General features: G+C 38.3%; 2 protein-coding genes across 2 annotated transcripts in view; one reads left to right on the plus strand and one right to left on the minus strand.

Annotated features, from left to right (window-relative positions):
• The window catches only part of trnt1 (tRNA nucleotidyl transferase, CCA-adding, 1), an 8,288-nt gene extending 2,599 nt beyond the window's left edge, over positions 1-5,689 (plus strand). Inside the window, exons 5-7 of the mRNA XM_059944358.1 lie at positions 2,388-2,581; positions 2,694-2,947; positions 3,502-5,689. Coding sequence (XP_059800341.1) covers positions 2,388-2,581; positions 2,694-2,947; positions 3,502-3,750 — 697 coding nt within the window. The 3' untranslated portion in view covers positions 3,751-5,689. The remainder of the gene's footprint in view (positions 1-2,387; positions 2,582-2,693; positions 2,948-3,501) is intronic.
• A 9,741-nt stretch (positions 5,690-15,430) lies between these two features.
• crbn (cereblon) lies at positions 15,431-44,743 on the minus strand. Its single transcript, XM_059944359.1, has 11 exons — positions 44,606-44,743; positions 35,110-35,216; positions 32,997-33,199; positions 31,404-31,553; positions 29,937-30,099; positions 28,066-28,128; positions 24,787-24,871; positions 24,320-24,435; positions 23,821-23,885; positions 20,180-20,311; positions 15,431-18,601 (listed from the first exon to the last, which is right to left on the minus strand). Exons 1-11 carry the CDS (start codon positions 44,664-44,666, stop codon positions 18,418-18,420), a joined length of 1,329 nt encoding a protein of 442 aa, XP_059800342.1. The 5' UTR covers positions 44,667-44,743; the 3' UTR covers positions 15,431-18,417.
• Between the last annotated feature and the right edge of the window lie 27,346 nt (positions 44,744-72,089).

Genomic DNA, 72,089 nt, shown 5'->3' on the forward strand with positions numbered 1-72,089 from the left:
ACCTGAAGGACAATAGATATTCCTTTGATAACAATGTGCACATTTTGGAAAGGTGGTTTGAAAGTGGGGTTAATGAAGCCATCTTTGTCAAACTGGAAAACGCATCCCTGAACAGAGGAGGTGGGGTACGATACCATCTATCAGCTACTTACAATACAGTCCAAGTATTTCTAACCCAGCATCTCCACAACAGTTCACACCTCTATTCATGCAAAGATAAGACCAGTGATGATCTTACTACTTCTGACTCTTGATGGCCCTCGTGTGATTGCTATACCTTTAAACAATTAAAGAGCTTATAAGCCAGAAAACAAACCACCACGATCAGAACTTGAAGAAGCCTCTCGGATGAGTGGCGGAATGTCTTCTAGACAACACAGAAAATCCACTTGCCTTGATTTATTACTGCTTGACACCTTGGCAGGTAGTCATCACTGAACCCTCGCTTGCCTTTCACGTTCGCCTCTGTTTCAGTCTTCCTTGATGCTTTAATCAGCAAATAATAGATGTTTTCATCTGCAAAATGGAGTTGCTCATGGGCTTGTGCCCTGTCTCAGCTTCACCACGAGGCCCATACTTGTCTCATGGACTGTTCATGGAGATAGCAGAGTTCTCAATCACTCAGACAATCTTTAATAGTTTCAGAAACACATTTAAGATAAAGAGAAGACTAACAAGAAGTGAAATAAACAGTTTTGTGTACTATCTGGAAGATGTCACCTGAGGAATAGCTTGCTGGCACCATCTTGACTGAAGTTCGATGATGAAATTATATGAGAGATTACTTTGAATTTTGGAAGTTTCTTTTATAGCTTGGACAGGGTAATTGTAAATTGATGTGTATCAAGTATAGCTATTTACTATCTTCCTCTGCTTTTGGTTTCATTTTTTTAGCTTGTAATTAAGTATTAGCTTGCAGTATGTAGCCATGGGAAGAACCACTGCTTCACATTGTAAAATATGCTCAAAATATTTAGTAAAGTTTTCATGTTTGAGAAATGTTTAACATATAGTTCATACTATTTTATTAGTCTCTGCAGAGCTTTTTCATTTATTTTTTTAAAATTTGGCACCAAATCTCTTAAAAAAAATTATCATGTTTTTCCTGAAGCCAGGAATGTATTTGGTAAATGGCAGATTAAATTAGAATAAAAATGTCAAGATACTACAGAGGGATTTTTATATCTGCGTAATTGCATTATTTAGTCACTCTCCAGATTACTGCTGTCCAATATAATTACAGAGAGAAGGGCCTGAATATAAGTTATGTCTGTTGGAGAAGGACTCTGTATTTGTGGGTTCCCTCTATGCTGTCAAGTTGCAACCATTAATATCTAAATTGCATGTTAACAATTGTCCTTCTGGTAGTGTTTTAGGGCTTGCAAATTTCCAGGCCTGCTGGCACCAAGTTTTGAACCTGGTTGCATCTTAATCCCTGTATTTTATTTTCACCCATATCATGGACTAAATTCGTGTACATGTATGTGCTTTCACCCAGATCCACATCCACATCCACTGGTGCAGGAGATCTGACCTCTCATGCTGACCTTGTGCTGTTTTCCTGCATTTTTGATGCTGGCTTAATTGTAAGTGAGACAACCACCAACAAATCAATATGTATATAAAATCAGTTTTTGTTTGCTTTTGGAACAAAATGCTGCTTTAGTTATACTGATTAATGAAAGCTGAATGGCAGTTTGTAGGAAATTCATTATCTGAGCCTTGGCGTAGGCATGGCTATACTCCCACTCCTGCCCCCCTCCCCCCAACATGCTTTTATTGCGCTACCATTTTCCCCAAAGCTATCCAAAACACAAAATATAGATCCACTTGTCTTGTACTCATTCTTGCTTGTTAATGTGCCAGCATGTCTGCAGCAAATCCTTCCCTTGACAGGAGATAATTGCAAGTTAGGAGCTACGATGGTAATTGTTCTGTTTCAGTAGTCCTGCAATGGTCATAACATTAGAGAACGAAGGAGCAAAAGTACTAAGCGGAGCTTCTAAGATGTAACTACTATTCTTTTAGTAAATACTAGCTGAGCAATACTATCAAAAATCAATATTGGTTTTTTTAATAAATGAAAATTCTGACGCAAGTAATCACCAGTATCTTCTCAAACAATGTTTCATATCTTTAGATTCTTCTACCAGTGAAGTTCTGGTAAACTGAGGGATCCCTACAATGTAGAGCCCTACCCTAAGAACCACTTTAAGCTTACCCTTCTCTCTGCAGTCAAACCAGTTAGTAAAAGGCTTACTGGACTTCTACCTATGCAAGAGTGGCTAGATTGATACTAGTCGGATTTAGATTAATAATATTTAAATAAAGCTTAAATCTTTGGCGTAAAATCTAGTTAATTCTTCTAATGATTTTATATCTTGTAGGTTTTATGGCAAGATTGCTAAAGAATTGGGAGACCATGATCCCAAGACACTAAAGTCGATAAAACAACATGCAAAGGGCATGGCTGGAATTTCTGGCGAAAGAATCTGGTTTGAGCTGAAGAAAACTTTAGTTGGAAATCATATTGCTCACCTTGTCAGTCTAATGTATGAACTGGATGTAGCTCAGTATATTGGTAGGCATATAATTCTTCGTATTTTATTGTTGATGAGTATAACAAAATTTCTTGATAGTTTTGGAGAATTTTTATGATTTTTTTTACCTTAAATTTCTTTTTGTCTTTGCAGGATTACCAGTTATTAATGGCAACCTGGGGGAACTGAACAGGGTATGCAAAAATGTGCAGCATCATTGTCCAAAACCCATGACAGTTCTCTCAGCATTGTTTCGAACACAAGATGATGTTCTAAGACTTGACTTAAGGCTAAAGATTTCAAAAGAAGAAAAGCAACTTGGCTTATTCCTAGTTAAGCATCGAAGAGATTTGATAAAATCTGATGGTTCTGATCCATTAAAACCTTATAGAGATTTCATTATTGATGTAAGTAGTGAATTATTTCAGGAAATTGGGGAAAATAGAGGCAATTTGGATTTATGTAAAATATTTGGTGGGAGTGATTAGTTTTAGTTTTTATAAATGGTAGATTTGTTTAGATCAGCAGCTTTTACAATTTGTGCTAGTATTGTATGACTTTCATTGCTTTTAGAAAATACCAGTGAAAATTACTTAGTAATATAACAAGCACTTAGCTTTTTCAATATTCAGTTTTAGATATTACTCCTTCAATTTAATCATGGTGTGTGAAATTTGGTTTACAGCTTTATCAACTTGATCAGTCATCATTAGTTGGGTATTGAGATCAGGCTTCAAATTAAATGCAAATAAGCTTTTTTGACTAATGGTGAAAACTTGATAAATATCTAACATTTGTCAACATAAAATTTCTCTTGAATCTCTGCCTATGTTTTCCATAATCAGCTCCTTAATTGCTTGTTAACACAGCAGGCTGCAAAGAGTTGCTATCTCTTGGTGTTGTGTGTGCACTTATTCAACAGGTTACAGTTAATTTGATCTGTTTTCTGCTCAATTTTCAGTCCAGAGAACCAGATATGCAAAACAAAGTGTGTGAGTTGCTGAAGTACCAAGGAGAGGAGAAGTTACTGAAGGAAATGGAGCAATGGTCCATACCACGCTTTCCTGTCAGTGGCCATGATCTACGAAGAATAGGAATAGTTTCTGGAAAGGAAATTGGGACAATGTTGCAAGAACTTAGGGATAAGTGGAAACAAAGTGGTTACCTGATGGATAAGGAAGAACTATTGAGTTTTGTAAAAAGTCCTTGAATACTTCTGACTGGCCTCAGTGATTCAGGCATTGAAATCATTCATTGTTTACTCAGTGTGTGTGTGTTAGACCTCTAGCCATCACTCTTGGTTTCTAAATTATGTGTACAATATATATGCTTCATTTATTGTAAGTTCAACTGTTTTGTTTTCTTGTGTCACTAGGATCACTATTTTGATTGCATGTTCACTGGCTCTGTTAAATAATTGGATTCTACTCAGTTGGATCATATGTACAGATGACTGGTTAATTCTGTTCATGTTTGAAATTGAAACAGCTTTTATTATTAGAAGTATTGCTGTTGTGTTAGATGATATACCATCAAGAACTAGATCTTAACCTGCTTATATAAATTGAGTTTGTGTTCACTCACTAATGTTCTAATTTGAATAGAATCTAGTATGCAAGATATTTAAAAAATTAAAAAAAAACTCCCTACATGAAAAAAATTATCTTGTTTCCCATGATCTTTACCTCTAGTCACAAACAAAATCATTTATCCATGCAAGAGTGAGGTTGTGACTTGAAGCTTCTGGTCTGCCTCAAGATCAATATTGCTGTGAACAGATAAGCTAAGGTTGTGAAAAGAAAATTTTAAAAGTTTTTTTTCAGAGTCCTAAAATTTGTTTAAGTTGATTTAAGCATTGTGGGGGAAAAAATTAGAGGCTATTCTGTCAAACATTTGCAATTTGAAAAGATGTGTCTGCTTCTAACACTATCCCAGCAGCCCATTCAAGGCATCTACCATGCTGTTCAAACAAAAACCGCAGGCCCTAACACTCCAGGTAAAACAACCCAGGTTTGTCCAAACAGATACAACTCTGTTTGGGTTACCCGGAGAAACTGGAGGTAGTAAAACATTGCATACACAATGGCCATAGGATTGACCTGCACAAAATTACTGTGCTGTGTCAGTGGCTTTTGGGACCATCTGGTAAAGGAAGTGATGGAAATAAGCTAAATTTTAAGAAAGATAAAGTCTTGCTCTAAGTAAGAACTGGAATTTGATTGTAAACAAAGTGGAACAGCAGAAACTTGACAACAGGGATCTGTATACCACCAAAGTAGAAGTGCCTAAGCATCATCCCTAAAGAAGATTGTGGAGTTTTTCATTGAAATGTAGGTAAAAATCGATATCTGTACCTGGCTGGAAGTCTGAGAAAAGTTTGTCATTTGCTGAGGAAGCATTAGATCCTTTTCAAACAAGTAGCTTATTTGCCTTAATTGATCTGGGCTTAGAACATAAAAGTTGGGAGGTTATATTGCAACTTTACAAATGCTGGTAAATAATACTTGGGAGTACTGTGTGCAGTGTAGCTCTGGTCACTGAAGAGGGTGCAGAGAAAGACATTATGGGGAGAGTTTGGAAAGGCTGAACTTGTTTTTCATAAAGCAATGGGGACTGAGGTGTGATGTGCCAAAAGTTTAGTTATGTGAGTCAAATAGGGTTAAATAGTTATAGGGTAGACATCTTTTCTCCCCAGGGTTGGGGTATCAGTTTCAAGAGGGAACTAGTCTAATCTGTGAAGGAGTTTAAAGGGTGTCTAAAGAATTTTTTAAGGGGTTGATAACTTGAATACTGTCATTAATTTCATTTCAGAGGCATTTAGACATATTTGTATGTGTCGGGCATTAAAGGAAATGGACCTAATGTTTTTATGTTACCTTAAGGGAAGATGCATTGATTACTTAACCACTGTTCCTTGTAGCATGCCAAGATGCATTCTTTGGACAAATGGCTCATCCTTTGCTAATCCACAAGACTGCTATGCTTGCTTATTTTAAAGAGGTTGAATATTAGCAGACGCAAAATGACTGGGGAACGAGGGTCTTCTGAACTAATATCATTAGTTTGTGTTACCTTGGTGCATCTTAAGTTGGGGTGTTGCTCATTCATTAAGAAATGTTTCAAATAAAGACGGTAAGACATAGGGCAGAATTAAACCATTTGATTATGGCTGATTTATTTTCATTCCCATTTCCTTTCTCCTGCCTTCTCCCATAAACTTCCCTTTCTAATCAGGAACCTATCAACCTTCATATTAAATACACCTAATGACTTGGCCTCTACAGCTTTCTGTTGAGATAAGTTCCATAGATTCACCTCCTTCTGGGTGTACAGGAATGAGATATGCCAACTAGTGAAGCAACAACCTGCCACTCAACGTCAGTGAGATGAAAGAGCTGGTTGTGGACTTCAGGGCGGATAAGATGAAGGAACACATACCAATCCTCATAGAAGGATCAGAAGTGGAGAGAGTGAGCAGTTCAAGTTCCTGGGTGTCAATATCTTGGAGGAGCTAACCTGGTCCCAACATATCGATGTAGTTATAAAGAAGTCAAGACAGTGCTGTACTTTTATTAGGAGTTTCACGAGATTTGGCATGTCAACAAATCCACTCAAAGTCTTCTATAATTGTATCATGGAGAGCATTCTGACAGGCTGCATCACACTGGTATGGAGTGGCTACTGCACAGGACCGTAAGAAGCTAAAGGTGGTTGTAAATTAGTTAGCGCCATCTTGGGTACAAGCCTAAATGGACATTGAACCCTTGGATGCTATCTCACTTTAAAAAAATACATACAATTCCTGTTTTTGCACATTTTAAAAATCTATTCAGTATACCTATACTGTAATTGATTTACTTATATTTATTATTATTACTTTCTATATCATGTATTGCATTGAACTGCTGCTGCTAAGTTAACAAATTTCACATCAGATTTTCACCATAACAAACCTGATTCTGACCCTGATCCTCTGGTTAAAGAAATTCCTCATCTCTTCCAAAGGGATACCCTTTTATTTTGAGCCTAGATACTCCCACTATTAGAAACATCCTCTCTGTCCACTCTATGTTTTTTCAATAGTAGGTTTCTATTCATTTTCCCACCCTCTTAACCCCCGCTCTTCTAAATTTCAATGAGTACGGACCAGAGTCATCAACACTTTTACTATCATTCCTGGAATAATTATAAACCACCTCAGAACATTCTCCAATGCCAACACATCCTTTCTTAAATATGGAGGCAAGAACTTGCTATTTTCTTGAGTTTCGCACTCTGTGGCTATGAGCTGGTCTGAAATCTGGACTGATGGGATGAAAGCCTTTCATTCATCTAAGGATCAGATGTCTTGTGGAGAGTGAGGTGTGGGTGGAGGCAAGTAAAGATGTGCTTGGTGATGGGATCCCGTTGAAGATGGTGAATGCAGAGGCTTATGGGGTGGTATGTGAGGTCACGAGGACCTTTATCCTCAACTTTATCAGTTCTACCAAAGGGTTTCAGCCAAAATGTTGACTACTTTTTTCCATAGATGCAGCCTGGCCTGCTGAGTGTGTCCAGCACTTTGTGTGTGCTACTCGGATTTTCAGTATTGGCAGATTGGAAATTGAGGAGATGCAGGTGAAGGGAACATCAATGGTGGAGGAATGAAAACCTCTTCAAAAATGGAGACTTCTTCAAAGAAAATCAAATCTCCTGCAATTGAGTAGCATCTCCATTAACCAAAAGACTCATTTAATCTAGGATGTTATATTAACACACAGATCAGTTTTGCTGTTGCCAAATCTCCTTCCTTCAGAACTTCACACATTTCCTTACCTAACTATTGATAAAATGATCATTTATGAAGGCTGAAAAATGTTCCTTTCTTATTGCTGCTTCTTTGAAATTTCTGCTTAAATTGATATGACCAGAGTCTAAAAGACAACTCTTTGCCCTAATCACATCTCAGTAATTTCCAGGTAATTTGATACTGAGGTCAGTGTCACAGATCAGTAACTTCATTAAGATTAAGTAAAATGAAAACAAAACCCATGTATTGTAACTTCAAAAGATTAAACTAATTCAAGAGAAGATACCGGAGTCTGAAATGAGACCATAAGACATAGGAGCAAAATTAATCCATTTGGCTTATCAAGTCTGCTCTGCCCACTCAATCATAGCTGATCCTTTTTCCCCTTCCTCAGCACCACTCCCCAGCCTTCTCCCCATCACCTTTGATGCTATGTCCAATCAAAAACCTATCAACTCTGCATTAAATACACCCAATGACCTGGCCACCAGAGATGCTTGCAGTAATAAATTCCACAAATTCACAACCCTCTGGTGAAAGAAATTTCTCCACATCTCTGTTTTAACTGGACACTCCTTTAACCTGAGGCTGTGCCCTCTTGTCCTAGACTCCCCCACCATGGAAATATCCTTTCCACATCTCGTTTGTCTGGGCCTATCAACATTCAAAAGGCTTCAATGAGATCCCATCCCAGTCATCCTTCTAAATTTCAGTGAGTAGAGACCCAAAGCTTTCAAACATTTCTCATATGATAACCCTTCATTCCTGGAATCTTCCCTCTGAACCCTCTCCGATGTGAATACATTTTTTCTTAGATGGAGAACCCAAATTGTTCACGATCCTCAAGGTGAGGTCAAACTTGGTGCTTAAGCAAAGCACATACATGTGGCAGCATGATAATGAATGCAATTCACATATTTACACATATAACAATGAATTATTAAAATGAATAAGAATGCTTAAACAACCTATACAAGATTACTCAAATATTAAATCAACAACACATTTCCCTGCTTAGCTATAAACTTCAACTATATATATCTAACTAAATACACAGTATACAAAATAAATCAACTACTATATACAGCCACCCACAGCAAAGTAGATTTTAAATTGTCCCATTCAGCCCTAAACATTTTATTTGCTATGGAAGAGTCTAGATCTTTACAGTCACAAAAGCCAAATGCTTGCAACTTTCCTGAAGCTCTTTGAACTCTTTCAGCTTAAAACTAAGCCACATTTTGTCTGATTGACATATCAGAAGCTTTCTCAGATATGTTGCCTACAAAAACTGTTGTAGTTGAACCATTACTTTCCACATTCATCTGAGGAGCATGGTCCTTCTTTGGTCTAATATGCTTTCCAATCCTCCATTGGATTACAGTTCATGGTGTACAGTTGAGTGTGTTTTGGCATTATTTCAGTTTCAGTTGACTTTCTTGGAGGAAATGTGGTATGTAAATGGTGGATTGGTCTCCAATCAGGTTGTAGTTGTCTCAGCCAATCATATCTGCACAATGCTGGCCCTCCTGTTTTTACCACATACAAGTTCAGTATGGCTTACAGGTTGTTGTATTTCACTGTCACAAACATCATTCCCATAGGCATTACCTTTTCTCCTGTATAAGTTCTTAGTCGAATATCTGCAGGCTTCAGTTTAATATCTTTGAAGTGCTGCTCAAACTCATTTTGTGGTATGTCTATAACTGCCGAACCAGTGTCCAATTCCAAAGAAAACCAATTGTGAAAACTAACAATAGACAAGAAATAAGGCTTACACTAGAAGTGAGTGCCATATTTTTTGTCTATTGTTAGTTATCACAAATGAAAATCACAAGGCTACTTAGTCCTATGCCACTCATTGTTATCAAATTTTTCATCAACAGCATGCAGATCAGTGGTCTTTTAAAAAAAAGTAGTTTTGATTTTTTTAAGCTTTTTCTCTTCCCTGTGCTATTCATTTATTTTTGTCAACCTGACATGCTCTTTGTTTGTGTCTTACTTTCTTGCATTTTCTGCAAATTTTGTCTTTAAACCTGCATTAGTCTGGTGTATGTGAGCTCCTGCCACAAAGGTAACAGTTTGTACAGCGACTGCAATTTTGTTCACGCTCACTTTCATTCTTGATTCCAATTGATTACATTGATACAGCAATATGAACTGCTCTTTTAAATGTAAGTTGTGCTTCAGTTAGTGGCCATTTTTAAATGCTTTCTTGTTAGAGTCCACAAACTAAATGATCTCTCAGTACATCATTAAGCCCATTACCAAGCTGACAATGCTCAATATCTTCAATTCAGCCATGTACACTGATATTGATTCTCATTCTTTTTGATTTTGTTTATGAAACCTACAGTGTTCTGCAATGAACAATAATGTCAGTTCTAAATGCTCATTACTTCGAAAATATCAGCAAAGCTTATTTCTGCTTATTTGATTGGAGTAGTTAAATTTTGAGGAAAACTTTATGCCTTTAAACCCAATCCACAGCAGAATTGATACTTATTTCTTATTTGCTATTTCATTTGCTTCAAATTACTATTCAATTTGCTCAGTATATAAAACCCAGTTATCTGTTGTGTACTCAAATGTGTCAACATAGCCAGCCATTTGATTTTCTTTAAATTTATGATTACCCGATACTTACTGTTAATGAAACAATGAGTTCTTCCATCTGCTGCCTTTTTGAACACTCTGCCCATGCTGTTGTTTTTTCTTTCTCTCGCCATTCCTTGGTGCCATTTTTTTTAGTTCTAATGTCTCTCTGCACTGTAACACGTCCATAGCTACTTTGGGTTTGTTTTAAGAAAAATACCTCAATGCCAATGTTTTGTAACTTTAAATTAGTTTAATATTTTGAAGGAAGACAAGGGAGTCTGATCTGTGAGTTTACTTTGTGTTTAAGTGATGAACACATATCACAGGGTAGCATGTTGATGTCTGCAATTCACATGCTTATACATTAACTCACAATTATTTAAAGTTCATGAACAAGAATGCTTAATCAATATCAACCAAAACCATTTATCCACACTGGCCTTTTCAATATTGGTCAATGAGCAAATTCAAATGAATGGTGCCACATGACATATGAGGGGTGATTGATAAGTTTGTAGCCTTAGTTAGGAGTCATTGATCATGTGGATAGTAAGAGGTTTTCTCCCCCAGGGCTGAAATGGCTAACATGAGAGGGCACAATTTTAAGGTGCTTGGAAGTAGGTACAATGGAAATGTCAGAAGCAAGTTGTTTTTTTATGCAGAGAGTGGTGAGTGTGTAGAATGGGCTGCCGGTGACAGTGGAGGTGGATACAATAGAGCATATATGTCAAACTCAAGGCCCGCGAGATAATATCTAATTACTATTAAAGCTGGCCCCAGTAATCAAAGCGCCTATGGTGTATGATATGGCTAATGCTGACTTTATTCAGGTACCAGGTTTTCGGGTTTTTTAGTGTTTATTCGGTTTCCCTGGTTTATTTCCTGAATATCATTAATGAATAAATTTTTTTCTATTAGAGCTGGCCCGCCAGTATATTGCATGCACCACTAATACTACAAATCCCACAATGCACTGCCAGTGCATTGCTCGTGCTTGCCTTACTCTCTCATCAGCATCCTTATGGCGCTAGTCACGTGTGGTCAACTTTCAGCTATCCCTCACCCCAAAAATGGCTGAACGAAAGGTGGACTTTGAAAACAGGGGTTTTCAAGGCAGGTGGGAGGCAGAGTATATGTTCGCAGATATAAAGGGCAAACCTGTTTGTCTTGTGTGCGGAGACGGTGTGGCTGTAATTAAAGAATATAACGTAAGACGACACTATGAAACGAAACACCGCGACAAATACAAGCATCTGGACAAGAAACAGAAGCTCCAGAAGGTAGAAGAGTTGAAAAGAAGTCTGGCGTCACAGCAGGCTATGTTCACAAAAGCCAAAACACAAAGTGAGACTGCTGTAAACGCTAGTTTTATTGTGGCAGCAGAGATCGCTAAATCAGCCCGGCCCTTTACCGAGGGAGAATTTGTTAAAAACTGCATGATGAAAGTTTGGGACGTCGTGTGCCCAGATAAAAGGCAAGCATTTTCAAATGTGAGCCTGAGCAGAAACACCATTGCTGACCGTGTACGTGAGCTTGCCACCATCTACAACAACAGCTGGTGGGGAAGGGAAGAGATTTCATCGCATATTCCCTTGCTGTGGATGAGAGCAGGGACACTTCTGATACTGCCCAATTGTCAATTTTCATTCGTGGAGTGGACTCAAGTCTGTGTGTAACAGAGGAACTTTGGGATTAAGATCAATGCATGGCACAACTACTGGAAAAGATCTCTTTGAAGAGGTATCCAGATTTGTAAATATAATGGGGCTGCCTTGGGATAAACTTGTGGGACTGACGACAGATGGAACGCCCGCGATGTGCGGTCAAAAGCGTGGATTGGTGGGCAGGATCCGGGAGCAGATGCGGGAGGAAAACGGCGCAGGTGAGCTGACAGCTTATCACTGCATCATACACCAGGAATCGTTGTGTGGCAAAGCCTTGAAAATGGAACATATAATGAGCACCATAACACGAGCAGTTAACTTCATAAAAGCCAAAGGTTTAAATCACCGCGACTTCAAGTCGTTTCTGGAGGAGTTGGGTTCAGAATATAATGATTTGCCCTATCACACAGAGGTGCGCTGGTTAAGCCAAGGAAAAGTGCTGAAAAGATGTTTCGAGTTGCGTGAGGAGATCTGTCAGTTCATGGAAAGCAAAGGGAAAGACACAACAGAGCTCCGGGATAAAAAGTTGCTTTGTGAAATGGCGTTTCTGTGTGATATCATGAGCCATCTCAATGCGCTCAACCTGCAGCTTCAGGGGCAGGGTCATGTGATCACAGACATGTACGCTGCAGTGAGGGCTTTTAAAACCAAGCTGCGCCTGTGGGAGACGCAGATACGTCAAGAAAACTTGAGACATTTTCCGTGTTGCCAAACTATGAAAGAGCAGGTTTCCACCGCAGTGTTCCCATGTGCAAAGTTTGCTGAAAAACATAGCATACTTGGTGCCGACTTTGAAGCCCAAAAAAGCAGGTTTGAACTGCTCAGTAATCCATTTGCAGCTGACGTGGAAAGCGCACCAACATACAAATGGAGCTGATTGAACTCCAATGTAGTGACACACTCAAGGCAAAGTATGACTCAGTGGGCGCTGCACAGTTTCTACATTTCATTCCCGACACAATGCCCCAGCTGCGTACCCAAGCGGCTCAAATGCTCTCTATGTTTGGCAGCACATATCTGTGTGAACAACTGTTCTCTTTGATGAAGATAAACATCACACAGGAGTCGTCTTTCTGATGAACACCTTCACTCAATTGAGGATTTCCTCAGCTCAGAGCCTGACTCCAAACATTGATGAACTTGCATCTAAGATGAGATGCCAAGTATCTGGTTTAGATTAGTGTGAATCACAGAGTGTTGGCCTGTGGAAAAATGTTTTCATTAGAAATTACTCCGGAAAAACTGCAGATAAAGCCATAAGAAATAAATGCAACTGATTTTTTAATTTATTTAATGTTCAATGTTGTTTTTGTAGGCAATAACCTAAGCTTTGTTAGTTCCAGGTTAATAGGTGTAATAAATTCATTTCAATAAGTTTTGCAATAAACGCTGAACCAGTCCGGCCCTCGACTTGTACCGATTTTTAAATTTTGGCCCACTGTGTATAATGCTTGATTTCAAACGGTTTATTAATGGAAAAGGTATGGCTCCCAAAACAATCTTAGCCGAAATAGCATCGTTTCTTTCTCATTGCCTACTTTCTTGTAATCTACGTCTAAGTTAATACCAATCATAAAAAGAATGCTTGCTAGGCAATCTGCTTCATAAAAAATGAAGTTTGTAAAGTGAAACAATTTTAGATATAGCAGAGACTGAGACACACGAGAGCAGGTTGAAAAAATGAAGGCAACGAAAGCTGTGGGAGCACGCGCGTGTACGCAACTGATCCGGCCCGCATGAAGTCGCATTTTTCTCAATCCGGCCCGTGACCTAAATGAGTTTGACACCCCTGCAATAGGGTCTTTTAAGAGACTCCTGGATAGGAGCTTAGAAAAAGAGGGCTATGGGTAATCCTAGGTAATTTCTAAAGTAAGTACATGTTTTGCACAGCATTGTGGGCCAAAGGGTCTGTATTGTCCTGTAGGTTTTCTATGTTTCTATCAATATCTATAGATCTCTACCTCTACTTCCACTTTAATCATTACTTTGTTAGAATCTAAATATTTACTTTATTTGTTCACGATCATTACACTATTATTCTTGTATATTAATGTATTGATAAAAATACATTTCATTTTATTCTATTCTGGCAGAGCTAATAAAATACTTTATTGCTCATAACACAAGACATCTGAAAAGACATCGATCAGGCCTCCGAATACTTTCTGATCTAAAGCAATCAATCTTTCCAACTTCACACACAAAATTCTTCAGGTCAGGCAGCATCTATGGAAATTAATAAATGTTTAATTTTCAGACTGAGAACTTAATCAATCTTAGTACCTTTGTCTTTTTTTGATAACCTATCACTGTCAGCTTTGTAACTCCATTTTCAGAAAACATTACAAATAGTATTGATACCCTGGAAATTAAGAATTTGAAGGATTTGATCCCAGCAGTTAGATCACATGCAGTCAATCATCTTTTAAGGTGCCATAGTAGTGATGTCTCCATTCTGTTCTGAAAAATGTAAACTTTCTACTAATTCCTGAGTTCTGAGGAAAAGTTTCTAACCTGAAAAATTAACTGGGTTCTTCCATCCGGTTCTAACTGGGTTCTAAAAATAAAAGTTAGATGTTGGTCTCCTTTGAGATCATTCATAAACTCGCTGATTGTAATAACAAGGACATGGAAGTTTTTTCCTTTTCCTCTTATTAAAGTCTCTTAACCAAGTTGTGTTAGCAGCTTGTAATGGAGAGGAAAAAAATAAAAAGTACTTAAACAGGACAGATGGACAAAGGAAACACCATTCAATTCAAAAACAAAAAATTACTCACTGAAGACAATGTTATATATTATTACATCATCCTGGTGATGCTGTTGGAAAGAGCAGTGTCTTCCACCAAGTCTTCAGGCTATCAATATACTTACAAAATGATAAACAAACTTCAGAAAAGGATTTCCTTAATATCACTTGAAAGATAGTAAGATAGTTATAACATCAGAATCTTTCCCCTAAAAATTTGACTGTGGTTCTATTTGGTGGAAGTAATACAATGTTTGAGGTTATCCTCTCCTTGAATGCCTCAGATATGAATGTCAATATAATTTCAGGTCAGTTTGAGTTGGACTGCATTGGATCAATTGGATGTTACATAGGAAACCACTAGCTACCTGTAGTATACACTCCAGAATTCAATGTTTGTGTATTGATGAATGCCTGACCACATGGCTTGCTTCTTGGTTCACTATCAAGTTCAAAGGTATTCTAAAAGATCTGAAGATGCACTTTGTGTCTGCCACCATAGCATGATGATGCATTTAGTACAGCTCTATATATTTGAATGGAGCCATTAACCTTCACTGAAGAACAAATGGGTAAATATAAATTTGTATTATTTGAAATGTACATGTTTTCCCATTGATTTTAACCAATCATTTAGAAACTGGGAAAGGTAACAGAAGGCAATCTGAGAGGCCTTTAATTTCCACTACCTATGGCTGGGATGCCATGTACTGCTGCTCCATTTTTTGGAAGGGTTGTGGCAACAACAACAACAAAAAGGTTAAGTATATAACAGAAGAATGTGAGAGAAGGATAACTACAAGACAGATTCAAGACTTGCAAAGTCCGGAAAATCAGATTCTCAAGATAATATGAATAATATATGATCCAACATGTTTACAAAGAACTTGAACTCTTCATGGCCATTTGTGAACTATTTCTCAACCTATAGGAAAGCCAAATAATGGTGTTTACCTATTGCTCAAAGAAACGTGAATGTCTTGTCTTGCTGAGGTCACTTAGCAACTAAAGATCTAAATGCTATTTTAATTTGAGATGGTCTTCAGAGTGGCAATGCGATAAACATATTTAAAGTAACTAGAACTGAAGCCACTACAACTACGCTTAGATTTAATAGAGAAAAGAATTATTCAGCAATATAGGTTAAGGACTTAATGTATTTTATAACTGTTCCCACATCACCTTAGACAGTGAGCATTTCCTTCAATAAAATGAAACTGTATTGAACAGTAAACTGAATTCAGAACTTAAGAACATCAACTGAAGCTTCAAAATGTCCCTAGTTCTCTTTGGTAACTAGTAGATTTTTCAAATATCATGAAGCTAAGTGCATTAACAGAAAGCAAAGTACCATACTAAATACTCAGATCATAGCTGGTGGAATTATAATTCTTCAATAGCAGAAGGCTCAGATTTAACTTCCAAAATTCAATTTGTTCATTTTCTGATCTCTTTCTTCTTTATTGTGTTCTAATACATTGCCATTGCATCCAGTTCAACGTTCAAATATCTTTAAAAGTAAATGCAAAATTATCACAAAATGAGAGCCTTCATCTTCCAATAAATTTCAAATGGCTCAGATTAAGCAGGTGCACTTCAATGTACCACTTCTTTTCCCAATCATATCAAAAATTAACCTGTTATCTGTTTCATTTTTAAATACTTTGGATAATCCATTGAACCAGTTAAATTACAGCTAGGTGCATAATAACCTGTATTATTGTGAGAATGGCTGCAGATGCAACTCAGCACCCAAGAATACAGAGCAAGATTTAAACTGATCAGACTACAATTTAGGAACACAGATTTACTAATACTTTCCTTTGTTGAACAAAAGGCAAAATTGTCTTGCAAAATGCTTCAATAATACAAAACATTATTACTTTAATTTGTTCATTAAATATAAAATTATGGATGTAGGTAGCATTATAAAAGAATTCTGCAAAATTTTGTTAAAGTTAATGTCTCCAAAATATTTTAATCATTTTACTTGTGTCTTAGTTCCATTCCATTTGCTTCGTAAAGAACAGTATAAATTACTTTCAATTGAATCTGACATAAACAAACCTCCGTACTGAAAAGAGCACTGCTGCCCAGAATACCTACAATTAAAACAATGCTTTCAAGACAATGATTCTCAATTACTAAACACACAGTAAATCCCATTATTTACAACTACCTCAAGAAAAATAGATCTCATTATAACACCATTTACTAGGAACTAAGTAATTTGCCAGAATGAAAACTAAGAACAGCACTGTAGTGCCTTATAACAAGTTGACCACATCACAAATTCTGGTCTGTCAACAACTAATACACCAGCTTCTTTGAAATGGCTACAACAGATAATTTTTCAGTAGCCTCAGCAGAATAATAACTGTAGATTTATTCAAAAACTAAAGTTAAAGCATGAAGTTGTTAGAATAATCTAGTTGAAAGTCATCTCCCAGAGTTATGCACAATGATTATCAAAAAGGCTTAAATGGACATTTTAAATGGATCCACTTTAAAATATCAGGTGTTATCAAGCATCTTGAAGCAACACTAAGTTAACGATCAATAGGTTTCTAATTAGGCCTACATGCAAAATTAAAATATGATTATTTCTTAATTGTGAACAGCATATTGCTTTTAAAATTGTTGCCTTTTGCAAGCTCATTTTATAGGTACCTACTGCCTTCACTCTCCCACTGAGAACATTCTACCGTAATTTGGAGAGACATTTCTGTAGTCTATTAATATGACGGAAAAAATGGAGGGGATATACTCAATTTCATAATGTATGTTCTAAGAAAGTAAACTACCTTTCCAAAATTTGTGTGTAAAATTAATCTGGTTTTGGGTTCACAATTCTCTTTTCTTTTACTTGCTTGCATAATACCTGAGCAAATAAGGCAAAACAACAGCATTTGTCCATGGGATTGCAGCTCCCTAGGTTGTTACAGTAAGGAACACAGTTGATATGCAGTCAGATAATGGAAGAAAACTATTCATTCCATAGAGGGGCCTTTTAACTGGAACATTTTTACAAATACCCTGTTAAGATGCAATATAAAACTCCATCTTAGAAAGCTGCAAATAGCAATTTAAAAATAACTTCAGTTAAAAGTAATGTACCAGGGTGATTGATAAGTTCGTGGCCTAAGGTAGCAGGAGCCATTTTTAGAAAACACAACACATTTATTTTTCCTATATTTACACACCTAGTCAAGCGGTTGTGGAGCATACGGATCCCTTCTTTGTAGGAGTTGGTGTCTTGGACCTCCAGAAGTGGTTCACAGCATGGGGTGATGGATAAGCTCGTGGCCCAAGGTAGGAGGAGATGAGGTATTAACTTCAAACATTGTGCATTTTCACGCAAAGAGCTGAACTGTACGTGCATGTAATGAGAGCTGTATAACTCATCTCCTTCTACCTTAGGCCATAAACTTATCAATCACCCCTGTTGTGGACCACTTCTACAAAGAAGGGATCTGTATGCTCCATGACTGCTGGACTAAGTGGGTACATGTAGAGGGGACTAGGTTGAAAAATAAATGTGCTAGGTTTTCTAAAATTGACTCCTTCTACTTTAGGCCATGAACTTAGCAATCACCCCTCGTATGTCAACTCAAAATAAAGGAAACAAAATAATGTCAGGGTAGTGTCCTGTCCAAACTCGTATGGTAAATCTTCCTTAGTACAGCAAATAGTCAAATATCTCAGAACCTTAAATGATTTATCCATATTCCAAGTGATATTCTTTCAGTTGCTTTTTGTTTCCAAAAGATAACCTTCATTAAATCACTGAACCTGATCTGGGACAAGCTGTTTAAAACAGTATCGCAATGTATTGATACAAGTTGCATCAATATCTCAAATGGTAGTGCTATATCTGAGACTGATTATTTTAAAGTTTAAGTTATTAAATCCAACAGAGCCATGTCATGCATGTCATTCAATCTGCTGTTATATTCTTGAATAACTTCTGATAAGAACTAGAGGTTCTTTGGCACAAGTAACTACAGTGCTATTCACTTATAGATATTTATATCTATATATAAAATATATATTTAACATATATACACACACACACAAATATTAACGACATGGTTGCCAACATCCTTCCTGTTGACTTTCATCATCCATTTCTGGTATTCTGGGCTGCAGGGCTGCCCGTGTTAATCCCCAGAATTTCTGGGGCAACATGTCTTTCTTAGTTGCTGTAAACTTCCAACCCATATGACTTCCACAAGTACGGCACTGGGCTATAGTCCACGCAAAGCTGTCAGGTATTTCAAAATGAGAAAGAGGTTAGAAATGTTCTTAGTTAATCATATGTAGATACAAATCATAACCGGCATTTTGATACCTTTTAATATTAAAAATAACTACATTACGAAGTCTATTTTGCTGACAAAGCTGATGTGGCAGATATTGCTGTGAACGTGGACCTTCAAAAAGTATTTTCTAAAATTCTACTTAATAAAATTGCCAGCAATAGAATGAAGGGAGGAAGAGTAGCAGCATAAACATTACATATGCTTTGAGCTTAAACAGTGGTATTCCCAAGGAATTAATTCTTGTTATATAAAAATGATTTGGACTGAGAATACTGAATATACAGTGAATTCCAATTAATTATGACACATTGGGATCAGTACATTTTGGCCCAATTAAGCGGCTGTCCCAATTAGACAAACTGAGAAACAAATTATGTACTTAAATGGAATACAGAACAAATAGTAATACAGTACTATACAAATCTATTAGTTTCTAATACTTATCAGAGGAATTAATCTAGTGTATATGGCCGTGTTGTTTTGATTAACAAAATCAATGTAGACACCTTGTGCAGATAATGGACTGCCTTCATACAATACTATCAATGACTGCATCCTCCAAACCTTCACTGTCACTGTAAATCTCAAGATGCTTATTGATACCTTCGAATTCTTCATGTTTCCTAACATGAACAGTGCAATTGTTTCTTTTTCACCCCAACAATTTCTATCACCTCCAAGCCTGAATGCTTGAAACCGTACTGAGCAAAACAGTTCTGATTTGCCTTACTGCTTATTTCTCACCAACTATCAGTGACAAAAATCACTGCTTTTTGAATACATACACATGCCACTGATGCTACTTAAAAACTGGTGCTCTAAGCATCTAACAGCATTCAAGTGCACACGACAGTAGTTAGGACCTGTGAGGCAATAGTTTCCTGTCTCAATTAAGCAGGATAGCGTCCCAAATAAACAAAGGGAATCCTGGCAATTTTGTCAATTAGCTTTTATTCTTTAAGAACTGCCCCAATTAGACAATGGCCTAATTAACTGGAAGCCACTGTAATTTAAAAATACGTAGATTATCTCAAACTTGAGGAATATAATGATGAACAATAAGAACATTTAGACTTCTGAAAAAGGCATAGATATGATATATGACACTTAATATAAAGAAGCATGAAATATTGCGCAAGAAAGAATGTGGAGCGAAAAGAGGTGAGACAAAAGGAAACTTGGATACATATATGCAATCATTTAAGGTAGCAACAAAGGCTAAACTGTGGCTAATTTACAAGATCCCATACTTAATAAATACAAATATTAAGTACAAAGCAATATCATACTGAGCAGTTACAAAATGCTTACAAATTGAATTATGTACAACTTTAGTAATAGAAAAGAAGCATAAATTGAACAGTAAATATACATTGTTAAATGAATCCTTAACATTGAACTTTGCTATTTAAATAATATGCTCAGAATAAGTGAAATAGGACACAGTATTTCAACTTCATTACAGTAGCTAATAAATAATAAATTTAACACTAAAAATATACTATCAAGTATAAGATTACCCGGGGAACCAGCTATGCTGAGTTGATGGCCGCCCAATTAAGTTCAGGTTGTTAGCTTTATATACGGTGAGGGTTTCATGTACATAGCCATGAGGATTCACGTAGGCAGCCATGGGTCCATATAATGATAAGCTGGAAGAAAATGGATGATAGAAGTTAAGAATTGAAGTATTCTGCACAGCAATAAAGATAGAAAACTAACACTTGAAATTATACTGCCACCTGCACTCAGCAATGCCATGGATTTATCAAGTTTGTATCTGGAGGGACAAACTGGCATCCAAAATGTATCAATAAAACCCTTTGTGGTGGCAGAGCTTCACATGATATAGTATAGCCATCTGGATGGGCCAGAACAAATTCCACTCACATGATATCTTTGAAGAAAGATGGTAAACCTAAACCCCATCTTTGATACGTCATTTAGAAAATGATAGAAATGAATAAAAGAATACAGATGAGCTTAGGAAGGATTATGGTGCTTAACGGTGACTCCTTTGCTTGCATCTTCGGAAACAGCTCTATTCCTACCTTTAATATCTTTTATTTTTCCCTTTCAGGGTTCTTTTGAAGACCCTGGCCTGGAGCTTTCTTGAAGGCTTCGGTTCTTTGCAGGAATGGGACCCGTTCTCAGGGTTCCACAACTGGCCGTTATTCGACTTGCCAAGGGTTTGGCCTGAGAATCTTGATCGTGTTTGGAAGCCTAAGATCTTGGGGCTCTGGAGACAGGCAGATCGAGGGACTGTGTCACAGCAGGAGCCTCTTGTGTCATTGGGGAGGCCGGAAAATCTTTCACTGTGGGCCTTTGCGATCTTTGGGGCTTGAAAAATGCAACGAAATGGACTTTTAACATCATAAACCAGTGGGCTGTTACGTCTCCCGCTCTCTGTGAAAATGGGGTTTATCTCCCTCTCCCTTGCCAGGGAGAGAGAGAACTTGGTTTGTTAAACGTTGGATGAAATGCGAAGTCTTTGGGGTAACTTTGGTCTGTGTCTTTGCTATTGCTTAGCACATGCTTGAGCTCAGTGACAGTACTGATGCACATTCATTTTTGCAGGTAAGGGGAGGGGAGATCGTTGCTCATTGCCGCTTATGCGTGGGGGGGGATCGGGGGTGGGGGACTTCAGAGTTCTTACATTTAACTGTCATTCATTCCTTGGGGCACTTCTCTGCTTTCATGGATGTTTGCAAAGAAAAAGCATTTCAGGATGTACATGGTTTAAATTTCTCTGACATTAAATTCAACCTTTGAACCTTTGATTTAACCTACTGGAAAAATAATGCCACATCGACCCTAATTAGTATACCAAAGCACATAAATTTTTTGGAATCAACAAGTGATATGAATCAGACAAGTCAAGTAGAGTCAAAGGGAAAACCTCATCCACCATGAACATACTGAATTGCAAAGCAGCTTGAGGACTCTCAATGCTTGACTCTAACTGCTTCACTGATTTTATGCTGAACCATCTGGATTAATTCTCCAAGAGATATGGAGCAGCTAAGAAATTTAAGTGTCCATTTAGATAAATCATTAAAACAAGTAACCAGACACAAAGTAATCAAAACATCAATAAAATGAAGCTTTATTTCAAAGAGGTTGTAAATTAAGTGAAGAAGTAATGGCTTAGTTATTTGGAGCCTTTAATGGAGTATCGCATGAATTTAGAATGAATTTGATAGTTAAATCAAGGTTGCTCATTTTAAACAGTCCTAGGCAGAAGTATAACTGGTAACAATATTGCACAACTGGCACAAGGTGGTGTCTTCATCCTCCTACATTTGACTGTGTGGCCAGATTCTGCTCTAACTCCATTTACAAATTTACAGATGATACCAATAGAATGGGCCACATCTCAAATGATGATGACTCAGAATACAAGAAGTAGATAGAGAGTTTAGTGACAAGATGTCAAGACAACAACTTTTCCCCTCAAAGTCAGCAAAAAGAACTAGTCATTGACTTCAGAAAGGGGGCTGGTGTGCATGTTGCTCTCTACATCAACAGTGTTGAGATTGAGAAGGTTGGCTCTTCAAGATCCTAGGTGTGAACATCACCAAAATCTCGTCCTAGTCCAACTACGTTGATATCACAGCCAAGAAAGTTCAGCAATATCTCTACTTCCTTAGAAGGCTCAAGAAATTTGCCATGTCCGCATTGACTCTTACCAATTTTTAATCAATTCACTAGAGAAAGCATTCTGTCTGGATGCATATTGCTTGGCATGGCAATTGCTCTGCACATGACTGCAAGAAACTGCAGTGAGTTGTGGACACAACTCAGTGAATCAAAGGAGTTAGCTATCCCCCATTGACTCTGAACATACTTTTTGCTGCCTCCTTAAAGCAGAGAGCATAATCAAGGACTCTACATCCCAGATACTATTTCTCAGTCCCTCTCCCATTCAGCGCTACATACAAAAGCCTGAAATCATGTACCACCAGGTTTAAGGGCAGCTTTTATCCCACTATCAGTCAGACTCTTAAACGGACCTCTTACAAAATAAGATGGACTGTTGGCCTCACAATCTACCTTGTTACAATCTTGCCCTTTATTGTTTAACTGCACTGCAATTTAACAAAGCTTTTACACTTTCTTCTGCACTGTCATTGTTTTATGTTATTCTAGCTCAATGTGATGATTTCATCTGTATAGATTGTATGCAAGATAAGCTTTTCACTGTATCTTGGTACATGTAATAATAATAATAAACCAATAATGAGGAGAAATGGGTAAAATATAGAAAGAAATGCAGATGTCTATCATCAAAGAAAAGGGTAGGTCATTATATTTGCTTCAAAGGCAAATGACAAATTTCAGGTGTGTAAATGGATGATACCAGAATGGATTTATTTACATAGTAATTGCAGATTTAACTCTAGGCAAAAGTTTTTCTCCCGCATGTTCTTATTTACACCTGAAGTTGCTAACAATCCCAAATCAGGTTTATTACTACTGTCTTTTATGGCTTTAAGTTTTTTGTTTAGCAGCAGTACAGTGCAAAGACTTTAAGTTACTATAAATTACACAATATATAATTTCAGCAAGAAAGGAATAATGAGGCACTGTTCATGAGCTCACAGACCATTGTGAAATCTGATGACAAAGGGGAAGAAACTTTTGCTGAATCGTTCAGTGCGAGTCTTTAGGCTTCTACACCCCCTCTCTGACATCTTAAAGAATTTGTTAGATAATTATTATCCTATAATACAAGAATATATAGAAGGTGCACTATCTGGCCTGCTGTTATCCATTGAGATTGTGAACGATCTAGCTCAACTTAATTTTCTTGCAACATCCTTCCGTTCCTTTATCCCCTTATTTATATTTTTCCCTTATTTCTGATTTAAATAAACACAACCACCACAGTTAGACAATTTCAAAGATTCATCACCCTGAATGAAAACATTTCTCTCATCTGCTCTCCCCTTGAGTGATCTATGGGTTATCTCATCTAGAGGAAAGCTCCTTCTTATTGACTCCTGCAAGAATATAGCAAGTCATAATTAAATTTTTATCCAGTCTCGTTAAACCTCAATGAAATTTGTTAATTTGCTGCCACAAAAATAACAAATTGCACCTCATACACGTGATAATAAATCCAAATCTGATTACTCTTTAAAAGGGAAAAAGAAATTACCTGAAGATATCATTTTTTGTGGTTATCTCTGTGTGGTGGCATCTTTTACAACATAGAGACGTACACTGTAAACCAAAACATTAGTTATAACTTTTTATGACTGTTGTAACTATTTGACTAACAATGCAAAATTACAGCACTCATAAGAAATACATTTGAAGGTAAAATGGCAACTTACTAAGCTATACCATAACTTACTATAACATAAAATTCCAACTACTGGAAACCAACTGGGACTTTGAAAAAGGAACACTAGTAACCATCATGCACATTATATAATTAACTACTTTACTTGTGTCTTGCAGCTGTAAACATTGGTCCCTGATTACAATGCTATGTGATGTAATTTATCGATTAGACAATGGTCTCAACAACAGTATCAGATAAATGGGCATTGCTTTTCAAAAATATGAATAAGGCAATTATATATTTGGTTCTAGTATGAAATACACTTGGCATAGATTTAAAAGCACAATTACTGTGTAGAGGAAGCACTTACTTTGTCCATCAGATCCAATTCGCAACGGAGCCGCTGAATAGCACTACCAATTTTAAGTAGATCTATTCTTAAGGTATCATCGATAGGCAAACAAGCAGCCACCCTATAAGAAAAATCTGTAAAACAGTAATTCATCAATAATTTGCAATTTTTCTTGTTCAAGATGAAGTCTGGATACTTATCAAATGATCAATAAGTTTTTAATGGAACTACTGAAATAGTTTAATTAAATTTATTTATTTCTACATGTAACGTTGCTAGTCATTTCATTTAAGCTTTCCCCATCCAATGAACTAATTCAACAGCAAGGACTAAAATAAAGCAATTTCAAAACTACATTTATGTCTGCATTAAAAAAGGGCAATATCTTAAAAATGAACAGGAAAACTGATTTCGGATTTTTTAAAACAAGCTGAGTAAAATAATTAATTAATATCATATAATAAGTAAATTATCTTAATTCTTACCTACAGGATTTGAGGGAAGGGAGTCATCTTTGAGATTTTCATCCCATTCTCGGAGTTGTGCTTTCATTCTTTCCATTAGTATTTCCTATGTAGATAACAGCAAAACTAAATCACTGCTCAGATTAAAGGATAAGTGGTTGTACTTTACAGGTTTTGCCTGCACTTATTATTTCCTCCTAGTTATATTAATTTGCTGCATTCAGGTACTTGACAATGACACTATGTCCTCCCCACAGAATGGAATTAAAATCAGGAAATTAGTGTAGTGACAACAAATTGTTTATTCTATCATGTCTTCAATCTGATTTTTTGCTAAGAAAAGATTTCCTCACTAAGTCTGGTACTTCATGTAAACAGATAATATTCATTTAAGTTTAGCTAATGAAGGCGAGAGATTCACTGAATTACAAAGCATCAAATCCAGGTGCTATTAAAGGAGCTAGAGCTTTACTGTTTGGATAGGAGGAGGATGAGAGGAGACATGATAGAGGTGTACAAGATATTAAGAGGAATAGATAGAGTGGATAACCAGCGCCTCTTCCCCAGGGCACCACTGCTCAGTACAAAAGGACATGGCTTTAAGGTAAGGGGGATATTAGAGGAAAGTTTTTTACTCAGAGAGTAGTTGGTGCGTGGAATGCACTGCTTGAGTCAGTGGTGGATGCAGATACACTAGTGAAGTTTAAGAGACTACCAGACAGGTATATGGAGGAATTTAAGGAGGGGGATTATATGGGAGGCAGGATTTGAGGGTCGGCACAACATTGTGGGCCGAAGAGCCTGTAATGTGCTGTACTATTCTGGTTCCCACCGGAACCAGAACAAATGTAAACTTACCATAGAGAAAGTGTTTTTGGCCAATTTTAATTTCATTTAAATTGTTTAGACTTTAAACGTTAGAGGAAATGGGACTGTTTGCAATTTCCTTTTCATTGATCAGTCTGAACAAATGTAGATCTGTAGTGTAGTTACTTGCTATACAATCCTGCTAAGCAACTGAAGGGAACAAAACTGGTTCCTTGTTCTGCAAATGAATGTAAATCTTTGCCAAGTTTTATTTGAATCTCTTAATGGATTGAGATAAATACTGATTTCTGATTAAACTAAAAATACTTGAACATATAAATTTGAGCATTCAGTTCTCATACATTCATTGACTAAAACTAAACTTAATGTCAATCTTGCAATGGACAGCAGACGGGCAGCTAGTGAGTCAGTCCTGACTTCCACTACTGTGTTCAGTTTGCACAATTTCCCTGTGAATATGTGGGCTTCCTCTAAGTGCTCTTGTTTCTCCTACAAGGATGCGCAAGTAGGTTACTCACCACTGCAAATTCTTGCTAAAGTAGATAGGTGACGGTGGAAGTAAATGGGAATGTGGGAAGAATAGATTACAAGGAAAATTAGTTGCAGAATAAGATTGCTATGTGAACTGGAATAAGCTCAAAGAGACAAACTGACCTCTTACATTGTGAATATTGAAAATGACATCATATTCAAATCTTAATTCAGTGCAACCAGGCCATTAAAAGAGCAAATTTAGAACAAGGATTGAGTTCTTGACTCATTTCAGTGCAGCAAGATTAATTATAATTAAAGGTTCAAAGGTTTATTTTTTATTGTCAAAGAATGCATGTACAACACAACTCTGATATTTGTCTACCTCAGATAGTCATTAAATACAAAAAAAGACCAAGGGTGTTGATCAAAAAGACATCAATTCCCCCCTACCACGGGCCTGAAAAAGAAAAGAAACAAAACTCGCAGTCTCCAAAATCCACTCTCCCTCCCACAGAAAAAAAAATGACAATAACAAACAATCCCTGACTCCTTCATTCACAGAAAAGAACAGCAACAGTAGCACCAAACTCTTAACCCCATCTCTGGCACAAAAAAATATGAGCAGATCACACGCCAGCCAAAAGGCCAAGATAAATATAACACCCAAAAATTGAAGGAAACCAATATAAAGTACAACCAAGCAGAAATGGGAAATTACACAGCATAATACAAAGCATCTTGCTTACAAAAATGAATGCAATGAAGTCATTTATCACATAAAACATACACATATCTGCTTTATTAGAAACATATGACAACTAATTTTACAAGCTATAACATCTAAATAACATGAACACCGGTGACCTGTTTTCTTTTAAGGGGTCAGTGTGGATATGGTGGAGGATTACAAATACCTGGGGATACGAACTAACAATAAACTCGACTGGTTAAAGAACACTGAGGCTGTCTACAAGAAGGGTCAGAGCCGTCTCTACTTCCTGAGGAGACTGAGGTCCTTTAACATCTGCCGGACAATGCTGAGGATGTTCTAAGAGTCTGTGGTGGCCAATGCTATCATGTTTGCTGTTGTGTGCTGGGGCAGCAGACACCAACAGAATTAACAAATTCATTCGTAAGGCCAGTGATGTTGTGGGGGTGGAACTGGACTCTCTGACGGTGGTGTCTGAAGTTGCATGCCATCTTGGACAATGCCTCCCATCCACTCCATAATGTACTGGTTAGGCACAGGAGTATGTTCAGCCAGAGACTCATTCCACCGAGATGTAACACTGAGCATCATAGGAAGTCATTCCTGCCTGTAGACATCAAACTTTACAACTCCTCCCGCGGAGTGTCAGACACCATGAGTCAATAGGCTGGTCCTGGACTTCTTTCCACTTGGAATAATTTACATATTATTATTTAATTATTTATGATTTTATATTGCTATATTTCTACACCATTCTTGGTTGGTGCGGCTGTAACGAAACCCGATTTCCCTCAGGATCAATAAAATATGTCTGTCTGTCTGTCTAATTGGCGAATTTTTCAATACTCTGTTGCATAAATACTGAATTTTACATCAATTAGTATAAAACAGAAAAATAAGGAAGATTGTCACACGGCTTTTCCCAGGATAGGGAAGTCTAAAATTAGAGGGTGTAGGTTTAAGAATAGAGGGAAGAGTTAGAGGATTTGATGGGCAAGCTTCACAGAAAATGACATGTTTCTGCAATGAGCTAAGGTGGTGGTAGGGGCAGATTCAATTATAATATTTAAGAACCATTTACACAGGTATATGGGAAGAAAAAGTTTAGAGGGGTATAGACCAAATACATCTACCTAAGCTAATCTGTGCATATCTTCACTGGCAGGGACAGATTGGGCCAAAGGATCTGTTTTTATATATCTATCAATCTAAACTAAAAATTACTTCATTTTGCAATACTGATAACTGTTATTTTGATTATCACAAATAAAATTTAGATTTATACTCACTGCATCATACAATGAATATACCCATGGAGGCCACCAAGTCAGATTTGCACAATGGAAATTTCTCTAGAGTACAAAGAATAAAAAAAAGTATAATGAAAAAAAATGAACAAAGATTTTATAGGTAGTGGGATCAATGAGATAATATTTAGCTTTTGATTTTGACTGTACAGGATCTCATTCGACAAACCACTGATATCAACCAATGATACAGATAACAGAAAACATCTGCCTCATATTTGAAGAGTATTTATGGAAGGTAAAAATTCAAACCAGATACTGGTTTATTCCACCTCCTTCAGAATCAGTCATAGGAATAAGGCAATGTTTTATCAAAACTGGCATTGTTGAGGATATTTGAAAGTTCAATGTTTTTTAACTGCACAAATTTTATATTGGGCCAGTTTTTGATGAAGGAAACAGCAGAGTTCAAAACATAAGAGCAATGACTTTGAAGTCTACCACAAGATCATTTTAATATGCTCAATTTAATTGAGTGTAATGCCCTAGTTAAGATTTCTACCACAATGCTGTAGGTATTTCATTTCAGCCATTTTCTACAAAAACCATGTGTCAGGCTCATAGAATGCTTTGTTTTTGGCTAAAGTTGCGAAGCCCTGTAGTTCAACTTAGGGATGTTGTGTCAGCCAATCAGGATTGTGGGATAGGGAGAAGGTTCGAGAGAGCGATTTGTGACGGACAGCTGTCTGGTTTGGGGTCTTTTGGGAGCTGTGAAGTGGAATAGAAGGGATGATGCCGCAGAATGCAGTAGGAAGGAGAGTTCCTATTGCCTGAAGAGCTTTGTGCAGATGAACAGCTCCAAGGAGAAAGGACCAATATTTCTGAGAAAGCCAGTTTATTCAAGGCGGACTTCAAGGGAAACTCGGAACATGGCAGGTGTTTTCAGACAGACCGTGGGTTTGGCGCCGTGAGTAACAGTTATACCCAGCTTTTGGAAGAGATGAAGTCTAATGGTCATGAGCACATTTAGACTGGTCTAATTGTAATAGACCCTTTTATTTTTTTTCTTTCTTTTCACTCTTTTAATAACTGATAAAGCTGAAATAGATAAATATACTTTCTTTATAATTTTATGCAGTGTTATTCTTTGCCTACTGATAATGTGAATGGGCAGTATTTACACAGCATTTGCTCAAATCGAGGTTTCTTTAACTGAAACATCATATTCCAGTTTGGTTGAACCCCAAATCATACCGACCCTAGATGTTTATTGTTTATGAAAGTTGTCCTTCTCACCACTGAGTTACGTGGTTGTTAGCAGAGTTAACTAACTAGCTAAGTTTGCAAATGAGTCCAGTGAGAGGGTTACATAGGCTTCCAGCAACTTCAGCTAATTTGGAAAAAAATCTTGTGAGCATTTTAATGAAAATACTATCAGTATATAAAAGTAATAATGCACGAAGATTTAACTGCTGCAATATAACATTCATTAGTTGTATTAAAAAACAATTCATTTCCAATATAGCAAAATATTAGTCTTGTATATTTCCTGTTCAGTGATTCTTCAAAAGGTGGTTTCACATTGATTGTAAGATTACCATTTATATACGTTAATCAAATGGACAGAGAATTCCAATCAGAAATGAGATTTAAAAATGATGGAAATTTGAGCAGTGTCATAGGATCTGTGGATGTGGTTGAATTAAATAGATGAATAGGCAGCCTAAAAATGTGTTCTGTTTCCACTTCAGACTAAAACAACTCACTTTTTCTCCTACTGCAACAGTGGATCAATATCAAGATAGTCATTAAATGTGGCTATTTTGTTCTTGGAGAATAATTTAAGGTTTACTGCATTTCAGTGAAAAACTGCCTCTTTTACTGCTATATTTTGATAAGATAGACGAACTAACCTTTTGATATTTCTGCCACCACTTCTGGGTTTGCTTTAATCGGCATGCAGGGGGCTTATCTGAGACAAACATATGAAGTCTGTTAAGAGAATTAAGCTGAACTCCTGATACACTTGAAGGAAGGACCCACTCTGGCAGGATCTGAACTTTTGCAACCCGAATTCTACGAACAAGTTAAAGTAGAATATGTTAATGTATTTGTCATAAATCGAACTCGTGATATTTTACACATGGTAGAGAAAGTAATTGTTATTTTATACATAGGTTTGTACTCATACAGGTAAAATATAAAAAGGCAATAAAAAGCGAAGTTATTAATAACGTAAACCTTTGATGATCTTTTGGACTGTTGGTCACTACTTCTATAAATAGCCAATTTTATTCACACTTTAGACAGATGGGTGATTAACTTTCCCATGAACCTAATGAGATTATAGGGTACAGGAAATATACAAACACTCTGGACCACAGCTCTGGCCACACACCTAAGCACGTTTCTGTGCCCCAACCTCAGTTCTAGTTCCATACCCAACCCACATCGATACCCTAACTCCAGCCAGACTCTCTGCTTCTACGTAATCTTTCTTCTTGATTTGACCTACTGTATATAATATAGTATATACATTATAGTATATAGTATATACATTATAGTATTATAGTATATAGTATATACATTATATATTATATACTGTATATAACACAGTATATAATATACTGTAAATAATATAGGATAAAGCATGCTCATGTCTGTAAGTTAAAGGTTAATAATAGGCACCTTTCACTGAAGATGAGCAGTATTTTATTGTAAGCCAATTCTCTATAATGGGCCAAAAATATTACCCTTCCCCCCCATATACTGTCAATTTTCTCCTTGCAAAAATACATTCACTTCCTAGAAGGCTCTATTATTGGGAATGACTCCACAAGGATTGATTTCATTCTGGAAACTCATTTTAATGTTCAAGTTAATCTGACAGCCAGCTTGTGAGTCAATGAACCAAGCAAACTGAAAGGAGCTTCAGAAATGTAGACCATTCCAGCAACAGTTATTAGTTCTCAGTGATTGTTACTGTCCAAGACAAAATTTCTTGTTAGGACAGGTCTGGTAACAACATTCTTTCTGTTGGTACCTCCATCCAATTGTATTCTGCTGAATAAACCTTCAGAACCACGATTAACCAAATCAAATGCACCAAAGCAAATCTCCTAAGGTAATGTGTTCAGTAGCTTTCATTTTGCAGTTTAAAAGTTTACATTAGCATGTTTTAGCTTGTTGATGCACAGTGCAATGAAACGAGATCAAGATGCAAAATTTAGCCCACAACCCAAATACTCAATGCTGGAAATAAAACATGGCCTTGAACAAACAAAATATGATTAAGTGCTAACTATATTGGTTACTAATAAACATTATTTTGAACAAAAAGAAAGAACAGTGATAAGTAGCCTTGCATGTTGTCATCTTACCCATCAGTTTGAGTTCTTGTCTCAAGAACTTTAAACCTCTGACGCCCAATAGCTTTCACTTTCACAGTTTCAATACCAAATTCTTGTTCCTCCCTATATTCATAAATTTCTGCTGTGGTTCCAAATTCTGCAGCACGGTCAGTATGTTCACTAGGAGAGAACAATGAGTAATAAGAATGTGGAATGATGCATATTACCAGACAATGACTCAATTATATACAGATCATGTACATCTAGCTTTAGAAAAGCCAAAAAAACCCAAAAGTATGTTAACTGCTCTAGCTAACATGTTGTGTACGGTATTACTAAATATATGGTTTCAAGAAATTTGAGTAGGATACATTTCACTAATCTGTTGTTCATGATATTCAGGGAATTTTGGGTTCTCTCATCTCCAAGAACAGGACAAGCCTAACCAAAACAATAGAATTTTCCGCTTATTTAAGTTTCAGGTGAAGTGAGACAACACCTGGCAGCTAAAATGAAAAGTCTCAGTTTCCATACACTACAATTCTTTATCTAGTTGAATGCAAGAAAACCTAAAAATAAAAGTAACATGTCAATTGCTGACGTATGTCAAAAGTTGTGGGTGGTATGGCAGAATGGAAGCAGACTCTAACAGTGAGAGTTTTGGTGAAGATGAAATAACTGATTCAAATATCTCAGGTGCAGAGGAAAGGGAAGTGGAGGTTAGTAAAATAGGGATTTGGTTGTGAGTAATGTAAGTGATTCAAATAGGGACCTCAAAGGTATTAAATAAAGGAATTTTTTGTTGTTACCAGCCTTTATAATATCCATACACTAGCTTTTTAAAATTTTTGGGATATTGCCATTATGCTACAGGGAAAAAAATACACCTATAATATAAATAAACTTGAAAACAAGTTCTCACTGAAGACTTAATGCAACAGAAAGCTGCACATTAAAATTGAGGTAAAATATGTCACTACAACACATTTTTTATAAGAATATATTGACAAAACAAGCTAGAACTTTTGATGCCAGCCTACTATTTAGGATAGCCAAGCAAGCAACTAGTTAATGGGGAAAAAATACTATTCTAATTTTATGGATTTTGGAAGTTCTCACTGTATGCTGGAGGAAGTCACATTCTGCAATTTCATTTGTTTTTTTTATGGTAACAGATGGTAGCCTTTTGTATAAATGTACAGAGGGAAATGCTACAATCAAATTGCAGTTAATTGGTCTTGTGTGCATCCATTAGGCCTCTTCAGTTATCACTCAGCCAACAGCAACAACATCTCTGAATTGGAAGACAGCCACATGAAGTACTTCAGTTTTTTTTGATACTGTTAAGATTTTACACTGAAGATTTTACCATCTGAAAGCATTTTGTATTCATACCTTAATATGAAATTCATTTCAGAAACTAATTTGGCAAGTTTCTATGTAAAGATTTTGTAAAAATATTAAAAAACCAGCCAATTATTAAAATTTACCTATTAGAGAAAGAAGATTGTGGTAAGACACATATAAATTCAAAATGGCTCATTTCCCATGCAAATATGACTCCTTTCACCAATTAAGAACTTATCGGTGGTTAAAGCTTACTGCACATCTAAGAACCTGCACCTGTATGCCAGGATGCCAAATGTTCTGTCTTTCTGAATCAGATTTCGCATCATGGATACTTCTTGAGGACGAAAAAGCTGCAGTGGTAAGGTTTGCCCAGGAATAAGAATAACAGCAACATGAGGGAGAACTGGGATGGTTGGTTTACTCTCTTCATCATGCACAGTACGACCATGAAACTCCTCCATGTCCATTCCCAAGTACTAAAGGAAAAAATAAAGTTGGTGTATAGTTAGATTTAAATTCCTCCAATGTACAGATTATAACATTGAATGCAAAGGCATCCCACATATATTGTCAAATATTCATGCATGATGTAACTTTTATGGCAAAAGGATCTTAAATTAAGGTTCAATTTTGGTTTGTGTTATATCCTGATACTTGACTAAGATTTACTTCGACAGTATTCCACATGCCTCAATGATTAATATGGAGCAATGGCAAAATATTTGTTCACTATTGTCCCGTCCAGGTGAAACAGTGGAAGCAAAATGGAAAGATTAGATCATACATTGTACATAGTTTGGATGCTAAATCTGCAGAAAATCTGGTTAACATGTTTCAATTCTATATTAATACCAAATGAATCACCAAACTCACATTCTAATTTCTGAAATTGTAAGTCAATTTAAACTGTCTGCCTAAACATAAAAATTTAAAAATTCATTGTAACTGTTCACTAAATTTATAGCTCAATATGTTTTGAATTTGATACTGTTTAGGTTATGTCTCTGTTATCTTATTTCCAATGCAAGAGTATATTAGCAATTCAAAGGTTGAAATACAACATACATAAATCGAGAAACATTATTTTAAAAGAAACAGAAATGCTTGCTTATATGAAGTTGTACCAGATCAGCTGAGGGGAGAGAAACAGAATTAACTTTCAAGATGATGTCATTTCATCAGTTCATTAATGTAAAACATCAATTATCCTTCCCTTCCATAAATGCTACCTGATATGCTAAGTATTTTCAACATTTTTTCAGAAATCTGGCCATACAGGACAGACTCAAGATAGTTCTTCAAACAGAAAACAGTGAATCCTTGGAACTCACTATCCAAGATTATGGAGGCTCAGTTTATAATAGGTTTGAAGACATAAAAGGATTCAGAAAAACTGGTAAAGTGCACAAAAGTAAAAGAGCAATCATAATATTATGGATGGTCAAGTAAGTCAAGTAGGCACAAAGGCACATAACAGGAGAAATAAGAGCAGAAACCTGCCATGTTCTATGTTCAATGAGAGAAAACAGTGGAATTCCTGGGGTGCCTGCTGTGCACACACAGAATGGCTCAAATAGCCTCCTTCTGTGCTATATCACTCAACTTTAATCACAGAAAGAGTTTGAGCAAATTAAGTTGGTTTACCAAATTATCATTAACATGCTGTCAATGCCTTTTTGTTCTCAGTGGAGTCTGAACTGGCTCAGATCTTGCTTTTTAACTGGCAGTTTAGAAAGAACTGGAACTAATACGATTGCATGGATCAGCACAGAAGTACTGAACAAGCAGGTGCGTCTCATGTCCCACTCAGACGCTGGATTCCTCACTGATTCTCAGGGAAAAAGCTTAAGTTATACTGAACTGAGAGGAGATAATCTCTGCATTCTGCCCTTTTGCTTTATACCATTAACTTAAGTGAAGTTGGAAACCTGCTTGGAAATGTAGATAAAAGTAGATGAATTGGGATTCATTTTACATTTAACAAAAAACATTTTCAATCTGTCAAAAAGGAGCCTGGAAGGTTTTGGGGTGTAGCTGTAGGATCACCACCTAAGGCTTAGGGTCACATATGGGGCAGTGAGGTCTCCAGCTCAAAAGAAACCTTTGGAGACAGAAAGCTTACTGCACTGGCTGGCGCTTATTTGAAGACTGACAAAATTAATAATATTAGTAACAAATTTAGAGCAGTTCAGGGCGCTGGTAAGCACATTAAGGTATTATACAAAAACAACGAATTTGCATACACTATCACTGACTGAACTAAACTGATGTTTTCAGACTAATCTTCAGCTACTGCTCAAAACATTCCAGTTTAAAGCTTCTTTGGTAGAGCTTGATTTTAAAAAATACATTCTGCAATTCCAACATTTTGTATTTTCATACATACAGAGTGTGCAGTAGGTAGACTTGGATCAAAATTGATGATGCTTGGTTTTTCAGCCTCTTCACTGTCATGGTCTTCAACTTCCATGTCAGCAAACTCATCTTCATCATCTTTTAAAGAAATGAAAAACGTAACTTCACAATGTACACAGCTACAGTATGACTTTTTAAAGGGTGAAGCATATGATGGATTTCAATTCAGTAAATTTCAAAATTTTTGAGCAGTTTTATGTTAGATGAAGAGAAATGGAAAGGGATGTGTGGAGCACAACATAAAAGACTTGTGCTGTACAGCCAATTTCTATGCTGAAAACTTTACATAGCTCTATAAGTATAACCTATACCAGGGGTCGGCAACCTTTACTACTGAAAGAGCCATTTGGACCGATTTCCCACAGAAAACACTGGGAGCCACAAAACCCGTTTGACATTTAAAATGAAATAACAATGCATACAACGTTTTTTTTGCCTTTATGCTGTATATAAACAAACTATAATGTGTTGCATTTATGAAATCGATGAACTCCTGCAGAGAAAACGAAATTACATTTCTGCATGCAACAAAAACATTTTGATCTCCGAAAAAAAGACGTTGGGTTGAAGGTAACTTTTAAGTAAAATACTCAATGTCTATTTGAGTCCTTCTTGTATTTATGAAAAACGCCGAACTTAAATTGTCCGCCAGCAGCAAACCAAAAATAACGTCAGCCAGCTGTCAACCTGAAAAATAAAAGGACTATTTCACTGAACAATGAAAAAATATGAATATACGTAAAATAATAGGCAATTAAAATATTTATCATACTTGGTTAATGGGATTTCTGCTCCTGGACCTCAGCGCACAGCGTCTGCACATCAGGGCTGTATAACGTCACCTTCATCTTTACACAGGATTGCAAGCTGTCATCTGTGAGGCGTGCGCGATGTTTGTTTTTAATAAAGTTCATGTTGGAGAACACCTTGCTCACATACATATGTGGATCCAAAGATCGACAGGACTCCAAGCGCATACTTTTTAATGCTTACATAAATGTCGGGGATAGCATTCCATGTTTCGAACACAAGTTTGTCCGGCTGAAGGAGGTTTTCAAAATCACTCCATTTCTGATTCTGAGCAAGAACGGCCTTCTGACGGGCAACATCTTCAAGGTCTGCTGTCAAGCATCTAAACTTGGACACCCATATGTCTTTGTCGGCTATGTCGGCCAGTTCCATCTCAAGATCAGGTTGACTCACACCTGCCAATGCAGTCGTATTCAGTAGGGATGGATCGATGCTTAGGGGAGTGACCGGGAAGGATAATGTGTTTTTTTCCTCTCTGAACTCACAGAAGCGTTTCCCAAATGATGTTAGCATTGCGATGATTGCAGAATGTAAATACTCCGAATTTATCATGTCGTGAGCTTGTTTGAACTCTCTCAACTTGGGGAAGTGAGACAATGTGCCTTTCTGTAAATCTCTGGCAAGCACTGTCAACTTGCGCTCGAATGCCAAAACATCCTCCAACATTTGCAGGGCTGTTGTGTTCAGTGTGTTCAAGTGCGCTGTCTACCATGAAGTGTAGCTTTTCCAGCCACTCTGGCTGTTCCAGCTCAGGAAAGGTGAGCCCTTTGCTGCCCTGGAAAGTTTTCTCTTCCAGCCATGCGACAAAGCGTTTCAGCACCTCCCCTCTGGACAGCCACCGGACTTTGTTGTGCAGCAGGAGATCAGAGTATGCGCTTTCCAGCTCGTCCAGTAACAAACGGAAAAAGGAATTCAGTAGTCTCATGGCCTGGAGGAAGAAGTTGTAGCTTCTATTATGTAGATAAGTGTTAATGCTTTCCGTAAAAAAGCTGACAGTAATTGTCAGTAATAGTATGAAATCAAGTTTAATGGCATCCAACCATATACATGTACACTGCCAAACAAAACACAGTAGCATTACCACAAATAAACTATCAAATGATTAAATATATTCTAGAAGATTGACATTTAGCATAGGGTACATTTACAACTCAAGTTAAAAAGTAGACAGTATATCGCTACATGATGAGATCTGGATCATAGTAGGGAGTTCAGTAGTCTCATGGCCTGGAGGAAGAAGTTGTTTCATATCCTAGCAGTCTTTGCCCAATTGTTACAGTACTTCTCCATGATGGTAGGGGTTAAAGAGATTGTGGAATGGATGGGAAGGATCCTTGACAATGCAAAGAGCTCTGTGCACATAGCGTTTCTGATAAACATCTTGGCTGGGTGGAACAGAGACCCCAATGATCCTCTCAGCAGAATGCACAATTTTTGTAGGGTCTTGTGGTCCGATGCCTTGCAATTCCCATACCAGATGGTGATGCAGCTGGCAGGACACTCTCAGTGCTCCTGTACAAAGTGGCTTAGAATGGGGTTGGCGGGGTAGGAGATTTCTTCACTTCAATCTCCTCAGGAAGGGAAGAAGCTCCTTTGCTTTCTTGATTGAAAATGTGGTATTGAGAAACTAGGAGAGATCGCCTGTTATGTGCAATCATGAATACAAAATAATTTCAAAATTAATTGCAAAATATACCAGTGTACTGCAGTTCAACAAGTAATGTCAGGACAAAGTTTTGCTATGAATACTCTACAGACATCACTCTTGCTAAAGTGAAAAAAAAACAAAGTTATATTTATGCTCTCAGAAAAATAAATCAGAATCAAAATGGGTCACATTGATTGGATGGTTTATGGCATAACTGGCAATATTATTCCATGCCATGATTCCACCTACAAAGAATAGTACGAAAGCACTAAAAGAATCAAAATTAGTCCATAGTTCGAATGTCTACATCCATGATTCTCTGGCTAAGCAAGCTCAAATGTCACAAATTAACTCACCAATGACACCACTGTTGGTAAATTCTCAGATGACAATGAGGACACTCAGAGAAATGAGACACATTGACATCACAACAACTACCTCACATTCAGTGCAAGAAAGAGATGACTGTGGACTTCAGAAAGGGGAAGTCCTCATTGTTCAGTCTGTGGTGGAAAGGATGAGCAGCTTCAACTTGAAGCTAGCTATCAACATGTCAAAGAATGGATCCTGGAACCAACACATTGATGCAATCATAAAGAAGGTACACGAGTGGCTCTACTTCATTAAGAATTTGAAGATCCACCAATGAGTCTTACAGTTTTCTATAGACATATGGTGGAGAGCTTTCTGACTGGAGCCTCCAATGTACAGCACTGCACAAAGCTGCAGAAGTTTATAGATTTTGCCAGCCCAATCACGTGCACAACCCTCCCCATTAACGAGGACATCTACATGAGATGGTGCATCAATCACTAAGGACTCTCAGCATCCAGAATATGCCCTATTCTCATCCGGGAGGAGGTACAAAAGCCTCAAGCTACACATTCAATGTTTTAGGAACAGCTTCTTCCCCTCTGCCACCAGATTTCTCAATGACCCAAAAAATCAAGAGCACTACCTCGTTATTCCTTTATCGGCACAATTTCATTTAGTTTTGTAATGTACACATTTAAGTCTTTGCACTGTACTATTGCTGCAAAGTAATTTCATATTATGTTAATGATAATGAATCTGATTTGATTCAATTGTACTTATAATTAACACTTTAATCATTAAGCAGATTAGTCAATTTCCTCTGACCTCCTCCCAAATTCCTATCACTCTGCTGCAAGGAATGGAATGAAAACAGTTGTCAAGATTGCAGGATTTGCAAATGTATAAAGTTTGCAGTCATTATAAAAACCCGAATTCATATTGAAACATGAAGTATTTTTGTTTTGAACTTTAGAATAACAGCCCTTAATGAGGAAGAGTGCACAAAAATTCCTGTACAGTTACTGAAGGTTCTTCACCTTTTCTTGGTGGAATTTATGTCACAAAATTATGTGTTATAATTCTTTCATTGTTGTCACATCAGCAAAATAACCGAATATCTGTCCATAATTTTTCTTTCTGGACCCAGCCTCATTTTTTCCTTCTTCAAATAGTATGTTATATGATGTACACAAAATTCTCAAATCCTCTAAGAGCTGAATAACATATTCAAACCAACATGAACAGCATAAGAGCTCCACCAATGGAGAGAAAGAACCAGACAAGGTCCAAAAAGAAAAATAAATGGAGAGATTATGAATTAGGAAAAACTAAAACAACAGTCAGAGCAAGCAGAATCTTTTGGTCCAAAATTCAAGAAACCTAAAACAAGTTATTCAAACAATTAGAAGTATGAACTACAATATGTTAATATGTACATTCTTCTCTGAAGTATCCTCAATCAAAATTTGCAAAGGCTTCATAAAATATGTATCTCCTGAAAAATGTGCAGGATTAACATTTCATATTCATAGTAACTGTAGTGCCACAGTTATTTGATACCACAGTGAGTGTTCCTGTTGGTAAGCTCACTCACAGATTACATTTCATATCACAATGCAAATATAATGAAACACACTAAGAAAGATTGCAACTTCACAGAATGCAAGACATTCAGGAAGAAAAATCAAAATTGACTTGGAATGAATAGTTCTAACTAAAAACTTTAATCTCAATTTGTAAGAATATCTTTTTATATATTGGTGGCATCTGTCGGTCTCGAGAGACCATGGATCTGCACCTGGAGTTTCCAGGGCGCAGGCCTGAGCAGGGTTGCAGGGTTGCCCAAGTTGCAGGCCTTCCCCTCTCCACACCACCGATGTTGTCCAAGGGAAGGGCACTAGGACCCAAGCAGCTTGGCACTGGTGACGTCACAGAGCAATGTGTTGTTAAGTGCCTTGCTCAAGGACACAAACACGCTGCCTCAGCTGAGGCTCGAACCAGCAACCTTCAGGTTACTAGTCTGATGCTTTGCCCACTAGGCTACGCGCCAACATCTGGAAGACTTATATATATATACACACACAGTGGCATGCAAAATTTTGGGCACCCCTGGTCAAAATTTCTATTACCGTGAATAGTTAAGTGAGTAGAAGATGAACTGATTTCCAAAAGTCATAAGGTTAAAGATGAAATATTCTTTTCAACATTTTAAGCATGATTACTGTTTTATTTTTTATTTTGTACAATTTTAGAGTGAAAAAAGAAAGTAGCACCATGCAAAAATTTGGGCAGCCCAAGAGATATGAGCTCTCAGATAACTTTTACCAAGGTGTCAGACCCTAGTTAGCTTGTTAGGGCTATGGCTTGTTCACAGTCATTGTTAGGAAAGGCCAAGTGATGCAAATTTCAAAGCTTTATAAATATCCTGACCCCTCAAACCTTGTCCCAACAATCAGCAGCCATGGGCTCCTCTAAGTAGCTACCTAGCACTGAAAATTAAAATAAATGATGCCCACAAAGCTAAAGGCTATGAGAAGAGAGCAAAGCGTTTTCAGGTAGACGTTTCCTCAGTTCGTAATGTAATTAAGAAATGGGAGTTAACATGAACGGTGGAGGGCAAGTTGAGATCTGGAAGACCAAGAAAACTTTCCGTGAGAACTGCTGGAAAGGCAAATCAAATCCCCTGTTTGACTGTAAAAGACCTTCTGGAAGATTTAGCAGACTCTGGAGTGGTGGTGCACTGTTCTACTGTGCAGCGACACCTGCACAAATATGACCTTCATGGAAGAGTCATCAGAAGAAAACCTTTCCTGCATCCTCACCACAAAATTCAGCGTCAGAAGTTTGCAAAGGAACATTTGATGTATTTTGGAAACAAGTCCTGTGGACTGATGGAAGTTAAAATAGAACTGTTTGGCTGCAATAAGCAAAGGTATATTAAGAGAGAAAAGAGTGCAGAATTTTATGAAAAGAACACCTCTCCGACTGTTAAGCACAGGGGTGGATCGATAATGACTTGGGCTTGTGGTGCAGCCAGTGGCACGGGGAACATTTCAGTGATAGAGGGAAGAATGAATTCGATTAAATACCAGCAAATTCAGGAAGCAAACATCACACCGTCTGTAAAAAAAAAAGCTGAAGATGAAAAGAGGATGGCTTCTACAACAGGATAATGATCCTAAACACACCTCAAATCCACAATGGACTACCTCAAGAGGTGCAAGCTGAATGGCCCTCACAGTTCTCCGACCTGAACATCATCGAAAATCTGTGGATAGACCTCAAAAGAGCACTGCATGCAAGACAGCCCAAGAATCTTGCAGAACTAGAAGCCTTTTGCAAGGAAGAATGGGAGAAAATCCCCCAAACAAGAATTGAAAGACTCTTAGCTAGCTACAGAAAATGTTTACAAGCTGTGATACTTGCCAAAGAGGGTGTTACTAAGTACTGACCATGCAGGGTGCACAAATGTTTTGGGCCCTTTTCCTTTTTTGTAATTTTGAAACTGTAAAAGATGGAAATAATAAAGTAATCTTGCTTAAAATATTAATGAAATGTGTCATCTTTAACTTTATGCCTTTTGGAAATCAGGTCATCTTTTACTCACTTAGCTATTCACAGTAACAGAAATTTTGACTGGGGTGCCCAAACTTTTGTATGCCACTGTATCTAGATAGATAGATAGATACATACATACATATACACACAATTCAGGAATCTCCTAATAATCAGGAAATTAGCTACAACTTAAGTTCAGATATAAGCGATATTCGCTGCTTCACCAAAATATCTACCCTCTTGCTTCCAATAAGCAGGTGTTGAAAAATAAAGGCATCCAAGTCATAATTTCTCTCTTTCACCAAGGCAAACTTAATTGTTTCTTTCAATCTCAATTCAAAATGCTAAAATTAAACAAATTCTTCATAACATCTATTCTGGATGAATTAAACAGTAAATGCTGGAAATACTCAACAGCTGAGACAACATCTGTAGAAAGGGTTTGTGTCTCATAATACTTCACTTGAAGTAAATATGGTCCAATCTACTTAACATTTCAGCATTAATTATATTTCAGATTTTACAGCCTTTTTTTAATTACACCCATTTGTGGGGAGTTGATTAGGTTGGAGAATTTCACCTTTTAAAATATATTTAATCTTCAGTGCACTACACTACCATTACAGTGCAAAATTGGTGAGGAGACTGCATGTTCAGGATTGTTGAAAGGGAGCAAATTAGGCAGGCTGCTTAGGCCTGGTCATTGAACTTAAGGTGTTTTGAAGGCTGTACTCTGCCAAGCAGCTGAGGAGTACTCCACACCTTTCTCATGTAAATGGTGGAAAGGCTTTGGGGAGAAGGAAGTGAGCCACCATCACCTAACCTTTTCTTGAAATTACTGAATTAACATGGCTGATGCAGTTATGTTTTTAATTAATTGGATTCCAAAGATTGATTTTTGGAGACTCAGTAAAAGTAATGCTATTGAACATTCTTGCTTGTTCAAGGTGGCCTTCAGCGGGTACTTGCATGATGTAAATGTTACCAGAGGTAAATGCTACATTCACGGTTGGACGTAGTCCAGATCATACTACACAAAAGCAAGACCGAACAAATCTTTTAATTTTTTAAAAAAATATACTTCTGACTCTTAAAATTCTTGGTGGTCAGCAGGAAGGCATTTTGCAAGTCTTAAATGAGTGCTTGACCATCTGTATATGGAGAACTGGCTTTAAATGATACAAAAAAAAATAGGGAATAGTCCAACATATATATCAGTATTTAAAGATGGCAGTTCAGCACTTTTACTTGGAAAATTAGGTATATGCTCTAATTGCTAGAATTGCCAACAATCCTTACATCTTATTCTTCAGAAGATAACAATCCTACACTCAAGGACCAGCAGAAACTAAATAAGAGAATAAGTGACCAGGTGAAACTAAAGATTGACCTTTAAAAATCAAATTTCCTTTAATTCCAAATGTTATTACTTAACTTTTAAGAAGTTTTGACTTCTACATTTTATCTATATTTAAACAAATGTACACCAAAAAGCTACCTAATAAGACTTAAATTTTCATTAAATCTAAGTTGTGATCAAGATGATTCTCTAAAGTACTCTTCACTGCATTTCCAATTATTCCGCCCCCCCCCCCCCACTGTGTATATCATCAAGAAACTATAAATCAAACTATAAACCTATGACTAGGTTGGGAAATCTCTTTGAAAGAGTCTGGTGGTGTCAGTGCTTGCAGTAAATACAAATGAAAATTGAAATCAAAAGCTTTTCGAAACAGGCTCCATAAAATTTTCACATATACATATCTTGATCCAGAATATGAATCTACAAAGATTTTAAAAAAAGAGCTACATCAACAAACATGCAGAAAGGGAGAAACCAACCGGTTTTAAGGGATTAAACAAATTACAGTGGAGAAGTAGGAAAGAAGCAGGAGGAACTTCAAATTTCCTTTAGTATGCAGAAATGAAGCATGGCAAAACAAGCAGTTTTGTTTGATCCACATATAAGATTGAATCATCGTGACTGGTAAACATAATATGAAAATGTAACATGCATCTAACATGTCATGACATCATTTTTCCCCCGACTCCTCAAAGATAGAAAGAAAATCAAGGGTATTAAAAGTTATTAGATGGAACTCATGTCGCAATTGGGGTCAATTTAAAAATGATCAAATTCTCCCCAGTGTTGTTCTATGGGTTTACTGATCATTGTCCAAGGCAAGATGTTTGTTCTGGGGCGGCTTTAGTGGATATTACAAATAATCTCTATTTTCAACTGTAGCACATATAAGCAGCACTAATTAGATACATGAACTCAGCATGATTTCCCCTCCATTTTGATTATGAATTGATTCTTGTACGTTTTCTCTACTGACCATATGTAACTATCAAGCAATAAAGAGGATTGCAATAAGGAATTAAGAGCTTCACAAGCTCATAATGCCCCAAAATTGTTTAAATAGAAAGCAAATGCAAATTGGTGAATATTAAAACTCTACAAAAAGTCAATACTTAATAACCAAATGATCTATTTCTCTGTGTGAACTGCTGGCCAAGACATCCCAGTGATAGGACTTTTTAAATAAAACTGACAGGTGACGTCTTATTCAGAAGGACGCATTCATGATATCAGATTGTCTTCAATACAAAGGAGAATACAAATGCAGAATTTTGTAATCAAATCCCTGGATTAAAGTTTGAACCTACATCCTCTGAATGGGTATGTGGGGGAAAGGGTGGGGGGGGGGGGGAAAGAGAGGAGAATTCTAACAGCTGAGTTATGATTATATCTACTGATCCACGCTGCACCTACGAAGTTATCATCGGCATCTGAATGTTTCCCAATACATGGCCTTATTATGGAAGATCAATGTATTGCCCAAGTTCTAACGAATCTTGGACTCCTCGCCAACGAATGTTAACAGGCTCAGAATGCTAAGTTAGCAGAGGGTTTGAACCACCTTTTGCACAGTGACCACGGATCCCTTACACGGACTGCGGGATGCAGAGAAAGACGGAAGCAGCGCGCATCTTAAAAGGGAGGACGGCTGAGAGCCTCAGGTCTACTGCAGCACTCAGTGAACCCGCTGCAGCCCTTCTTGGATCGGCATAGGTGGCTGCGCGGAACACCAGCTGCCCTGCTCCACTGTTCTCCCTGTACCACGCCCATTACCTGGCTCCGGCAACAGCCGGTCGTCTAACCGGTCGCCGCCTCCCTCTTCTTCCTCCGCCATCTTGGTTGTTTATCGCAATGCAATGTGGGCAATGTGCGCACTCCTTGGCTGGCACGCACATGCGCAGAGGCGAAGAGGAGAGACGCTGCATCATCTGTGGTGGGGGTGGAACTACGAAAGGCAAGTGTTGCCCTTTGCAATTGACACTGTAATTTAGAAAGTTACTGTAACTGTTTCTTATGACCTTAAGTCTTAACTGCCAGTGCGGATGCTGCATAACCTTCTCAAAATGTAATTTAAAAAAATACAATTATCTTGTCGTTTGCTCTTGTCCGAAAAAATTGTTGTGATATAGAAACAAGCTATTTCGCTCATTATATATCAAAATCCTGCAACATTGAAAATTATTTTCCTCCCACAGATGCTGCTTGACCCACTGAGCGGCTCTTGCAGATTGTTGCTCCAATTCCAGCATTAGCAGTCTCTTTTACCGTCACTACAAGGATATGTTGAAAGTTTATCAAGATGATACTTTTTAAGTATAATCTTTGCTTTTGTATATGACAAAATACTTGTTAATAATTGAAAAATACAATTATTAACATAATTATAAAACCAGTTATAATGTAATAATAGAGTTGCTGGGCAAACAGATTTATATCCACAGAAAAATTCACCTTCCTCTATGTAGTCACATGATCTGATATTAATAGCTAGGCTTAGTAATCTGGGCAATCAAAATATGTCCAATTGTTTGGTTTATAAAATTTTCCGGAAGATTGAGGACGGGATTTATAAACTGAACAGTACAATATTAAAGGCTGTGCAAGAACAGAGAACTAGGACTGATAGTTAATAAATCCTTGATGGCTATTGGACGAGTTCAGAAGGCTGTCAAAGAAAAATAACTAGCAATTGAAAGGAATGAACTGAAATGGGGAAAGAAGATTTTTGTCTTTTTGACTTCACAATATTTAATTTTGGAACAGTGTTGGAAAAGTGGTATAACAAGTTAGGAAGAGTGATGTGGTCAGGATCTGTGGTGCTGAATTAGACCTGAGTGTTGTGAACGTATACTCAGTGGCCACTTTATTAGGTAGACCCATACACCTGCTCATTAATGCAAATATCTAATCAACCAATCATGTAATAGTAACTCAATACATAGAAGCATGAGAACTAAATCAGAAAATTCAGCTGTTCAGATCAAACATCAGAATGGGGAAGAAATGTGACTTTGTGGAATGATTGCTGGTGCCAGACAGGGTGGTTTGAGTATCTCAGAAACTGCTGATCATCAGGGATTTTCATGCACAACAGTCTCTAGAGTTTACAAAAAAAATGGAGCAAAAGCAATAGCAAAAATCACCCAGCGAGGAGTAATTTTGTGTGTGAAAATGCCTTGTTAATGAGAATTGCCAGACTGGTTTAAACTGACAGCATGGTGATAGTAACTCAACTAATAATGTGTTAGAACAATAGTGTGCTGAAGAGCATCTCTGAACGCACCACACATTGAACCTTAAAGTGGATGGACTACAGCAGCAATTGACCACACTGGGTTCCACTCCTGTACCTAATAAAGTAGCCACAGAGTGTAGATATCACCTTTGGTTACCCTACCATGATTTAAAGTTGTAACACCCTGGGCAAGGGTTTCACTGCAAATGTAATGGTCTTTCTGTAGAAGCAGTGTTTGGGTTACGGTTAGAGATAATGGGTGCTTTGGAATGTGAGCTGTCCAATGACGGGAGGGGGTTTTTGTGCCATGTGCCTGACATCAGGGTGATCTGGGTCTTTTGTTGGGTGGGAGATAAGAGAGAAGATGCTGGAGCAGGGCCGTGATCCGACGAAGGCCGGGGTGGGGGGAACTGAAGGAGGATCGGTTACGGGAAAACCGTGAGCTCCAACTTGTGCACGTTTGACTGTTACATTAAAATGGGCCCGTTCTTTGCTTTTTCTTCACTAACTCTGTAGTCAAATTAGGAATTATAAAGCTAAATCATTTAATTGTATGAAGTGTACTGTCTGTTATTTTGTGGTACTGATTTGTAATGGTAACAAATCATGCAGCATCCACACAAACAAGGGTGTTTTGGGGTGGACTGGCATTTCAAACTCACCCGTTTGGCAGACTTTCCCTAGACTTATGCAGCTGACAGAACCCGAGGGTTACACAGTCAGTCACTGGATTGTCACTCTTTGCATTTGCAGGTGTGCCAGAACAGCAAACAACACATGAGATAAATCTTCGTAATTGATACTAAGATGTTATTTTACATTTACTGGATCTGGACATTGCTGGCTAGACCAGTATTTACTGTCGATCTGTAATTACCCTTGGGAAGGTGGGAGTGTATTATATTTTCTGATGAAGCTACTATCACAGTTGCTGTTGGGGAGATAATTTTAGGATTTAAACACAGCAAAGAAAAAGGAATGACAGTATATCTCCAAATTAGGATAGTGTGTGTAAGAGCCATGTATCAGTTCTCTATTTGCTTTGTATTCTGTGTTGCGTGTTTATTACGGTAACTAGTCACATTAGTGGGGACAAGGTAAAAGTATAGAGAATAAGTTATGTATTCTTGCTTAATTCATGGCAATTTGTAGCTTGGGATCAGTAGAGGTCATACTTTGCTGAGCACTTAATACTGCTTCAAAATTGTATGTTTACTAATTGCTAATAAAGGACCGGTTGGCACGTGGCCAAGTGGTTAAGGCGTTTGTCTAGTGATCTGAAGGTCACTAGTTTGAGCTTTGGCTGAGGCTGCGTGTGTGTCCTTGAGCAAGGCACTTAACCACATATTGCTCTGCGACAACACCGATGCCAAGCTGTATGGGTCCTAATGCCCTTCCCTTGGATGACGTGGCGTGGAGAGGGGAGACTTGCAGCTTGGGCAACTGCTGGTCTTCCATTTTAAAAAAACCTTGCTCAGGCTTGCACCCTGGAAACTTTCCAAGGCGCAAATCCATGGTCTATCAAGACTAATGGAGGCCTATACACAATAAAGGATCAAAATAAGGAATTTAATTCTTTAGAACATCACTTCACTAAAGCTGAAAATTCATTGGAGTCATGCAAGTATAACAGTCCCATGGTGGTCGCAGGTTAGCGGCCATTATTTTGATTTTGGATTAGTTATCGCCACTACGTATTGTGAGCAAACATTTTGATAGTTACACCAAATTAATATCTGCATTTGAACCAACCTTGACTAGCTTGTGGCAAGTACAACCTTTTTTGTTATTTTTTGCTGTGTGTTTAGATTTGAAACACAGTTTTGATGTGTTCAGACGTTGCCATGTCCAATTGTTGGTCTGTAAAGGTTGGAGAATGGTGGTTGCCTGAATTACTCGATTCTTGGTTCTGTTGAAAAGCCTCAGAATTGAAGTATTGAATTTCCAATGTTGAAGAGCTTAATCAAAACTGCCACTGTTTTGAGCACTTGGAAGACAAAATGATTTCAGCTATAAGAAGTGACCTTGAAGCTAAGAGAGCAATTAAATAAATATTCTATGATGAGGGTCAGTTCCCTGGGGAATGAAAATACTTACAAATCCAAAGTAGAAACTGAATACATATATGAGTTACAGGAGGATATACATGCTGAAGACAGCATATCTAATGCGCGTAGAGCATGTTCTCTTACTAGCAAGATATCTCTTACGTCTAATATCACATTGGTACTCATTAGAATGGAGGCTGATTTATTTGAGTTATATGCAAGACAATAGATATTGAGTGATAAGCACACCTTGGAGGAAAATGCGGAACAGCTTCAGAGAAAGAAGAAGCTTAAGTTGTATTGGAGAATAAAAGTTGCATTGTTTGCTGTGTAACCAAAACTATGTAGTCAGCTTTGAGCTTGCTACTTGCTATGCATGTATCCAATTTAGTAGAATGAAATCTTAAGAATGTAGAAGATAATGGGGTGTTAATGAGAGGCTAGCTAAGAGATGTAGATTAGAACATGATTAAGTCAATGGGTAGAAACAATAGTGGCGGATGTACTTGTGATACGCAACTGTAGACCGATTGGATATGCTAATGCAACGAAACCAGGAGATTGCTATAAAAAATTCTAATTACAAGGATCAGTGGGCAATCAGCGACTAGCTCAATGACTGTCTCAGCTTTGATTTGCAAATTAAAGTTTAATACTTCTTGAAGAATCTTCTGCGTCTCCTGGTCGTTTGTGGGGCACGAGACACCATGACAGTTGCAGCAAGAAATTGTAGTCAATATGTCCAGGGCTTCAAATGGTACAGCAGAGAAGTTTTCTGTTGGGAGTTCGTATGTTGACATGGAACAGAAAAAATCCAGCATGGATACAACTGAGGATAAAATGATTATGAGCCACGAATTTGAACTCCAGTGGGTAGTTCATTCTCAGGCTGCTCCAAGGAGGCACTCTGAACCTGTGCGATATCCAGTAGTACAAGGTGCTTCTGAAAACCTTGATCTACAGTATGATGACACTCATGATTCGAACGATAAATGTCCAAATGCTGTACTGAAAGCCATAAGGACATGAAAAGCTCAAGATTTACCACAAGAGCATTTTTCACTGTGGCTTTAATGGAAAAAGTTCTTTCCTGTCCACATATCAATTCAGATGGCATGAAAGCCTTCAGGACTACAGTCTTTTTCTTTAAAGTTTTTGTAATGTCATTTGAAGATGTTTCAACTCATGCATGGCCTGAACATCAAGTACCTGCTAATATGAAAATTGTTGTAAATAAATTGCCTGGTAAACTTAAAAAAGAATGGAATTCAGCGACGTATGAGGTGCCAAAAAGAGCACAACCCTATGGTTACTTCCACTGACATACTGATTTTATTGAAAGACAAGTGAAGATTGTTACACACCCAGTGTATGGGGAAGTATACAAAGCTACACTGCCGGCAGTAAGTAAAGGTGTGATCAAAACTGGGTCACAGATTCATTCTCAAGCTAAAGGAAGCAGTTTTGCTACTACTGTAAAGCAAAAATTGAGCCAGCAGCTGATGAAAAGGGTGCACATTTGAAACAAGCCATGAATGAAGCAAACACAGAAGTGAGTATCTAATGGCCTTTAAAGAGGCTGGTGACCATGATTGTAAACTTCCTATAATTCTAGTTCATATGAAGTCTAAGAAGACTAACAAGACAGTAGTTATTTATGCTTTCCTAGATGAAGAAAGTATAGCAGTGTTCTGCACAGAGAGCCTCATGAACAAACTCAACCTAACAGGAAAGGGAACACACATTCTCTTACACACCATAAGTCAAGGGAACATTGTGAGTTGTAATGTCATTTCAGCATCAGAAGTGGCTGGCTTGGATAATGAAAACTATTGTGAACTCCCTAACATCTATACACAGGAGCATATGCCTGTCAAGGGAACATTCCTCATCAGAGAGATCATCAGGAATGGTCTCACTTGAAGCATGTTTATTTGCTGGAAATAGGGATGAATGTACCTAGGGCATTTGAGCCAATGCAAGTGACTCGCAGTTAATGATGGATCCTTTGTAATCAGAACAAAGGTGGCTTGGACTGTTAATAGACTATTGAAAGGAGATTGTGATGGTAGAAGAGACCATGTTCAGTCAGAGCTAACAGTTAATAGGACTTCAGTTTTATGCATGGATGAGCTTTGGCAGCAATTCAAGACAGATTTTCCTGAATGCAGGCAAGAGGGACAACTTAGTGTGGCAGGCAGGAGATGAGCACAATCCAGAATAGACTGCTTATCAAAAGAGGGCATTTGTGTAAATGTTGAGATTTCATGTCTCTTGTGTCTTAGTAGCATGTAGTTGTAATTATTATAGTATAATAATTAGGGGGCTGCAATGTAGAAGTTATGCACCTGTTTTCTATTTGCTTTGTATTAGTGTTATGTGTTCATTATGGTAATTAGTGACATTAGTGAGGGTGTGGTAAAAGTGAAAGGAATAAGTTATGTATTCTTGTTTAATTCGTGGCAGTTTGTAGCATGACACCAATGAATGTTATATCTTTGCACATTCCACCATGCTGCTGACATGGGCCTTGACAGCGGAAAATCTTAATATACGAGGGGATAGGTTACTCATTGCAGGATAGCTAGCCTTTAGCTTACTCTTGTAATCGCAGTTTTATGTCAAAGTAAAACAGCATGGAAGCAGACCCTTTGGCACCTTCCACATCCTCCCTGCCAGTTCCAGTTGCCCCTGTTCAGGCCATAACCATCCAAATCTCTCCCCTCCATATACCTTTTCAAATGCCTATTAAATGTTGCAGTTTTACCCACCTCAATCATTCTGCTGGCAGCTTATTCCAGATACTAACTTAGTGTAAAGAAGTTACCTCTCAGGTCTCCTAAATATTTCCCCTCTTGTATTTGTGCCCTCTTGTTTTGGACTTCCCAACACTAGGGTTATGTTAATGACCATCCATCTTATCCATATCTCTTATGAGTTCATTCTGATCCTTCAAGGATGCATGCTTAACCCACTGGTCTACTTGCTCTACACTCATGGCTATGCGGCTAGCCACAGCTCAGACACCATCTATATATTTGCCAATGCACGACTGTTGTTGGCAGAATCTCAGATGGTGACCAGAAGGTGAGTAGCTTCGTGTTTTCAGGGATAACATCTTAGAGGATCTATCCTGGGTCCAACAATTACAAATGCAATTACAAAGGCATACTGGTGCTATATTTCACTAAAGGTTTGAAGAATTTAAACCTTTTAAGGAAGTGCCAATTATTATTAGAGAAGTTCAAGTCACTCATGACAATAATCCTGTTTTTTTTTTCATTTTTCCAAAGCCTGTCTGCTAATCTGCTCCTGTTGCTATTGGAAGGATTCTAGGGTTCTCCCAATCGAGTGATTGCTGCCCTCCTCTTTCTTACTTTCACCCCCACTGACTCGGTAGACAATCCCTTCTTGACATCCTGCCTTTCTGCAGCTGTGGTACTATCCTTAATTAGCAATGCCACTCCCTGTCCTGCTTTACCTCCCTACCTGTCACTTTGGAAACATTTAAAACCCAGAATATCAGCAGCAATTCCTGCCCTTGTGACAGGCAAGACTCTATAATGGCCACAATGTCAAATTTTCTTTTTGTAATTTTTTTTTATTGAAGTTCATCATCAAATAAACTTCCATGAGATGTATTTCAGACATTGTACATATATATCATATAATCATATATGTCACAAATTTCCTCATTGTATTTATCTGAGGTATACACTTATAGAAAAGAGTGGAAAGAGAAAAAAACAAGCAAAAGGAGAAAAAACTATGTACAAGTAGGGAGTGATCTTTTTTTTAACAACATATTCATTGATTTGTGAGAATAAAATCAGGCCTATGAGGCATTATGTAGTTAAACCATTTTTCCCAGTATGAATCAAATTGTTCCAGCTTATGATTAACAGATGCTGTTATGTTCTCCATTTTGTAAATGTCCATTGTAATTTCCATCCATGCATTTAAAGTTGGGCTCTCCTGTTATAACCATTTCCTAGTAAGAGTCATTTTACCAGCCACCAACAGTATATTCATTAAATATTTATCTCTTTTCAACCATTCTTGAGGTATATACCCAAAGTATATGATCTTACTCTCTAAGGGTATTTCACATTTAAAGATGTCTTGTAGGGCATTGTGAATCCCCCTCCAATAGTCTTTGCTAACAGGACAGTCCCAAAAAATATGATAATGATTTGCATGTCATATTTTCATGGACTGACCCTCACTCTACATTCATTGCCCTTGTTCTTGATACTACTTACGTTAAAAGAGACAGACGTCAAACTCTCACATTGACTGCAATGTTGCCTTATCAACTGCCTGTACTTCCTCACATTCTCTCTACATGCTGCATCTACCTGCATACCAACTGGCCCATCCTCAGGACTTACCGGTCTGGTTGCCGTCCCCCTGCTAAACTAATTGAAACCAACTGCTCTAGCAAACCTGCCCGCAAGGACATTGGTCCTCAACAAGTTCATGTATAACCTGTTCTTTTTGTACATTTCATGTCTTCTACAGGACAGATCCCAATGAGCCATAAACTGAAGCCTTGCGTCTGCATCAATTCCTCAGCCACACATTCATCTGACAAACCTTCCTATTCTTACTCTCACTGACACATGGCACAGGCAGCAGTCAAGCGATTGCTACCCCTGAGGTCCTGCTTTTCAGATCCTTACCCCACTCCCGATACTCACTCTTTAGGATGCCATTGTAGCGGTGTGCTACACGCAGCGCTGCAATAATGACATGGAGTCGGTGAGCTGCAGTTACAAAAGAGATTTATTCAAACTTCGCGGCCTCACTTTAAAGCCGTCCGGATCCTGCCCTCCCCGGGCGGGAATGCTGTAGGGGGCACGTATTCACAGTTCCATCCCGTGCGCAGGCTTTTCCCCTTGCTGGTGAAGCAGGCTCCTTCTTTGGGACCTGCCACAATGCCGACATGCACCGCTTTGTGAGCCAGTTCGAGTGCGCTGGGAAGTAGGTCGCCACACCATTCCTTTTTTTACCTATGTCGTTGGTACCAGTATGTACCTTGACTTCTTCCGGTTCACCCTCCTCCTGAAGAATACTGTGGACTGGATCTCAGATGTCTCTGACCCTGGCACCTGGAAGGCAACATACCATCTGTGTGTCTCTGTCACTTCCACACAATATCCTGTCTGCCGCATTAATTATTGAATCCCCTTTCATCACTACACTCCTCTTCACTCCCTTTCTTTCTGAGCCATGGAGTGAGACTCAGTGCCAGAGAACTGGTCACTGCTACTATCCCTGGTTGGTTCCCCTCCACAACCTCAACAATACCTTAAGTGTACCTGTTATTGAAGCAAACGGCCACAGGGATACTCTGTACTGACTTCCTATCTCCTTTCCCACCTGACAGTCACACAGTTACCTGCCTCCTGCAACTTAATCTAGTTAGTGATTGAAAATCATCCATAGCTGTAAGTACTGCCAAAAATAAAGCAAATTAGATACTGCCCATTTATGTTCACATCAAAAATTTCTGGGAAAATTGCACAGTTTGGATTCTGCTGTTAGCATATGTCAATGGAATGAGTCCCACATTCCTTATGTTAGTGGTAACAATCATGAACAAAGCACCATTATACATTATGATCTGAATATCCATGCTTTCTGATTGCATTTGCCTTGGTCTGAGTTGTAATTATAAATAATAGATAGGCAGAATGCTTCATTAACTTTACAAATCACAAATGTAACAAATACATCACAGCTGTTTTATGTAAGCATCTTGGAGATGGTATCATAAAAAGTACACTTAATCCCAGAGGCTCAATTAACTGTAAAATATGGCTTAAATACCTTAGTTGTAGTTATAATAGTGCTTTAAAAGGCGAAGGCATTTAATGCTGTTACACATGCCAGTCATGAATTTTATGTTGATAGTTAAACTAAAAGAGAAATATTGGAGAAAAACCCAGTTAAACAGTATTTACAAAAAAAGAAAAATCACTTTTGAAAAACAATAATTATGCAATTATAGAAAAATATGCTTAAGTTCTATTTAAAACAGTATATCTTGCCTTGAAAATCAGCCACTTTAGATAATCATCCCAAGCATAGATATTTGGTTCATACTGTTATGAATATTAATTAAGACAGTTGTTTTATTTTCAAGTAAAGAAATGTCAATTATGCACTTGCAAATTATGTAGCTCACATCTTTTTCAAATAGATTCATGGTTTTGTCCCAGCAATTTTGATGTAATGTCCAGATTACACCATTATTGTGGTATTTATGTAGTGCAATAGTAACAGTTTTGTAAACTGTCCAGGTGCATTCAAGATTTAATTGATGTTCCGCTTTTGGGAAATTACTGGGCTCATGTTTTCTTGTGCTCAGAAGTGAGCTGTCTGGTATACCCTATCCAAGTTTGAAGGTGAGTATTTCATGAGGGTTAATGTTGTCATATGTAGTGGTAAGGATGACAGAGAACAGGATGCACCTGGTTAAATTTTCACTCTGATTCCAAATGACCCAGTGATCGTATTTACTGTGGTTCACACATGGAAAAATCAATTTTCAATTACTTAGAGCTGAAGCAAAAACCGCATCCTGCTATTGAATTCCCTGGCATATATTCATTATGTCCCTCTGTAATTCCACCATGATTCTGTATAATTCTAATTTATACTATAAACTGGCTGTTTAAACTAGAGCTGTTTGTCTTTTAGGACGGTTTATTTCCCTTTTCACAAAGATTGCTGTTTTTGATTTTTATGTGTGGAAAAACTAAAAATTTGGTACGAAAGTGCTATAATTGAAAGTCTGACAACAAGTAAAATGTGGTGCTGCTAAATCAAAATTAATAACTGAGCAAATTGCAGAGAGAGAAATGGACTTAATAACATTTCAGGGCTAGGACCTTACATTGAAAATCCCATGTGAAATCCTTTAATGGAACTTTCTTTGAATCTATGGGATTGCTCTAAAATACTCTGACAAATTCAAAGCAACTCATGCCCTGACATTTCTTCCAGTTACCTGATTTACATTTTTTTCTATATTCTTCCTCAAAACATATTTTGTCCACTAATTTCATTCAGTTCTTTTCTCTGAGTATGTGGTATGCCAGTGGCCTGTTACCCTGACAGCATGACTTCCAATCTAGTCCCAAAGATACAACTGGAGATCAAACACCTAGGTTCTTTTTACTGCAGGAGTGGTATGCCAGATAGTCTCTGTGGTTCTACGATTCAGTGGTAATAAATGACAATAGCACATAGGACATCTAATCACTCACAAATTGCATACTCAATAAGATATCAAAAGAAATCTCTTCTTGAGTATCTCAATAAATTCTTCATCAGTTTTGTCCCAAACTTACAGTTAAAGAGATCTGAACATTCTTTGGTACATATTGCAAAGAACAGAAGGGATCTGAGTGGTTTCTTACATAGCGAGTGGTGGGTGTATGAAACACCCCGCCAAGTTAGTGGTAGAGGAATATACATTAAGTGCATTTAAGAAACTCATAGATAAGCACGTGGATGAAAGAAGAATGGAGGGCAGCATACAAGGGAAGGATTATATTGACTTTAGGTCTGCACAACATTGTTCGGTATTCTATATTACACAATTTTACTCTGTTTTTATTAAACATTGTTTGACTGGTTCACCAATGCTTGTGATTGTGCTAATCTGTTCTGTTGGTTCTATCATCCAAATATAATTATGCTGTGATAAATCCTATCATACTGAACAAAAAAGGTAATTACTTGTACAGTCTTGTTATCTTGTGCAACATAATATCAGCCTGCATTATATCATTTAATTTTGTCATTTTATTTATATGTATTGAAACTTAATCCTCTAAAAGCAACTGTCATGAGACAAAATACATCGTTCATATTTAAAATTATTTTTCATTTCATAATGATCAGATTGGAGAGAGGTCCATATAAGTACACAGATTCAGATTGTGCACTGCAATTCATTTTAACTTCAGCAGCATTCTCAGATACAGATTTGAGGGAATATTCCCTAAAATCAGGAAAGATTTATTTGATCCTGAGATAGTGTTTAGGGCTCTCTAGATGTTCAAGGTAACCCACATTAAAGTTTTGAAGTGCTCACTTAATCTTACCTCCTTCTTTCCTGAATGGTTGTAGCACAGATCAGGAATTTTGTGTGAGTAAGTTGTTGCTGTTTCCTTGATGTTTCCAAGCTTACTGAGAGACTTTACTATCAGCTGCACCTGGAATGAAAAGAAAAACAAACAAGTAGATGTTTTCTGTTAACTTTAGTTCCATCATGTTTGGTTAGACATGAGATCTTTTAATGATTTGGAAGATCTATCAGGTATTAAGAGTACGTGGAGAAAGAGTTGTAAAGTCATACATATAGAGTGTGCAAACATCGGCATTAATCCCATTCTCCTGCACTTGGCTGGTAGCCTTGCAAACTTGGTGGTTTAAGTGGTTATCTCATAGTTCTTAAATATTAAGAGATTTTCTGCCTCTACCCCCTTCTCTGACATGAGGCTTAGTTTATAAACATCCTCTGAATGGATAGATTACTGTCAGATACCCTCTAAGAGTCCTACCCTTTAGGATAAACCCATGCCTTCTGGTTTTAGAGACCTTCACTATGTAGGATATTCCTATCATTATTCCCTTAAGATAACACAAGATAACAAGACTGTACAAGTAATTACTTTTTTTTGTTCAGTATGATAGGATTTATCACAGCATAATTATATTTGGATGATAGAACCAACAGAACAGAGTAGCACAATCACAGCATTGGTGAACCAGTCAAACAATGTTTAATAAAAGCAGAGTAAAATTCCATTTTTATACTTCATTTATCAGGCCTTCATTGTGTAACTTTCGCTTAAAGAGAAACAAACCTAGCTGACCTAGTCTCTCCTCATAAATAAAATGCTGTATTCCAGACTGCAAACTGGTGAATCTGCTTTGTATCAATAAAATGGCACACAATATTTCCAGTTGTGGCCTAAACAATATTTTTAAAAATTGGTCCTGTAATACAAAAATCTTTGAGCACTGACATAAGGTCACAAATGGAAAATTCCAGAAAGTGTTGGGAAGGTTCCCAGGTCTCTATGCATCTCAGACAGTTCTGAGAAGTGACCTCACATGTGTAATGAATAGAAGTTAATAAAAAATAGAAAAACTCTGCATAAAGTAAAAAATAAACAACACAGTTGTGTACTGTAAAAATGGATCATCAGTGTTGAAGTGAACATATGGCATTGCAAATGTTGGCGAGCAGTATGTTGACCATGAAGCAAGCAAAGCTCTATCATGATAAATTGAAAGTTCAGCAGGCTGGTTGCAGAAACTTAAGAAAAAGCATGGGATTAAAATTTTAAAGATAAAAGCATCTGCTGTTCAGAAAGCTGCAGAGAAATTCATTGATGAGTTTATGAAGATCATTGCTGATGAAAATCAACAAGTCTACAAGACTGATTGTTTTCATACCTTACATAAAGCCTAAAAAAAGTAAAATACAAATACAATGACCTTTTAAAAATCAAAATATGACATCGTAGGTGGAGACTGAAAGCCTGTCATTGCTTGTTGTTGTTCCACATCGGATTCAGGTATTCTCCCAATGCTGCCGAGCTGCATTTGTTACCCTGCACACATTATATTTTCATTATATTAATAGTATATAATTATTTTTACTATTAAGTATGTATTTGTGAGGAACAAGTGTAAGAGAAGGACTGCCTAACTGTAGCGTGAAAATTCAGAGTTGAAAATGTTGGCGATCCCAAGCTATCTCATTACATACTCCAAAATCAGAAAAAATCTGAAATCTGAAAAACATCTGGCCCCAAGCATTTCAGGTAAGGGGTGCTCAACCTGTAACACATTCAGAAAATAGAGTTATATTTGCCAAGAAAGTGTAGTGAGATCCATTCAGCAGCATTACGACAGTGGGATAGAAGGTGACCTTGAGCCTGGTGGTGCATATTTTCAAGCTTTTGTATCTTCTGCCCAGTGGGAGTGGGGATTGGAGAGAATGACGGGCTGATGGTGTAGTTGATTATAATGGCTGTTTTCCTGAGGTAGTGGGAAATATAGATGGAGTCTATAGAGTAGAAGCATGCTTTGGTGTCATGAGTTGGACTGCATTTACAACTCTGTAACTTATAGTGTTCTTAGTTAGTGAGCTAGTTTGAGTTTTATTGTCATTGCCAAGTACAATAAGATGGCAGTGCTACTTCATGCTATGCAAAACAACAAACTGGCAATTCAGTTAATAAAAACACAATGGCTAAATTTAATATGATATCTGAATTAGTTAGAGTGACCCTTAAATTACAACTGAATTAAAAACAAACAACTCTAAAATGGGATATTGTTCAGTTGCACAACAGCCCTGGGAAAATGCTATCTTTTTTAGTCTAGATATCCATGCAGGGCTATCTCTCTATCTCCTGCCAGATATTAGAAAATTGAATCGGTGATTACTGAGGTGGGATAAATCCATCATGATTTTGTGAGCCTGCCATAGTCATCATGAGTTGTCAATGGGTTCCATATCTGGTAGCTGCATCACAATGATATTCTGTATAGTCCTGATCACTTGCTAAAGTGTCTTTTGGTCAATCTTGTTACAGCTAGTGTATCATACTATCCTTCCGTAGGTCAGTGCGCTCTCAATTACACACCGATAAAGGTTTCAAGCTGCTTTTGGGGCAGATTTGCACTCTTTAAACTTTAAGATAGTATAGGCAATGTTAAGCCTTCAACACCATCAAGGAGGTGTTGGGGATCCAAGAGAGTTCTGCTGTGATATTCACCACCAAGAACCTAAAGCTGGACACTCTTTCCACTGCTTCACCAATTATGAGTAGTGGAGCTTGTTCATAGCTTTTTAATTTCCTGAACTCAATAGTCACTTCTCTGTTTTTATGTTGAATGAAGGAATGGGTTCTTGCACCAGTCAGACAGTTTCTGCACAACCACTCTGTTTCACTGTTATTTGTAATTAATCCAATCACTGTTGTATCATCTGCATATTTGATGATGGAGTTGGTGGCATAGGCAGATGTGCAGTCATGGGTAAAAAGACTGTATAGGAGTGGGCTCAGTACTCATTCCTGCAGTGTACTGGTGTTCAGTCAAGGAGGTTGTTGTGTACTTGCCTCGTCTGGGTGAGTGGGTATGAATGGTAAGGAAGTCCAGAATCCAGTTGCATATTGATGTATTCAGTCGCCATTGTGTAGTTTAATGGTCAACTTGTTCTTGAGCAGAACAGTTTCCAGCCCAAGCTGTGGTGCATCCATATCCCTTTCTATGGTGCATTTGGAAAGGTTGGTTGGGACATGTTAATCATGTGTAAGTATAGGCTCTGGTATGCTTTCTTGGGCGTATTGTCTGCATGTTTGGATCAGGGCAAGCTATGGGTGATATTTATCCCTTGGTTCATGAAGGTCTCGACCATCTCCAGCTTAGCACCATTGATACAGACAGAGGCATTCAGCTTCCTGAGGTCAATGACCAGCTCTTTTTTATTTACAGACATTGAGGAAAAGGTTGTCACCTTGACACCATACCTCTAGGTTCTCCGTCTCCTTCCTGTACTCTGTCTTGTCATTTGAACTATGGTGGTGTCATCTTCAAATTTGAAGATGGAGTCTGATCACTGTGAGCAGTATGATATGGAGAGCAAGCTGTTGCCCATGTATCAACTCCCACTCTCCATGCAACTGATAAACCCAAAGGAGTAGCACAGACTGATATAGTTTGGCACCAGCTGGATCACAGGAGCTGCCAATCAGCATTGAACTCAATGCAGGTCTGCCTTAGGGACTCCAACTCCGGATTGCTCCCCAGGGTTTACTCCTGAAGCCTGCCCCATGAGTGGGTATAGCTGCAAGGCAGCAGAGGTTTGAGATCAGAGTTTTGCTTCTCCATGGCTGACAACCATGGCTGATGAGAACCATCTACTGAAAGCGACTGATTTTAAGGTGCTAGTAACCCTCCTTTTCCCCTTCTCCTTTCAGTAGAAACAGGTTCATCGGGTTTAGTAGTTAAATGACACATGAAGGCCAGGAGCTGGACTTGGTTGTCAGAGGCTATCTGAGGCACATGCCATTGGGAGCATTTATTAGGTAGTGAGAGCTTGTCCCCATTACTACCCCCAGCTATAAAAACTTTAAGGTTGTTTAAGTTAGCTTATCCCTATTTGCCCTTGAATAAATGCGCAACAGTCATCTGCCACCTCAGCAAAGATATCTGAGAGGGTAGCAGTAATCTCCTGCCTTGCCTCCATGTGCAATTTCAGCTTCCTAATTGCAGTGCAAGGAGAATGCTGCAATCATCAGCACTCCTTGGATGGATTATCTTTAATTATGCCTGATTTATGATTTTTTTTTTCTCTCATGAGCCAACACACCGTAATACATCATGATAAAGTGCAATATTTATTAGACGATTTTTAAAAATAATTGATTTAATTTCAACCTCACCATCTGATTTTCCTGCAACATTTTTGTTTTCTCTGATACCCTTTTATTGTTACATAAATCAGTAGCGATATTGACTTAAGATGACTTGTTCTTTATAATTGGGTAATTGACGATTTATTTCCTAGGCAAATTAATCCCCCTAGAATAGCAATACTGGTTGATAACCGTAATGAAGTGGGTAACTAATTCCGAGATGCAGCAAGAGGAATAGTGTTCCATTTTAAAAAAAAGCTCACAAATCAAAAAGCTGCATACTTAAGTGCTGTTAAAGTCAAACTTCTGTTGAAAAATTTCAGCGTTTCTGACAGAAATGGGTGAAGAACTTCTACATCTCTGCAGTTTAGCAATAGTTTATTGGGGTAACATAAGAGGACATAAATTAGGTCATCCAATATTGGCAACATTAGTAGAGTGTTGGGAGCTCCATAGTTGTGAGGTCTTCAGTTTTGGGTGGATGGGAAAGAAATGCGCTTAACACTTGGGTTGTTTAATGTGGAATATAAGGTCTGAATGTGGCCCTTTCTGTTACCCCTCTATAGTTTTCCCTTTTGCCTGGGGTTGATTGGGCTTTCAGGAAAAGATCAAGATGACCAGAGATTTTATATCAGTGACACCGGAAGTTCAGCAGCATATGCAACGCAGATATGGATTCATACATATCGACACAGATGGTTCAAAAGATTCAGTGACATGTCTTACAGGAGTTTCTGTTTATGTTCCAAACTTTCAGATGGCTACTTAGTGAACTAAATTGAATTGACTTTTTATATATATACACACACACAAACATACATACATATACACATATATACAATTCAATTCTATCAGAAAAGATGATAAGATAAAAGTATCAATATTCAGGTCTGAGATGGATGCTATCATTTTAGTCTTGGAATGGGTTGAAGAAATACATCCTGATTATGTAATTGTGAGCTCTGATTCTATATCTCAGAGAAGTTTTCTAAGGGGAGGATGAGGAAACCATGGCCGACAAGGGAAGTGAAAAACAGCATATGTACATGCAATGTCAAAAAACTCAGTGGGAAGCTGGAAGATTGCAAAGGCAACTTAAAAACCAATAAGAGGAGAAAAGATGAAATCATAAGTGAACCAATAATATAGACAAGGATACTAAAAGTGCATGATTCCATCTCCAAACAAGAAACAGTTTATCATGATGCATTTCAAATCATAGTCGGAGACTTCAACCAGGCTTGTTCGAAGAATGCCAGGCCCAATTACCATCAGCATATTACCTATAGCACCTGATGTCCCAACATACTAAACTACTGTTATGATAAGAGAAGGAATGCCTACCGTTCCTTGCCCAGACTACATTTTGGTAAACCATTCACTTGGCTGTCCTTCTCCTAACTGCATACAGGCAAAGGCTAAATAGCAAAGCTCCGGAGATTAGACCAACAAAAAGTTGGTTGCAGGAGGCAGAGGAGCTGCTACAGGATTACTTTGAGTCAGTGAACTGGGCTACATTCATGCACTCATCTAGGGATCTGAATGAATACACTAGGTTGTCAAGGACTTCATTAAAACAGCTGTAGATGACTGTGTCCCCACTAAAGTTCAGTCTTCCCCAACTAGAAACCTTGGATGAACCATGAGAACTGAAATCTGCTGAAAACCACTTCAGAGTCTGGTGACCAAGAAAGTTACAAGAAATGTGAAGTAGAACTTCTGGACCAAACTTAAATTAATGAACAAACACGAGGAAATCGGCAGATGCTGGAAATTCAAACAACACACACAAAATGCTGGTAGAACACTTCTAGAAATGTTCTACCAGCATTTTGTGTGTGTTGTTTAAATTAATGAAGAATGCTCATCAGTTGTGGCAGGAATTGAATACTATCACCTCTTACAAAGTTAAATCAAGCAACATGGGAGACAGTAGGGCTTTGCTTCCAGATGGGCTCAATGCTCGCTAAGCTCATTTTGGCTGTCAAAACTTGGAGGAACTATCACAAACTTCTACATCCCCCACATCCCCCAATAACCTTATGATTTCAGTCTCTGAAGGCAATGGATGAACTCACAAAAACCATTTGGACTGGATGGCTTACCTGGCATACTGGACCACATACTAAAGACCTGTGCTGATAACTGGCTGGTGTGTGAACTTTAGCCTCTTGTTTTGGCAGTGAGTGGTACCCAGGTGCTTCAAGCAGACTTTACTTATACTGGTACCCAAGAAGATTGTGAGGACTTGCCACAATGACTATCAGCCAGTAGCACTTACATCCACAGTGGTGATCTGTTTTGACAGGTTTGTGATGAACCATTTCAACTTCTGCCTAAGAAGGGACTTAGATCCACTCCAATTTGCCTACCGGGTCAAAAGGTCCACAGTAGATGCCATTTAATTGGCTCTTCACTCAATCCTTGGACATCTGGACAGCAAAGGTGCATACATCAGGATGTGTTTTATTGACTACAGCTCAGCAATCAATACCACCATCCCCTCAAAACTAATTAATAAGCTCCAAGACCTTGACCTCAATACCTCCTTGTGCAATTGGGTCCTTGATTTCCTCACTTAGATCTCCATCAGTGCAGGTGGAACACAGGACTATTTGCTTAGCCCCCTGTCCTACTCACTTTATACTTGTGACTGTGTGGCAAAGCACAGCTCCAATGCTATATTCAAATTTGCTGATGGCACCACTGTCATAAGCCCAGTCAAAGGAGGTGATGAAACAGCATATAGGAGGTGTTATGTTTGTTTTTAATAAAGGCAAACGGTGTGTGTAAAACTAACATATTTATTTACAGAACACTCCAGACATGGGTTCAGCTTAATATGAGCATGTGCAGCCAGCTCACCAAAGTCACTTCCAGTTCCAGGTGAACTGCCTGCATTGCACACTGGGAACTGAAGTTCTTTATTATGTACATTCATAATAACACATTTTCCCCCTTGAAAGAAAACACAAACACAATACTATGTCCTCATAAACCTGCATGAAACAATAATGTGTTCCAAAAAAGTTATTTACATTAACTTCAATTGTAATGAGCGAATGAACTTCCTTATTCACGTTGTATCTCTCAATCAGTCTCTGCAGTGGCTTGATGATCCTTTTTGATCTGCTTTTTGTCTCCACAGATGTATTGCTTTCACTTGCTGTGTTAATTATTAGTGCCTTTCTGAGAACTCTAAACAAAATGTTTCCTTTTTACAACTGCTGGCCCCTTTGGTGTACTGACAGGTGACGTGTCACAGCTATGGGTTGGAGCTTGTGGTCAGAGACACACACAGTTCCTTCTCAGAGGTGTTTCTCACACTGTCTGGGTTTGGTAGGAATGTGGAGCAACTTCCTCTTGCACATATTCTTGCATGGACCATGTGCCAGAGTTGTGAGCTCAAACAAAATTCACTCCAGCTTTGAAGTGCAGCCTGTTTGGTACAGGGTGTGGTGTAAGCAGTGTGCTTGCTGCTTTGGTCTGCAGGTAAGGCATACTTCACATGAAGCAGTAGTCTGGCTGATATCTTGGTTCATTCCGGAGAAGATGTTTCCAATAGTGGGGAAGAGTAGAATGGAAGGTATAGCCTTAGAATTGAAAGATTTCTCTTATGATAGAGATGAGGAGGAATTTCTTTAGCTGGAGTGTGGGTGAATTTGTGGAATTTATTCCCAGAGTTGGCTGTAGAGACCATCATAAAGTATACTTAAAGTGGATAGGTTCTTAATTAGTAAAGGTATCAATAGTTAAAGGTAGAAGGCAGGAGAATGGGGTTGAGAGAGAGATCATCCATGATGAAATGGCATATTAGACTCATTGGGCAAAGTGGCTCAATTCTTTGGTTACATCTCATGGTCATGTTAAGATACATTCTTGGTCTTGACATCTATTAAAACAGGTATTTCAACTTGTAGGCTAGACATTCTTCTTGAGATTGGAAATCATCTTTTGAAGCTGCAATGTCAAGGCTGGTGTATCCATTTCTTTTTTTCTTTTTAAATCTTTTTATTAATTAAAAAAAACATGAATGCAAAGAGCTTGAGAGTACATAATTAATAGGTTAAGGTATAAATACAAGTAGATGATAATCCATATATAATAACCTCCCAAACTCATAGTTACAAAAAATGGAGTAAATAAGAAACCCCCCCAAAAAGAAAAAAAACCTAACCAACATGGGCCATTGCATTATGTCGAATATACACAGCAGCGTCAATAACTCCGCACCTCCATCCAAATAATTAAGGATAATAAAATTAAGGTTTAGGAAAAGTCAGTTTAGCTCATATGAAAATGTTGAATAAATGGTCTCCAAGTTTCTTGAAATTTAACTGAAGGGTCAAAGACAACACTTCTAATTTTTTCTAAATTCAAACAAAAAACTGTTTGAGAAAACCACTGAAATATAGTTGGAGGATTAATTTCTTTCCAGTTCAATAGGATAGATCTTCTAGCCATTAATGTAACAAATGCAATCATCCGTTGAGCTGAGGGGGAGAAACAACTATTATCCACCATCGGTAAACCAAAAATTATTGTAATAGGATGTGGTTGCAATTTGATATTCAGAACTGTTGGAATAATACTGAAAATATCTTTCCAATAATTTTGCAAACAAGGGCAAGACCAAAACATATGGGTCAATGAAGCGACTTCAGAATGACATCTGTCACAGATTGGATTAACATAAGAATAAAATCGAGCAAGTTTATCCTTGGACATGTGAGCTCTATGTACAACCTTAAATTGTATTAGGCCATGTTTAGCACAAATAAAAGAAGAATTGACTAATTGTAAAATTTTCGCCCACTGCTCAGTGGGTATACAACAGTGAAGTTCTTTTTCCCATTCCTTCTTAATTTTTTCTGATACTCCTGGCTGTATTTTCATGATCATATTATTAATGATGGCTACTAAACCCTTCTGGCAAGGATTCAGAGCTAATTTTTTTTTCCGTAATGTCCATTGGACATGATTTTGGAAAAGACTGTAACATATTATTCAAGAAATTTCTAACTTGCAAGTATCTAAAAAAAATGAGTTTTAGGCAAATTATATTTATTGGCTAGCTGTTCAAAGGACATAAAACTGTTATCAAAAAATAGATCATGAAAACATGTTATACCTTTTGTTTTCCATTATACAAAGGCTTGATCCATAAAAGAGGGCTGAAAAAAAATGTTAGCTATAATAGGGCTTGATAAGAAAACTTATTCAAGCCAAAGAATTTACGAAATTGAAACCATATTCATAATGTATGTTTAACTATAGGATTGGTTATTTGTTTATTCAATTTAGATAAAGCAAAAGGAAGCGAAGATCCTAAAATAGAAAACAATGAGAAGTCTTGTACAGATTTACATTCCAAACTTACCCATTGTGGGCAAGGTGCTATAATCAATTCTTGTGTCCAAAATATTAAATATCGAATATTAACTGCCCAATAGTAAAATCTTAGGTTTGACAAAGCCAAACCTCCTTCCTTCTTATTTTTTACTTAATCTAGGATTTTTATTCGAGGTGTATCCATTTCTTATGGAACTCTGCCCATGTTGGGATTGAAGGAAATGAGGTGGCCGACATTCTAGCCAAGCAATCACTTAAAAATTAAGGATATAAATGTAGTGGTGCCTTTGTGTAAGGGGAAGGTGAAAGCTGTAATTTAAAAGTTTATTAAATCACCATGGCAACAAAGTTGGGATAAAGAAAAGATGGCATTTATATAAAATTCAGAGGATGGTGAGAACTCATAGGAGATGGATATAAAAAGAGGGAAGAAGTTATACATGGTACAGGCATTTGAAGGGATTGCACTTGTCAAGAAACGGTGCAGCATAAATTATTTGAATGTAGTTCCTACACAGGAAACATCTAACTGCTATATTGAGATCAGATACAGTTTAAAATAGAAAACTTGTTAGGATATCACTGCCATCGTACTGTATGTAAGTGTGTATTTAACTTTCTGAAAAGCCTTAGACTTTTTCATCTGATTTGAGCTTTTGTTTTGAGGGGGATTTATTGGGTATACTTACTGTCTCTTTGCTCCACGCTCCACACTCCAACTCAGTCGGTTGTGGTAATGCACTTTCTGTTGATTTGCCAACTACTACAAGACTTCAGAAGAAGAAGGAGAACTTTTCTTGATGTCCATTAGGTGGTTGTTGTAGGGCCAATGGCATCTTGCAGACTCTGCATTTTCTTTCTCTGGTTCCCATCATGTCTGCTAAATTATTCAGTAGCATATTTCTTTAACAAGCACTTCTGCCATGACTTAATAGAAAATCTTTTAATTAATTGCACATAAGTATCTCATTAAATCATATTCATTCTGAGCAGAAAGCGCACTTATAATACAAACACACCCAGAACTTGTACACAACGTCAGATGAATCACAAGAACAGAAAATAAAAAAAGACTATAACATGTGACATTTTCACTGACTCCGATCTGGGCCGTGCCTTCAAAATATCTGGACCTGACTTGCTCTACCTTATTTTCCCTTTTCTATTTTCTAATTATGATTTATAATTTAAATTTTTTTAGTATATTTATTTCGATTTGTACTTCAGGGAGCGCGAAGTGCAGAAACAAATATCACTGTGATGATTGCACGCCCTAGTATCAATTGTTTGGTGACAATAAAGTAAAGTCAAGTAGTAATTCCTAACTTAGTGTGAGATTAGTTGGGAACACCATACTTCTAAAAGAAATTTATCTTAAATCTTTGTTCCTTGTTGCAAGATGTGTAACAATATTTACAAATACATAGATTAGGTAGAATTTTTGAGATTAATGGCTTGTTTTGCTGAAAGTTCTGCAGTAAACAACCAGCAATGCTCAGTGAACATGCTGGTAAGTCTTGGAGCACCCAAATGCATGCAGAAGTGCTGAGTGTGCTCACCAAGCTCCATCAGTGATTTATTTTTGTCTGTCTGCAGGGTTCCCCAGAGCATCCGTTGACACAGTAAAAGCCTGCTAAGATTCTCAGTATTTACTCTAGCCAACTTGCTCTTAAATACTTTGGCCTTTGATTAAATCTATGGTTTTCTGCTTCAGTTGTTAATGTTCCTTCTCATCATTTTCTACTGGCAATAATAGATATTTAACTGATGAGAAAAACATGTTAATCATTGATTTTGTTTGGCCATTTCCACACACGTGGATGTGAATAGAAAGCAGAAGAGTTGTTCTTGTTGGATAGGCTTCCTAAAGAACGTTTTAGTGTTTACATTTGACTTCGGAGTGGTAGATCTCTGCCACTGTGCTCAGTTCCCTCCTGTAGACTGAGAAGAGCTTTCTCTCCACGCCTTTGTAAAGGTGCTGGTGCTGGAGCATTTGGCAGCACATTTGCCTGACTTCACTACCGTTGCTGGCCAAGGCACGGGTAGAGCTAGGGAGGCCAGAAGCAGTTTTAGCCCCCCAGTGTGTTCCAGCAAACCTCGAATGCTGCAAGCCCGGGCTTCTGTCACCGACAAGGAGGAGCCCATAGATACGTTTGAGCAGTGCCATGTTGGCCTATCTGCATGCCACGGAGCAATCTCTGCTACCAGCGTGGTGAGGGAGGCCATGTGGCCCGGGACTGCCCTGCAGCAGCACTGTGCCACAGCCCAGCTTAGACATCAGGAATATGACTTTGTCAGGTGAACCTGTGCCTCAACCCCGCAAAATGCTGCCAGCTACACCTCATGACAAAGTTCCTGCGGCACATGGTGAGCACAGATGGAGTGGCAATGGACCCTGAGAAGGTGGCGGCCGTCAGGGAGTGGCACACCCATCGCGATGTCTCCGAGCTTCACAGCTTCCTGGGGGTAGGCATTATACTACCACCAGTTTGTTAAGGACTTTGCCATCATCGTCAGTTCCCTGCACCAGCTCACAAAGAAGGGGAGGCCCTTCCCCTGGACTGACACCTCAACTGCTGCCTTCGACCAGCTCTGAGCTGCATTCACTGGTGCTGGCGTACCCCATTCACTGTCAAGACATATGCCAGCAAAGGGAGGCTCAGCACAGTGCTGTGACTAGAATGAAACCAAGGAGAACGCGCTGTGGCGAAGTTCATCTGTACCCTGAGCCACAGTGAGAAGAACTACTGTGACACTTTCTGGGAGCTCTTGGCCTGGTCCAGGCCCTCCACTTCTTTGCCTCAACCTCTTTGGTTGACATTTTCTGCTTTGCATGGACCACATGTCCCTGACATGGCAGTTTAGATTCCGCGGTCCCGAGGGGTAGCCAGCGTGGTGGCTAGAGGCTCTGCAGGACTAGGATTTCAAGGCCCAGCACCATGCTGGAAGGCACCATGGCAATGCTGTCACCCTCTCTCACTGTCCCTGTGAGGCCACCAAGTGTCACTACTGTTGCCACCCTGAGGAGCAGAGACAGGGGCAAGTGGCGGTGGTGATACTTCACAAGTAATGATGGTGGCACTTCAGGTGGCAACCTGTGGTGAGGTCGACCTCCTCACCATTGACCACCAATGGCAATGCAATGAGCAGGAGAGTGATCTGGTGCTGGCTGAGGTGAGGAGATGGCTGAGCATAGGATGGTAGCTGTACAGACATCTCCAGCCCTGTACTCTCAATGGGACATCCTGGAGATGCACAACGGTGTGCTGTTCCAGCGGTGGCAGTTTTCTGACAGTGAGAGACATCTCCTGAAGGTGGTTGTCCCCTGGGAACTCCCCGCCATGGTGCTGTGATCGGTACACAGTCTGGTGGGGGCTGACCATCTCGGGGTTGCAAAAGCTTTGGGAAATCTGCATGAACACTTCTATTGGCCTGCGAGCAGGCAGGATGTTGAGCTGTTTGTGCACTGCTGTGAAGCTTGCGTGTCCCAGAAGTGGTTGGGATGCCAGTCCAGGGTGCCAATGCACCAGTACCTGCTGGGGGCCCAAATAGCATGTAGGGGTGGATATCCTGGGCTCCTTCCCCTGCACCAACGCTGGGAACCCTTACGTTCTCATGGCCATGGATTACTTCATGGTGTCCAGTGGTATATGTGGTTCCAAACCACAGCACAACCGCCACTGCTGAGGGGCTAGTGGGGGTGGACTTCTGTGTTTTGGCATCCCTGAGGAGCTTCTCTGTGACCTGGGCACAACTTTGAGGTGCAGGTGTTTGGTGAGGTTTGCAGGTGGCTAGGAATCACCTAAATGTGGACCACCACCCCCCCCCCCTTCACCCGCAAGGTGATGGGCTGGTGGAGCGCCCTAACTGCACACTGGCAATGTAGCTTGCCACCCCCATTAGCCAGCACCAGCCTGATTGGGATCGCTGCCTACCCCTAGCACTGTGAGCATACTGGGCAGCAGGTCGGAGAGCTCCAGCTGTTTGGGGAGGCCGGGTTGCAGTTCCTACAGGGGACTGTTCACCATGTGGCTCAGCAGAACCAAAGTGCAGCTAGTGGCCACTAAAAATGGGCTCTTGATGCCCGCAGCTGGTGACAGGACTTCATTCTGGGAGACTACTGCCCCACCCGGAAGAAGGGACCATCCCCCAAGCTCAGAAGCCACTGAAGGAGCCAGGAGAGATGCTTGACTGCATCTCCAATCTGATATACCGGGTGTGGCTGCCTGAGCATCAGAAGGCTGTTGTGCTGAACCAGGATTGGCTGGCACAGTATCGGCACTTGGCCACACCCGATCCAGCGCAGCTGAGGGAAGGAGGTAATACTCGGATGCCCTGCCTCGTGCCTCTCCAAAGAGTGCCACCACTGGGGCATAGTCCCCGTACCCCAGGCAGTTTGACAACTACCACAGGTTTTGCTGTGGACTCCAGGGTGGCCGGGGATGGCTGACACCTCAGGTGGGAACAGTGAGGGTGTTGAATTGAATTGACATTATTTCTTACATCCTTCACATACATGAGGAGTAAAAATCTTTACATTATGTCTCTGTCTAAATGTGCAACGTGCAATCAGTTGTAGAATGCACCTTCTGGTGCTACTTGGACACGTCTTCAATGATGATCCCGGGGTCGTAGGATGTTTCGGGTCTTTAATCATTAGACACCCTCAGCCGGGCGACCCAGCCGGGGGTGATCGGCCCCCGACTTGTATCCAAGTGGCGCACTAATCCACAGAACCTCCCTCTGGATCCACAGCCACCGCCAGGCCTTTTCAGCAGCCTCCAGAATGTTCTTGGTGGCTCTTCTGCTTTTACTCCTTTTATTCCGCTGTAGTGAATGGCCAGCAAAGCCCCAGACTCAACTTCGACTGGCTCACAGCAAGCTCTCCAGTCATTGCTCCAGCAGTCTGTAACAGCTTCGACTGGCTCCACAGCGAGCTCTCCAGCATTCTGCACCAAGATCTGTGTAGTTAACCCTCTTGCACTCATTGGCCTCTTCAATCCAGTCTTCCCAGGGCACAGTAAGTTCCAGCAGGACCACTTGCTGTGTAGACTCCGATATTAACACCATGTCCAGGTGGTATTTAACAATAATTATTAATTATTTAATAATAATTTATAATAAATGGAACAGTGAATGTAATATAGAGTACACTCAAGTCAGCATGAGTTCATCAGTCTGATGGCCTGGTGGAATAAGCTGTCGCAGAGCCTGTTGGTCCTGGTTTTTATGCTGCGGTACCACTTCCCAGATGGTAACAGCTGGAATAAATTGTAGTTGGGATGGCTTGGGTCCCCGATGATCCTACGTGTGGTTGACAGCTCCCCCAGCACTCTGAGCAGCCAGCGCTACGTATTGTTCTTATTTTAAAATGCATTCGTGTGTGTGTGTGTGTGTGTGTGTGTGTTTGGTAGAATTATGGTGAGATGTTCAAGTTAATTGATCGTTACATTTCAGCTCAGGTTGTACCGCTGTTCGCTTGTGTGTTTGTGTGCTACCCTGAATATAACCGAGGTGTATAATAATCACCACGTCTCTGTATGTGACTGAGTTTGCTTTCACCAAGCTGTTGAGATAAATGAGCTTTTCTCTTCTGTCGTCATGGACCAAATGCTCACTGCACTATTATTATCTGAACTTCTATAAATGTATTAGAAAGTGATGCATCATTGTAGCACATTTTCTTTTTGCCTCACTACCCACTCTTAATCTTTTCATATTTCTTATATTATTTAGGTGATTGTATTGTTGTTATTCAGAACATTTTGTCTCTTAGCATGTTTAATTGGCCTTAGCAATTTGCACAATGTAACTCTCAACCAGTGCATTGCTTAATGTGCTGTTTTATGTGACTCTGATGTGGAGGGTTGGGAGAGTGACTCTGTGGCTTTCTACTTCATGTTGGAGTTAATGAAATGTCTTTGCTGCATGGAAAAGTCTGTAAAGTTCAATAAATGTTCTGTGATTTTGAAACATAGAAAACAATTACTTATGAAAGTCCAATATGGAATTTTTTGGAACTCAAGGATATTCATGACTTTGAACTGTTTCCAGCACTGATAAAGTGCTGAAAGAAGAAACAATTTATAAATTTATAACACTCTTATTATGACAAAAATAAAAAGAAGCTATTGAATATTGCAAATATCAAAATTTACCAAGTACATTGT

Source organism: Hypanus sabinus, chromosome 19, assembly GCF_030144855.1.
Source record: "Hypanus sabinus isolate sHypSab1 chromosome 19, sHypSab1.hap1, whole genome shotgun sequence".
NCBI lineage: Eukaryota > Metazoa > Chordata > Chondrichthyes > Myliobatiformes > Dasyatidae > Hypanus > Hypanus sabinus.

Coding starts and splice junctions, on each gene's coding strand:
- crbn (XM_059944359.1), bottom strand. CDS start 44,666: ATGGCGGAGGAAGAAGAGGGAGGCGGCGACCGGTTAGACGACCGGCTG. Junction 33,200..35,109: donor GTCTACCTACTGCACACTCT/GTATGTATGAAA, acceptor TTTTTCCTTTAG/TACTTGGGAATGGACATGGA. Junction 30,100..31,403: donor ACAAGAACTCAAACTGATGG/GTAAGATGACAA, acceptor ACTTGTTCGTAG/AATTCGGGTTGCAAAAGTTC.